The 64127-nt window shown below is 42.8% G+C and overlaps 1 protein-coding gene across 1 annotated transcript; it reads right to left on the bottom strand.

The window, feature by feature from the left end:
• Nucleotides 1–11018: 11018 nt before the first annotated feature.
• LOC124274041 lies at nucleotides 11019–54609 on the bottom strand. Its single transcript, XM_046709372.1, has 5 exons — nucleotides 54434–54609; nucleotides 50106–52502; nucleotides 49969–50053; nucleotides 23818–24117; nucleotides 11019–12263 (listed from the first exon to the last, which is right to left on the bottom strand). Exons 2-5 carry the CDS (start codon nucleotides 51786–51788, stop codon nucleotides 11944–11946), a joined length of 2388 nt encoding a protein of 795 aa, XP_046565328.1. The 5' UTR covers nucleotides 51789–52502; nucleotides 54434–54609; the 3' UTR covers nucleotides 11019–11943.
• Nucleotides 54610–64127: the final 9518 nt, after the last annotated feature.

Below are 64127 nucleotides of genomic sequence, written 5' to 3' on the forward strand. Positions count from 1 at the left end.
GACAAGGACAATCACGTATTTCGGCAAGAACAATTGCGTATTACGACAAGGGCAATCGCGTATTACGACAAGGACAATCACGTATTTCGACAAGAACAATCGCGTATTACGACAAGGGCAATCGCGTATTACGACAAGAACAACCACCCCTTCCGACTTGCACAACCGCCTATTACAAGGGCAATTGCGTATTATGACAAGGGCAATCGCGTATTACGACAAGGACAATCACGTATTACGGCAAGAACAATTGCGTATTACGACAATGACAATCGCGTATTTCGACAAGAACAATCGCGTATTACGACAAGGGCAATCGCGTATTACGACAATGACAATCACGTATTTCGACAAGAACAATCGCGTATTACGACAAGGGCAATCGCGTATTACGACAAGAACAGGCGCCTCTTACGACAAGGACAATCGCGCAATACGACAAGGACAATCGCGTATTACGACAAGAACAATCAGGTATTACGACAGTAACAATCGCCTATTACGAACAATTCTAATTCAAATCTTAGAAGTGAGTGAGTGAGTCATGGGGAGACATGTATGGCGCTGAATCTTTACGAGAAGTCAAAGATGGAATCTTTATGGGGATACACAAATGGCCCAGAATATTTATGATGAGACAGTCGTGATCTGGAATCTGATAGGGAGACAAACATAGGGTCAAGATGTCTTAGGATCTTTACGGGTAGACAAGCAGGTCCTAGATTATCAGGGAAAAATGCATAGACCGGGTATTCAATGGGCCTGGAATCTTCGCGGGAAGATAAACAGGATCCGGAATCTCTACGGACAACACAAATATAGAATAGTCACCTGATCACAACTGTGACTCTTCAGTAAGCTGGACACAATATTAATGTATTAATGCACCTTCTTTTTGCTAAATACATATTTGACTTTCAAAAAGGTGCTTTCTTTGCAATTATGTTTTATTGTTCAGAGCTCGTGTCTACCAGTTCACAACGTTTGAAATATACTAGCCACATAAAGAAACTGTGCATTGTCAAAATATTATCCCAGTTGATAAGTACAATAACAATGTCAAAGGTACATATAAACTTTAATGAGAATTTCAGTTGAAAAGTCAATCACAATGACGTCACGAGTCCACAAGCGGCCATGTCACAAGCTCAATAACGGTATGTCCACCATCGGCATTGAGAACAGCAGTGCAGCGACGACGCATAGAGCCTATCAAACGTTCTGTTGCAAGGTCAAGGACGTTATCTGGCGGATGAGGATGACGGCGTGGACGTTGATCCATCTCGTCCCAAACATGCTCTATCGGGGAGAGATCTGGTGAATTAGCAGGCCAAGGCAGTAAGTCAACGTTGTGGTGTTGCAAGAAATCCATAGCAACCCTTGCCGTATGAGGGCGGGCATTGTCCTTTTGGAATGTTAACCCAGGGCCATGACGTTGCAGAAAAGGAATTGACACAGGTCGAAGAATCTGATCCCTGTAGGCCCACACCAGTTAAGTTGCCCTGAACAATCACCAAAGGAGTTCTTTGGCGTGCTGTTATTCCACCCCAAATCATCACGGAACCACCACCAAAGCGATTCCTCTCCAAGACAAAGGCCTGTGCATAACGTTCTCCCACGCGTCTATAGGCACGTTGACGTCCATCACTATGGGAAATGTTAAACCTGGACTCATCTGTAAAAACGACATTTCTCCACCAAAACAAGGGTCTGCGGACATGATTTCGGCACCACATTCGGCGAGGTCGATGACGTTGTGTCAGGATAGGCCGTATGGCGGGACGTCGGGGTCTGATCCCGTGATGACCTAAACGTTGTCGAACTGTGTTGGGGTGGATACGGCGAAGTCCTGGGATGATTCGGGCAGTCATCACTGCAGTCTGAAACCTGTGGTGAAGATGGGTCACCCTTATCCATATGTCCTGTCTTGGCGTTGTTACACGTGGATGTCCAGAACGTGGTTGATCGATGACTTCATTTGTGTTCTGGTAGCGTCTCACCAGTGCAGAAATGATGTTCCGGTGGCAGTGGAAATGTGCAGCCACTTGTCGTTGAGACATTCCCCCACGGACCATCCCAATGGCCTCATGACGTTGTGCAGACGTGAGCCTTCGCATGCTATGCGTTTCAATAGCCGTTTAATTTTTTGAACGATCGCAAGGGCAGTGGTTGAGCTTTCCAAAGTGACAGTATTGTGTGGCATTCATTTGCTCTGTTTCTCTTTCCCGGAAAACACGTGCAACAACATATTGCACGTCTCAAGGACGAACCCACTGACGTCACGGAACGTGGCACGTGCATGCATGTTGGATACATGTCACTAATCTCTGAGTTTAAATCCGTATGTGTCTACACAGGTTTGATAAATTTAGATTTTAAATTTTTGTATGCACAGTTTCTTTATGTGCCTAGTATAATCGAGCATGGTTTTCGACGAAGAATATAAAAAGAGCCCTACGAGTCTTTCTCAAAGTTGTTATTTCTCAAGGTCACGGCATCCAAGACCTTGTATGGTAGGCATGTGAAGCACATTTTCAAATCTGACGCACCTGCGATAAAATGATGTCCGTTGCATGCTCCTATAGTGACTAGTGCTGTATGATGTCTTGTTTTTGCAGGTAAACCATATAGACCATCAGTGCCAAACCCCTAACCACCACACACACACACACACACTACCCCCTCCACCACTACCTCCACCCCACCCCACTGCTACCCCTCTCTTCCCCATCCCACTACCCCTCCACCCCACCCCACTCGCATCTCTTTACAGGAATTTAAAACCGCCTTCTCCCCAGCCTCCTTCATAATAATTTGCCACAAATGAACCTGACGTTCTAGGGTAATACTGGTTTTGAGTATAAATGATATTATGAGGGGCAATAAATGGATGTTGGTGTCACTATTTTAATCATCTGTTACATATGCAATCGGAAGATGTCATGTTGACTTAAAATGTCTGTGCCGAGTTTAATCAATATTCACGTAAGCAACTGTTTGCAATGAATTGTTATGAATATAAATTGTATATCTGTGTTGGATTATTTGTGTCTTCACTTTTTAATATTTGTTTATTTCAAACCAGTCAATACAACAAGTAATGAATTTTGAACATATTTAATCATATTGTTATTTGCCATTGATATCCATTCTGTCACAATGTTCCAACTGTAATGACTGCCTCCATATAGTTGGAGTATTGCTGAATGCGGCGTAAAACTAAACTCACTCACTCCAATTGTAATTCATTGTGTGTGTGATAATCAGCGAAGGGCAATGGTGTGCTATGTTTAGACTTGCACTGCATTTAGGCAGAAAGACCTGGAAGGACCTACAAGGAGGTTTATCTCGAATCATCTTCCTTACTGCAGAAAAGCCGGGCGGGACAACTTAGGAATGGCCAGTAAGTCCCGACTTAACACACAGAAGGAAGCAAGCTACAAAGACATTTTTATATCACTGGAGAGATCTCCAGGAGATAAATCCAAAAGAATTATGTTCTAGTATGTTCACGTGTTCATAAGCTCACAAACTGGCTATGAAAATGCCTTTCTGAACCACAACACATTAAATTTTTGTAATTGTAGTAATCTGGTTATTACTAAAGTAACTTCATATCTCAACTGGCGGTTACTTGAGGTCTAGTTTGTAGTTATTGTCAAGAATGATATTTCTTCCTTAGAATATCCCAGCATCCTTTCACAGGTGTATAAGGGGAGTTGTCTCTTGCCACTCATCTCACATAACATCGCTGTTGACGAGAAGCGAATATTCCCATCAGTGTCCATATTGCTACAATTACTGCTCTTGTATTATATTACCTTTGAATTTGTATTACTACTCTATTTTGTACTGACCTGTGAAGATCCGGGTTAGAATTGATCTTCAGTAACCCATGCTTGTCGTAAGAGGCGACTAACGTGATCGGGTGGTCATCTTGCGAAACGAGTGGAGGTTGTCCACTACACGGGTATGGCTGCAGGCGATGGAGTTGTTATAAGGACGTGGAGCGATGGGTGAAGCTTTCGCTCGTCACGCCTAGGTTCGATTCCCCACATGGATACAAAGTGTGAAGATCAGGGTTAGAATTGGTCTTCAGTTACCCATGCTTGTCGTAAGAGACGACTGACGGGATCGGGTGGTCAGGCTCGCTGACTTGGTTGACACATGTCATCGTATCCCAATTGCGTAGATCGATGCTCATGCTGTTGATCACTGGATTGTCCGGTCCAGACTTGTTTACACACCGCCATCATATAGCTGGTATATTGCTGAGTGTTGCGTAAAACTAAACTCACTCACTCACTATTCCGTACTGCCACAATGATACCATTGTAGTAATTTGTATTAATGTGTGAACTTCGTTAATCTTAGAATACACGTTGTTAATTACATCACATTTGTTGGTTTTACAGGTAGTTATCTTACGGGCTGATTCCCTGTTAACGTTTCAGTTTCAACTTGATAATCAACATAAAGCAGTGTGTTATTACGCGTTCAAAAAAATAGATTTATTTTGTCCTTGAGGTGATGGTAGACTGGTGATTCACCTGTAAAACTGTGTGTTAGATGCTTCTCATTCCTACAGCATCGTCACGCCGAAGACCCGGGTTCGATTCCTCACGTGAGTTGAAGGTATGAAGTTCATTTCTGATGTTCCCCGCCGTGATATAGCTGGGCCTAGATTTTCGAAGCTCACTTAGTTCTATGATAGTCGTAAGTGCCATACATTAACATTAACTTACGACTATCTTAGCGCTAAGAGAGCTTCGAAAATCTAGGCCCAGGAATATTGCAAAAAGCCGCGTAAAATTCATTCACTCACTCACTCATTCACTCTCCTTTATACATCAAAATAGCCTACAATAAGACTACTTCGAAAATCAAAACACATAAAGCTTGTCTCCAAAATATATCATTTACATAAAGCAGGATAAATGATGTTTGGTTACAGAACCTCCAGACAGACATCAGTAGTGAGAGGCCTTCACACACCACCTGTGTGGGCCAGCTGCCACAGACACACGAGTCAATATCGCTCTCCAGGTTGCGTCGCAGGGGTTGACAAGCTGTACGCTTCATTAGGCGATTTCAATACGTTTTATGATATTATTATAGGGATAAATTGATACGAATAATCGATATAAGACACTGTCGTTGTAGATACAAAACTACATTAGCTGCGGATCCTAACAAGTGTTGACTTCGTGTGAGTCACGATGTGTCACGATGTGTCACGATGACCTTTCACCCCTCAGGGCACATGCACGCAGGCACGTCCTGGCACATATATACGCACCCGTACAATGTAAAACCACTACCAGTATAATAACTACTGCGTCATGGTTGACGTAAGAGATGCCTGGGAAAGCATATGACTGACGGAAGATGTCCCCAGTGACGTGATATTTCCCAGTGCGCAATGACTGACGTGATGAGGTCCCCAGTGACGTGATATTTCCCAGTGCGCAATGACTGACGTGATGAGATCCCCAGTGACGTGATATTTCCCAGTGCGCAATGACTGACGTGATGATGTCCCTAGTGACGTGATGTTTCCCAGTGCGCAATGACTGACGTGATGAGGTCCCCAGTGACGTGATATTTCCCAGTGCGCAATGACCGACGTGATGAGGTCCCCAGTGACGTGATATTTCCCAGTGCGCAATGACTGACGTGATGACCCCAGACGTGATATTTCCCAGTGCGCAATGACTGACGTGATGAGGTCCCCAGTGACGTGATATTTCCCAGTGCGCAATGACTGACGTGATGAGGTCCCCAGTGACGTGATATTTCCCAGTGCGCAATGACCGACGTGATGAGGTCCCCAGTGACGTGATATTTCCCAGTGCGCAATGACTGACGTGATGAGGTCCCCAGTGACGTGATATTTCCCAGTGCGCAATGACTGACGTGATGAGGTCCCCAGTGACGTGATATTTCCCAGTGCGCAATGACCGACGTGATGTGACTGACGTGATGAGGTCCCCAGTGACGTGATATTTCCCAGTGCGCAATGACTGACGTGATGAGGTCCCCAGTGACGTGATATTTCCCAGTGCGCAATGACCGACGTGATGAGGTCCCCAGTGACGTGATATTTCCCAGTGCGCAATGACCGACGTGATGAGGTCCCCAGTGACGTGATATTTCCCAGTGCGCAATGACTGACGTGATGAGATCCCCAGTGACGTGATATTTCCCAGTGCGCAATGACTGACGTGATGAGGTCCCCAGTGACGTGATATTTCCCAGTGCGCAATGACCGACGTGATGAGGTCCCCAGTGACGTGATATTTCCCAGTGCGCAATGACTGACGTGATGAGATCCCCAGTGACGTGATATTTCCCAGTGCGCAATGACTGACGTGATGAGATCCCCAGTGACGTGATATTTCCCAGTGCGCAATGACTGACGAGATGAGGTCCCCAGTGACGTGATATTTCCCAGTGCGCAATGACCGACGTGATGAGGTCCCCAGTGACGTGATATTTCCCAGTGCGCAATGACTGACGTGATGAGGTCCCCAGTGACGTGATATTTCCCAGTGCGCAATGACTGACGTGATGAGGTCCCCAGTGACGTGATATTTCCCAGTGCGCAATGACCGACGTGATGAGGTCCCCAGTGACGTGATATTTCCCAGTGCGCAATGACTGACGTGATGAGGTCCGACGTGGGGCATGATTGATGTCAGAGGTCTACGTGGGCCAGGAGTGACGTGAGGTCCGACGTTGGCCAGGAGTGACGTCAGAGGTCTACGTGGGCCAGGAGTGACGTCAGAGGTCTACGTGGGCCAGGAGTGACGTCATAGATGCCATGATGGCCATGAATAACGGTAGGGGTCCCAGGTTGGCAAAGATTGACGTCAGAGGTCGCCAGCAAGCCATGAATAACGTAACAGTTCCCCAGTAGGCCATGACTGACGTCACGGTTCCCCAATAGGTCATGATAGACGTTGGAGTTCCCCAGTAGGCTTTGCCTAAAGTCAGAGATCCGCAGTTGGCCTTGAATTACGTCAGAGATCTCCATTTGGCAATGATCATCGTTAGGATCTCAAGTAGGCCATGATTGACTTTCGTGATCCCCAGTAGGCCATTATTGGTGTGATAGAGCCCCGCTGCGCCCTGATTGACGTCATAGATCCCCTGTATTCCATGATAGACGCGAGAAGTCCCCAGTAGGCCATGAATAACATCACAGTTACTCAGTAGGCCATGATTGACGTCCGGGATCTCCAGGCTGAGATTGACAGAAGACATCACCACGAATGCGTTAACATACATGAGGAGTGAAGATATCATCGTGTTATCACCCGCAGCTGCACTGGCCTAGACTGTTATAGACTTGCCTGGGCTGTATTGGATATAGGCATTTCAGAGTCTGCATGACGGAATATCAGAGCCTTGTAGCTAGACTAACAACTAGTCTCTGAAATGAACATATTTTACTGAAAAAAAGTTCATAGTAAAAAAGAATATATATAATGAAAAGGAGCCCTGAGACTTTCTTCATTTTCAGAAGCTGAGGAAATCTAGACTTGCCACATTTTCTAGACTTGCGTGGGCTTCTTGGGCTTGTTTCAGGGTCTGTACGACGGACTACCTTGTAGTGTGCAAACCCTTTCGCTTTCCAACTGAAGCGTATGTAAAATATGCGTATCCCTACTTTTTGTTCGACTGTCCACGATACACTCAAACATCAGTTGGTAGTCTGTCTCACAGTCCCTGAACCACACTATTTTACCTACTGCCTAGCCTTCCTCTATGCAATGCTAAAGCCCTACATGACGCAAGTCAAGATTTCCTCAGGTTCAGGAATTTCACATCAAGCTCCTTTTCAATTTAAATGGGCTTTTTCGTTACAATCAATATTATATATGATCAGAGACAGTTGGTTCGGCGGGCCTCGCGGCAATATTCATGAACATAATCACTTCTTAATACTTTTGTGGAAATAGCAAAAACCGAAACGATTATATTTAGCAATAAACTAGGTCACCTGCGCTGTAAATATAGTAGGGCGGTGGGGTAGCCTAGTGGTTAAAGCGTTTCCTCGTCACCGAGGTTCAATTCCTCAGATGGGTACAATGTGTGAAGCCCTTTTCTGGTGTCCCCCGCCGTGATGTTGCTGGAATATTGCTAGAAGCGGCCAAAAACCAAACTCACTCACTCACTGTAAATATTGTAAGTGCAACTGCCGGCCTTTTCCCTCTTTTTTCGGTTCTTGAAATGTAGAGACGCAATACAAAGTTGAAAATATTATCGCTTGATCAGGGATTGAAAACACAAGTGGGTGGAAACAGGCACTTTATAAATGGCCATTGATATTATATTATTATTATCTGTAGACATGAAAAACAGTGGAACACTATATTACATTTTGATAGGTTTCTTTCTTTTTGAGGGGCGGTGGGTAGTCTAGTGGTTAAAGCGTTGGCTCGTCAAGCCGAAGACCCGGGTTCGAATCCCCACATGGGTACAACGTGTGAAGCCCATTTCTGGTGTCCCCCGCCGTGGTGTTGCTGGAATATTGCTAAAAGCGGCGTAAAGCCAAACTCAGTCAGTCAGTCTTTCTTTTTGAACTCCGAAATCTGCGATAATACACGGTATGGCGCTTGCCTGAAAAAAAATCAAATATAGGGCTGTGTATTGGCAAATAAATTGCATTGCACTATATTGCGATTCAGGTACCCGTATTGCGATACGTATTGCGATATATTTGAAACTTAAGTGTTTGACAGTGAGTAACACTAATGGTGCATGTCAATCCCATTTTCTACGTTATAAGTCCCTAAACATACATGTTATGGTTCTGATAACAGCAATCTCAAAAATTAGGTTGCATAGCCATGGATTCCATTTTCTTTTATAGACACTTTATAGTATTACAGTATTATAGTATTACAGTATTATAGTATTACAGTATTATAGTATTACAGTATTATAGCATTACAGTATTATAGCATTACAGTATTATAGTATTACAGTATTATAGTATTACAGTATTATAGTATTATAGTATTATAGTATTACAGTATTATAGTATTATAGTATTATAGCATTACAGTATTATAGCATTACAGTATTACAGTATTATAGTATTATAGCATTACAGTATTATAGCATTACAGTATTACAGTATTATAGTATTACAGTATTATAGCATTACAGTATTATAGCATTACAACGCCCGGCCTCATATTTCCATAGCATTACAGTATTATACTCTTGGTCGAGTATTACAGTATTATAGTATTATGGTATTACAGTATGCCGTTTTGTGATTGAATAACGAAGGAAAATATTTGTTGTGAATGACAGTATGTGTAGATTTCAACTGAACCATAAAGATAATCAAAAACTTCATATACATGTATGTTCTTTGCCCAATATACCGGTTCTCAGAAGAAATATTGCAATGCGTGTCATTTGAAAAGCGTATTGTGATATACCGATATACCGATATACCGATAATACCGATAATACCGTGCCGTTCTAATCATATAATAATAAAAATAGTCCATCCATGCGCTGACTCCGTGGTGTAGTGGTTAGAGCGTCCGCCCGGTGAGCGGAAGGTCGCGGGTTCGATCCCCGACCTCCTCATACCAAAAGACGTTAAAATATGGTACTTGTTGGTCTCTGTCTGGCGCTCGACATTAATGGGTACAACAAGGACTGGTCGGCTCGGAGTCAGTATAATGTGTCTGATTCGGGTATTCATGCTTCACTGCGGCATGGTATCTCAGTGGGCTAGCACTATAAAACCAGCTTCAGTCTGGGCTAGTACAAGCAGCCACACATACACATACACACGCATGCACGTCGTCATATGAGCGAAATATTCTCAAGCACGACTTTAAACCCAATTTCACATCATCCCTGGTCAACGAGTACAGAACACTCCCTGTGGAGAATACAACCGGTCGCCTGTCAGGCGCTCAAGGTTTAAATTCAGACTACCATCGTATCATACCAGGTACCCAGTTTACTGCTGGGTGGACAGAGGCAAGTTTGAACAAACTCACTTGCCTTAGGTGAGACCACATGTATGACATGTGCTTCGTTGTGGGGCAGGGCTGAAATCGCTCCAGACAATCCTATGACTGATGTCGTGAGAACTGGAGTTGATTAGGTGCTTATATCTGCTATTAATGAAACTAAACCTGACGATTAATTTTCCTCTATGGTAAATATGTCGCAGTGACTTTATTCCTCATCATCAACAAAACATCTGTAATCCTACATAGTCCTACAAGGAACTACCTCATTTTATACAACACAATTGATTAACTCGTTTTGGTTTCTGACGGAAACTGAAAACCTACATTATTCCATTTTTACTAAACAAAAGCATATAATCTGGATTAGAGTGACTAAGGGACGATGAGGTAGCCTTGTGGTTTAAGCGTTTGCACGTCCCGCCGAAGACATAAGTTCGATTCTTTAAATGAGTACAATGTGTTGATATTGCTATAGTGCTAAAAGCGTCGTAAAACCTTACTCACTCACTATATCGATCAAAAATCAATAATTCTAAGAAGGATTCTGACGGTAGTGTCCTTTCTACCCTGAAAACAAAACAGATATACTTGTAGAATACGGAAAGATGTGATTTGAATATCCGAGATTGTCTAGGCAGATATACCTCCCTTTTGTTTTCACCATTACAGCAATTCGTCAATCTTTGCAAATCCGTAATATGCAGTTCGTCATCCAAAACCCCATAGGCCTGTGATTTAAGCCATTTTTCACTTTCACTTTTTCTCTCTCACCAAATAACTGCTTGATGTTCTTCGTTTTGATAAAGGAGATTGTAAATCAACACACATGTGATCCTACATGCAAACTTTCAGCTCAGTGAGCCTTGTATTACAGAGGAGATGTTGACGGAAGGAAAACGCGCCACTATACGTGTTCTCGTCTCTAAAAATAGACATATCTGGAACGCTTGATTACAATAGAATTGAAATGTATTTTTACTGACAAACAAAACTGATAATACTTCATGGTACACGTGATGTTATCTTTTAATGCTAGATGGGGAAGAAAACATTTATGGTCAACCCGGCTGGGTCCTACACATTCACTAAAGTACACTGTTTAACACAAGGCACTGGTGAAGTTCGAGCCCACACATATCGTTTCCTTTTACAGACACACAAGAAATCCGGCCATCCGAGTAATCAAGAGTGGAATGGCCAGGTACATGTTGATAGACATAAACTTGAAGCATACTCAGTGGTCGATCTATTGCAACGACAGCTCCCCCGAAAGGGGTCTTGTGTTTCCGGTCTTTCCCGGTCATTTCCGGATGACAGTTTTCCGGATGATAAACTAAGGGCAGGGAACTCTAATAGCTGATCGCCAGCTCAAAAGAGTTTGTTTTTTCAAATCGCTATTGTTATACTTGACTAAATCTATAAGAATCGCGTTATTTACGAAAAATTCAAGTACTACAGATAATGTTGCTTAATAATATATTTCCCAAATGATAACAGAAGAAGTCCTGCTGCATCTTGTGAAATGTTCCGTTACACACGAACGGCGGCGAAGATGAAGAGTCTTGAAATACCAAGTATATGTATCCAAAGTTATCCATTCCCCATCGGTGTGAGTGCGCAGTGTAGATGTCTCGTTCAGACGTGACACTCATTAATCCATCGCCCGTTTGGATAATTGAGTGTAAGTACCGTTGACATGTGACTTGCAAATGGAGATGAAAAACTGTTAATTGTATGTCAGGTCGTGCAATGTCAGCGTCCGGTTCTGGCGTCCGACATCACGTTCCAACGTCCAAAACCGACTTCTTACAATTGAAATTAACATTTCAAAACGGTCCGAACTGACCAGGTCCAATTGTATGATGTTTTCCGACCAATGCATAGATGTATCCTCGGCGCATGCGTAGCGTCCATTGATACTTCCTGTTTCAACTCACTCGCACGTGACTGCGGCAGGTTTCAGCCCGGGACACTGACGGGCACCGAAGTTATTATGCCTGCAGGCGTCCAGCCTAATCTCCGTGCCACGACACTGGACATTGGTCATCCACAAGGATCTGGAGTTACGCGACCGGTCACGTGAATTTCTCATCCAACCAGCTGTGTAGCCCATCTGTTCACAAGCCACCTGAGCCTCGTTTCGGCCAAAGCCATGTGAGCAAATGGGCATCCATCTTGAGCTGTGGTAGATCTCAACGTGGCCCGTGTTCACGTCGCTGCTTTCTTCAAAAGGAACCAGGCGCAGCATGTGATCTGGAACAGAAGGTTGAATAGGTTTAGTGAACACGGACAATATATCAAGAACTATTATCAAGAATACAATCGCCTTGTGTCGAAGTTAAACAAACCAAAATGACTACTTCGAGGCTTGACACAACCAGGGATAATTTACGTTATATATAGTCTCCCTGACACAACGAAGGAATGCGCAGGGCCCAAGCTTTTACTTACGCATACAAATTGGACACAGCAGTGTTTTACTGTAGTAGCTTTCACTTATGCTTGACTGGAAATGAATTCTTACGTTGCAAAGAAATCACTTACTCCTTTGTTTACACAATTTCATATTAAGTTGTGTTTCCTCTAGAAAGTTCGTTGTTTGTTGATTAACGCAGAACTCATCAATTTTGCAGCTATGTGGCGGCGGTCTGTCGATAATCGTGTCTGGACCAGACAATCAAGTGATCAACAGCATGTGTCAACGAGCCTGACCACCCGATCCCACTGGTCGCCTCTGTCGAGTCTCTACTATTATTATTATTATTATGTTTTACAGATTGAAGATAATATGCAGCAGAGAGGGTTCGGGTGATCCTGGCACAGTCAGGCTGGTAAGGCTCATCATCAGCTCAGGGCCCTTGCCCCCTCTACACGCAGCCCAGACAGCGAATGGGACTTCTCCCAGGAAACGCTGCCTAGTCGAACCCACCAAGAACTTTCCGGAGAATATGAAGGCTCCCCAACACTGCAGCCTTCTGCATTACCCAGAGTGTCAGAAGAGCAGTACTCCCGGTGGAGAACCCGGGCACTCTCCTGATCTCTGCCAAAAGATCAGGAGGTACCAAACCAAGGGCACCGAGAACAATGGGGAGCCTGACGACAGTGTACTTGGGATGCAAGCGAAACATTTCAAAGGCGAGGTCCGCATATTTATCATGCTTTTCCTTGATCTTGTCAATCACATTCCTGTCAAAAGGGACAGAAAATTCAATGATATATATAAATTCATTGGCTTTATCAAAAAAGGACAAGATCAGGTTTGTTAGCTGGAATTCTTCTGAGGCTGTATATGGGCCTATTCCACAGAAGTTTGAAAGCATCATTTTCCATGACGCCCTGGACATGTTCAGGGTCGTACCATGGATGGACCTCGGAGTCAAAGCCACAGGCATGTCGGAGACGGTAGTAAAAGCAGCGAGCCATGCCATCATGTCGTTTAAGATATGCTGTTTGTGCCAAGGAAGGGCATCCACTGACAAGGTGTTGGACAGTCTCTGTGAATTCATTGCAAAGTCGACATTTCATGTTAATATTCTCTTTAAGAATCACATTTAGGCGATTACGAGTGGGAAGTGACTGGTCCTGAGCAGCAAATAGGAAGCCCTCAGTTTCACATTTAAGACCAGCCGACTTCATCCAGGCGAAGGAGTCGGAGGGATTGCTATTCTGTTCCACACACTGCATGTACACACGATGCAATGGCTTCTCAGAAAGCTTCTCCACAAAAGACCGACTCTGGGCAGACTTGGTGAAGGACTTCACCTGGTTTACTCCCATCGCTGTACCGTCCAGCAGTACATCGCCATCAGCAAAGTCAACCTCAAATTTCAGATTCTGTCCAACAACCTTGGCACGCTTAAAATAACTGTGGAATTCCTTGCTTTCATCATGAGTCTTCACATGCATCACCAGAGGATCATTCGATAAATAAATATGTGCAAAAATACACAATAAAATTCTGTCATGAAGAGCCTCCACATTAATCAAACCCCGACCTCCAGAATTGATTGGCCTATATACACGGTTAAGAGAGGAACGAGGGTGGTGGACTCTGTTATCAGACATGATCCTTCTGGTCAGGCGGTCAAGACTCTGGATGTCTTGTTTCGTCCAATCAACTACTCCAAAGGAATAGGAGAGGACTGGCACAGCAAAAGTATTGGTGGCTTTGACCTTGTTTCGAGCATTTAGCTCTGAGCTCCAGATTTTCTTTAAACGAGATTTGTACTCGGCCCGAAGTTTGTCTTGAATCTGGGCATTCTGGAGCTTATCTCGAACTTGCATTCCAAGATAGGTGTAGGCCTGATCTTCCACAAGATGCTCAATAACTCCTCCCCCTTGTAACTTGACCGACCCATCATTAGTTACCTTGCCACGTTTCAAATGAAGAGTATTACATTTGTCGAGTCCAAATGTCATGCCAATATCATTCGAAAAGGACTCGACAAGGAGAACCTGCTCTTTCAAATTGGTATCTCCTTTGGCAAGGAGCTCGATATCATCCATGTAAAGGAGATGAGTAAGAGGTGTTGGGGATCTGTGCTGAGGAGGTCCGGGATGGTAACCCTCCTCTTTATTGAGCAGAAAGCTCAAAGGATTTAAAGACAGACAAAAAAGCAAAGGACTAAAGGAATCCCCCTGAAATATTCCCCTTCTGATTGGAATAGATTCCGAAGTCTGCACCTGCCCCAGCGAGTACATCTCAAGTTGAGTCGACCAGCAACTCATTAAAGACTTGAGTAAATCAAGTAGTCGCTGAGGGAGGTCAATGCAATGAAGAGACTTCAGAATCCATTCGTGAGGGACAGAGTCATATGCTTTTTTGTAGTCAATCCATCACATGGAGAGTTTGCGGTGATACGTTTTAGCCTCTTCCAAAATCATTTTCTGTACAAGAAGTTGATCCTTGCACCCCCAACATCCCTTTCTTGCTCCCTTCTGCTCTCTGTAAATCATATCATTGGCAGAGCAGTAAGATGACACGAGGTTTGTCAAACACCCTGTGAATATTTTATACTGATTATTATTTATTATTTATTATTATTATTATTATAATTATTATTATTATTATTATTATTATTATAAGATATTTATATAGCGCACATATCCAGGCAACTAGTGCATGCTCAAGGCGCTGGTATTTTTTCCCTCGACCACTGGATGTCAATCTCAACGGCACATCGTATAATCAATCTCAACTCCCTGAGGAGGATACAACTCTTGCAGCCAATAAGGCGCACCGAGTTATTGTGGCGTGCTGATCCTAACGAGGTAACCATTCACAGCTGGGTGGACTGGGACACATGGTCACAGTACTTTGTCCAAGTTTTACTGCACGTTGCTGTACCCGCAACTAGGTGTTTGCATGTATCCATGTGGCCACCATCTGGTCATATACCAACGGATTCGTGGGTTCTTTTAAGTGGACAGGGTTGTGACAACACTGAAAGAGTCTGCACACAAAGTTGACTCCAAGGTTTTTACACCCGGTCACAGGTGGGCTCGATCCCGACACCTCAACCTCGCTGGATCACTAGCCTGGCACCTTAGCCAGCTCGCCCACCGCGCCCCTTTACCAGACAATCGAATCCAGACCAAACAATCCAGTGATCAACAACACGAGCAGCATGCGATGACATGTGTCAGCGAGCCTGACTACCCGATCCCGTTAGTCGCCGCTTACGACAAGCATGGGTTGCTGAAGACCAATTCTATTCTGGATCTTCACGGGTGTCTTCAAGAACTCTAATCAGTACCACTGTCCCACACAAGTCCAGTTTGGACAAGTTATTTAATAATCTAATTAACAGGAAATGAGCTTCCAACATTACACATATGTTAGGAATCGAACCCCAGTGTTTGGCGTGACGCTGTAACCACGCCTAAAGTGAGAAGTAAAACCAAATTTAAGCATTTATGTACCGCTCTTCTTTATTCAGACACCACCCGTGAAGATCCGGGTTAGAATATCGATCTTCAGTAACCCATGCTTGGCGTACGAGGCGACTTACGGGATTTGGATGGTCAGGCTCGCTGACTTGGTTGACACATGTCATCGTTTCCCAATTGCGCAGATCGATGCTCATGCTCGATTATTACAGACCGCCGCCATATAGATGGAATATTTGCTGAGTGCGGAGTAAAACTAAACTCACTCATTATTCAGACACATTCATTTATCCATCCGATAAACAGTATATCAGGATCCGATGAACATGCAAATGAGGTCACCTAGCAAGAACAACTTTTCAATTCCATATTAATCAATACTGTGTGATGAAGTACGTAGGGGTGTTTCTGGTTACAAATATAGATGTAAATAACTGGGCACTCTATGGTCTGTTGGGCGGTTCACTCCCAAATATTTTCAGTTATTAAAGCTACCTCAAGGAGTAATAATTAGGTCTTAAACCACGATTGATTTTAGAATGATATGCCGGTGGCGGAATTATTAAAAGTTAAGGTGGCTGTGGGGTAGCCTAGTGGTTAAAGCGTTTGCTCGTCACGCCGAAGGCCCGGGTTTGATTCCCCACATGGGTACAATGTGTGAAGCCTATTTTGGGTACCCGCAGTGATATTGCTAAAAACGGCGTAAAACTAAACTCACACTATAATAATGTCAGTCTCACTGTTTTATAAGCGTCAGTTCAGAATATTGTAAGTGTGGTCAGTTCCGGAACTGAAACATGAACCATTACGTATACTTTGCGACGAAAGATGGGGTTTCCATGGTAACTTGTTTTAATAGTCTCTCTCACAGTCCTTAAAAGGCATTCTACCATGACTTCAGTAAACACTGGATTGTGATTGGTTAATTAAAGTCATTCAGAGGTATATAATCACGTTATACAGGTCTCTGTTTTCCGTGCGCAATCATACATGGTTTACGGTAATGCACTATTTTTTGTCTGCCCACCAACATGGCGGACACCAAACAACCTACCGATGCATCGATAAATTACGGCGATTTTACTGTCGGAAATTACACATATGTCTTTAAAGATGGATTTAGCGATGACGGGCTCGACTCACTACTTGCGTAAATCACAGCAATAGGTGTTTATACATACAAAAGTACTTCGAAAGGATGGAAACAAATATTCAGTCGAACAAGAACAAAACATCGTTAGCTTTCCGAATAAAAATTCAGCAAAAACAAATATGTTTACGTTGATTCTATGTTATGTCAGAATAGATCCAGCAATAGACTGCTACATAATTTCCGTGTTAAATTTATTATCAGCTTTCGTCAACGATATCGCCACTGATCTTGATCCGGTAACGGAGGATGCATTAACATCGAACGCCGAAGAAATTTTAATGCCTTCCGTCCACATAAATAAACATTTGGGTTATCAATTCAAACCAAATGATATTTTGAAATTTGTACTGTTTCAAATTTAGCGGTAGTAAAACTCAATTACAGCATCTGCAAACCGTTCTGTTTAGCCCAACGTATTTTTTTCTGAAAGTATAATATCGTTGAAAAAGTTATTTAGCTTAGTCATGATCCCTCTTATCCATTACACTGCTTGATCTAAAGTAGTCTATTAAAGTATAATTAATTACCTTGCCGTGTTTATGCCAGAGGTACTCCCTCATGTCCTGATCCATCCTTTCGGAAATATCACCACAAATCTGGCTCTTTGTCAACAGACTCGCGAACATGCCAGCGAATCCGATTCAATTTGAATTCACTACACTTTGAAGCCACTAGGTCACAAAGCACTTTCCAAAATGTAGAAAATAATATCCGTAGAATCGAATTTGAGCACAAAGTACACACATGAGTGTGTAAGAGTCACCACAGCTGTCGCACGCAGACGTAGAGGTGCGTAAAATCGTCAAGTTGACAGGGCGCAAAATTCAACAGTATCTAAATTCGGTACAACACGGACTTCTCGTTACAGCAAAAGCGCCTCTACTCTTAAATTTTGTACCAGTACCAGTAATTAAATATCAAAGACTATCTCAGTCCTACAATTAGGGTAACCTTGCGCAAACTGTCAGAGGCTCTCCTGTCGCATCTTTCCAAATTTGCAAGTAAATGTAAACAATGACTTCCGAGAAAAGGTCAAGGCCATGAGGTTGCTGCCATTATTCTCGTGGGGTAAGGGTCTACGGTGGAGTTTTCAAATGTGAACCAAGCTTTTTAAACTTATTTGAAATATGTTTTCCAACTTATCAGTTAATGATTGGTGATTGATGCATTGAAAAAACAAAACGTGATTTGTTATTACTGAATCTGGAGTTTGTTAGTTATTGACGGTTTGCCACCAATCACCCCGTTTCGGGCGATGCCACGTGAGATTGGAATGCGAGGCCGCTTCACGTATTGACTCGTAACCAAAGAAAGAGCTCCACCTAAAATTGTTCATAAAATTGTCATGGTAGAATGGAGATAAACCTACTGTGTTGAAAAATCAGAGGTATATAACGAAATTATAATAGCTCTAAATTGTTCATTTAAAACCTCATGCTACGCGTTCGGTTTTAAATGAAATTTAGAGCTATTATAATTTCGTTATATACCTCTGATTTTCCCACACAGTAGGTTTATCTCCTAATTATTTTCCGTTCCGCCTAGCCCTTTCTGCAATGCTAAAATTCTACATGAAGCAAGTCTAGATTTCCTGAGGTTCTGAATCTCCAATCTTATCCGGACTCTTTTTCAAATTTGAAATTAGTTATTTGTTTCTACCAAACTGTTAGATATTCAGAGACTGAGCGTCAGTCTAGTGTTTCAATTGCATGCGCTTGATGGGAGGTAAACTGGATGTCTGGAGATAGACGGAGCCAAGTCAGATTCTGTTAATTACAACTGGTGCAGTCAGACTACTACGATTTACGATGTACGATGTTAAGTACGCCGTTGTATAAACGATGAGGAGGCATGTGAGAGTGTACTGTCGTGCAGGTATGCCGCGTTTGTTATTGGGCCGGAAACTTGGGGGGTCTTTCTTCGCCACTTTAGCTCTTGGGGGCTATAGCACTTTGGTTGTACATGCAGTGGCGTTGGCAGAGGCTATGCGGAACAGCGCATTTAGAATGTTTCAGTTTTTTATAGGACATTCTACTACACTCTTACCAATGTTTGGCATATCTTGGATGACAACCAGCCGATGTACCATAATAGGACTGCTTGTTTAACGCCGATCTCAGCAATATTGCAGCTATATGGCGGTGATATGTAAATAATTGAATCTGGACCAGACAAGCCAATGATCAACAACATGGGCATCGATCTACGCAATTGGGATACGATGACATCTGTCAACCAGGTCAGCGAGCCTGACCACCCGATCCCTCTAGTCGCCTCTTACGAAAAGCATGGGTTACTGAAGACCAATTCTAACCCGGATCTTCACGAGTAGAGTACTATATTTATACTAGAATACCATTACCACCATGTTGGTCGTGTTGGACTTCACTATCTGTTAATTAACATTCTTTGATCGCATTGTCCTAGTTCCTGTATTATAGCCATAGTTCCTTACAACTCCGTAAAACTCACTCACTCACCCAGGTTTCTCTCAGTCTTACGTTTTGGGTTTTGGGTTAGTTCTGAAGGGGTTGTATTTTATTTTATTTAATCTTTTCAGATTTATTTTATTATAATTAAATATATATTATGTTATGTTATGTTATGTTATGTTATATTCTATTCTATTCTATTCTATTCTATTCTATTCTATTCTATTATATTCTATTATATTATATTATTTGTTTATTTGTTTATATTTGTTTATTTGTATATTTTATTTATTTATTTAATTTTTATTTTTTTTTTTTTTTTTTTTTTTTGGGGGCTCTTCTCTTTTTGGGGCTCAAATCTAGCGAAATAAAAATATCTTAACACCTTTCGAACACATTCACAAACTGTGGAGAAAAAAGATAACAAAAAGATCATATTCTAATTTGCTAATGTTATTAAAATGACAGGAATGTAGGAAATCTAAAGAGGGAAAGCAAAACACTGTTTGGTTATTTAAGCGGAGAGCAGAAGCTGAGAGATTTCCCTTCATAAGAGCCATAACAAGGGTTAGCGGCAATAAAACAAACTTTTAACTGGAATGATTTATTTCCACATTCCTGGTTCTATGGGTCAGAGGTTGCATAAAGGAAGTTGAACCAAAATAAAACGCCTTGTTGCCAAAGGTCAGCACGCCGGTCGCTCGGTGTAATGGTGGGCTGTGTACGATTCTCATACTTATTAAGATGACATCATATTCCGTCAGGAAGAGGAAGGTTTATAATTAGTCTCTCAGAGATGAAAGCGAATGAAGTAAGAATCCCTTTTAGCTTCAGACAAGGAATTTGCACCGAGTGACTGGAAGTTTCATCCGAAAACAAGCGCGCGCTCCTTTGCGAGAACAGGTGTGGGATTACTAGCGATGCCTACATCCCTGCGCGGAGCTGTGTTTGTAATGCGTGTTTATTAGTATGGTATCTGAAACAACACCAAAACGCGAACTGAAATAAACAGATCGTATTTAGATTGAAAATGTATTTTTTCACACAAAAAACATACGCACATTTAACTGAAGCATTATCCCCTTACGTTAACTAGTTCTTTGAATTAATTCCTAATCAAGTCTGGACCAGGCAATCCAGTGACTGATGTTTCGAGCACCGATGTACGCAACTGGGATACGATGACGTGTGTCAACCATGTCAGCGAGTCTGATCACCCGTTCCCATTGGTCGCTTCTTATGGTAAGAACAAGTTGCTAAAGATGAGTTCCCACCCGGATCTTCACGGATTCGACCTTAAGAATAGTTGTGCGGAGTGATTATTAAATATTCATTATTCGTGTCAATATTAAGCGATTTTATTATTCTTATTGTTTTCCCTAAACGTGACGACCGACAATGACAACTTTGAGAGAAATAATATTTGTTGTTTAATTGTTTAATGTTTTAGAGCTGTACGGCTTTTTCTGTCTGTGCTTCCGGTATACGTTCACGCGTTAGTATGTCTGTTCCCTGAATCTCTTGACTCCTACACTTGTACAGGACGATTTACAAGGTCATTCAGACAATTCTGACGGTCATTAATACAGAGATAATTGGATGCACCTAGTGGTGTTGACGATCTCGTTTCCTTCCCTGCTCATTTCGCGTTTCCCCTCTCGAAAATGCACTGAGCTGTAGGGACAAATAGCAGATTCGTACTTATCGTAACGGAATGGTGACTGGAACAGGTTCGTACTTACTATAACTTTGAACAGAACCAGGGGCGGATACAGCTTTTTGAGAAAAGGGGGCGGGGGGTGCACACTGTTGAGAAAAGGAGGGGTGCACACTTCATTTACACCCGAGTTGCAATGGTCATTTAAGAAACATTCAGCACAAAGGGGGTGCGACCCCTGCCCCTGCCCCTGGATGCGCATGAGAACGATGGCGTGATCAGGTACATATTTACTTGTAACATTGTACAGAATGGTGACTGCAACAGGTTCGTTCTAGCCACAGCATTATACCGAACAATCGCGCAATCAGGTTCGTGCTTACCGTTTTGTACAATGTTACATTAAGTACGCACCTAATGTAGGTATCGTTCTCTATAATGTTACGATAAGTACGCACCTGCTGCAGGCACCGTTCTCCATTATCTTAAGTACGCACCGTTCTCTATAATGTTACGATAAGTACATCCTGCTGCAGGCACCGTTATGTACAATGTTACGATAAGTACGAACCTGCTGCAGGCACCGTTGTGTACACTGTTACGATAAGTACGCACCTGCTGCAGGCACCGTTATGTACAATGTTACGATAAGTGCGCACCTGCTGCAGGCACCGTTATGTACAATGTTACGATAAGTACGCTCCTGCTGCAGGCACCGTTATGGACAATGTTACGATAAGTACGCACCTGCTGCAGGCACCGTTATGTACAATGTTACGATAAGTACGCTCCTGCTGCAGGCACCGTTATGTACAATGTTACGATAAGTACGCACCTGCTGCAGGCACCGTTGTGTACAATGTTACGATAAGTGCGCACCTGCTGCAGGCACCGTTATGTACAATGTTACGATTAGTACGCTCCTGCTGCAGGCACCGTTATGGACAATGTTACGATAAGTACGCACCTGCTGCAGGCACCGTTATGTACAATGTTACGATAAGTACGCACCTGCTGCAGGCACCGTTATGTACAATGTTACGGTAAGTACATCCTGCTGCAGGCACCGTTATGTACAATGTTACGATAAGTACGCTCCTGCTGCAGGCACCGTTATGTACAATGTTACGATAAGTACGCACCTGCTGCAGGCACCGTTGTGTACAATGTTACGATAAGTGCGCACCTGCTGGAGGCACCGTTATGGACAATGTTACGATAAGTACGCTCCTGCTGCAGGCACCGTTATGGACAATGTTACGATAAGTACGCACCTGCTGCAGGCACCGTTATGTACAATGTTACGATAAGTACGCACCTGCTGCAGGCACCGTTCTCCATTATCTTAAGTACGCACCGTTCTCTATAATGTTACGATAAGTACATCCTGCTGCAGGCACCGTTATGTACAATGTTACGATAAGTACGCACCTGCTGCAGGCACCGTTGTGTACAATGTTACGATAAGTGCGCACCTGCTGCAGGCACCGTTATGTACAATGTTACGATAAGTACGCTCCTGCTGCAGGCACCGTTATGGACAATGTTACGATAAGTACGCACCTGCTGCAGGCACCGTTGTGTACAATGTTACGATAAGTACGCACCTGCTGCAGGCACCGTTGTGTACAATGTTACGATAAGTACATCCTGCTGCAGGCACCGTTGTGTACAATGTTACGATAAGTGCGCACCTGCTGCAGGCACCGTTATGTACAATGTTACGATAAGTACGCTCCTGCTGCAGGCACCGTTATGGACAATGTTACGATAAGTACGCACCTGCTGCAGGCACCGTTCTCCATTATCTTAAGTACGCAGTGTTCTGTTTAATGTTACGATAAGTACGCACCTGTTGAATACTCCGCTCTGTATAATGTTACGATAAGTACGCACCTGCTGTAGGTACCGTTCAGTATAATGTTACAAAAGTGTATAACGTGACAAGTACATGCTGTGATCTCCCTGCACACAAGACGGAGGGTGGCTAACAGATTGCCTTGTAGATGGAAGCTAGGACAACAAACACGTGTTCCTAATGCGCATTAAGATCTAAACTCACAGCTGATATGTGTAGATCTTTCCTCACAGCATGTCGTTAGAACAACACCTTCTTTGATAAGTTAAATGCTTTAAAGATACCGAATACACATTGTCAGTGTTTTTTTATTGATGGAGACAAAGCCATGATTAAGTTGTTTCACACTCACGATATTGGGAACGGGGTTGGGAAAACGAAGAGGTGAGGCGTTCTCTTGGATGACTTTCGTTAAGATATACTCTGGAACAGTTTATCCTTTATCCCTGCAGTGTATTGTTTTTGACTGAGGGAGACAAAGAAATGGATACACTTTTCACATTCACGATTTTCGGTGGCTAGCCTAGTGGTTAAAGCGTTTGCTCGTCACACCGAAAACCCGGGTTCGATTCCGCTCATGGGTACAATGTGTGAAGCCCATGTCCGGTGTCCCCCGCCGTGAAATTGCTGGAATATTGCTATACGCACTCACTCACTCTGCAGGTTTCATCGTTTACCACTTTGGTGACCTCCAAGAGCACGGCATGGTACTAGCAGCCGGGAAACATACTATGGACGCCTCAAATACCTTCAACGGAGAAGCTGCAGTGCCTGTGCCACATTTTATCATACATTCATTATCAGTCTCGGAAACTTACCACAGATTACCGCAAAGTCTCCATGGTGACTGCAAGACTTGGCCTCGGTGTCAAGTGATATAGCGGGGCACTGGAAAGTGCGCAGACACGTAACATTGAAACCCCAGTTAATACCGGAACCGGAACCGAACTGCCCCCTGCCGGCCGCAATACCACCTAGGTATCCAAGATGGCGGCAAATGGCGGAGGCGTCGGTGTGACCGAGGCTTGTGTTGCAGATGGTGCCCCACTGGCCCTTGTGGTAGATTTCCACCCGGCCTTCGTTAACATTCTGTCCATCCACCAGGGTGATGAGCGGCTCTGAAATATATACAACGTATTGCCATTATATGTACAGTAACTGACAGCGTTGCCTGGGAAATATACAACGTTATCGCCAGTAAATTAACAGTAACTGACAGCGTTGCCTGGGAAATATACAACGTTATCGCCAGTAAATTAACAGTAACTGACAGCGTTGCCTGGGAAATATACAACGTTATCGCCAGTAAATTAACAGTAACTGACAGCGTTGCCTGGGAAATATACAACGTTATCGCCAGTAAATTAACAGTAACTGACAGCGTTGCCTGGGAAATATACAACGTTATCGCCAGTAAATTAACAGTAACTGACAGCGTTGCCTGGGAAATATACAACGTTATCGCCAGTAAATTAACCGTAACTGACAGCGTTGCCTGGGAAATATACAACGGTATCGCCAGTAAATTAACAGTAACTGAGGCCAGCGGTTCTGTAATTTACCACGTTTTCATCCTTGCATGTACAATTATTGATATGAATGTAACATTTAATGTCACTAGATGTACGCAATATTCCAGGTATGCCGGCGGTCTGTAAATGATCGAGTCTAGACCAGACGAGCCAGTGATCGACATCATGAGCATCGATCTACTATGACATGTGTCAACCAAGTCAGCGAGCCTGGCCACCCGATCCCGTTAGTCGCCTCTTACAATAAGCATGGGTGGCTAAAGAACAGTTCCGGGTCTTCACGGGTAGGTTTGTATAAACACCCGCACAGGAATTATCTAGGTATAACGAGCGAACGTGCCTTACGCCGCTTTAAGCAATTTTCCAGCAATATCACGGCGGGGGACACCAGAAATGGGCTTCACACATTGTGCCCATGTGGGGAATCGAACCCGGGTCTTCGGCGTGACGAGCGAACGCTTTAACCACTAGGCTACCCCACCGCCCCTCTAGATATAAATTCATGGCTTGCATAGATGAATAGTAATAGTACCCTTACGAATAGAATTATTTTTAAACTCGCGTTCATATAAAAAAATTGATGAAATGTTCAATTAACACAAATACATATAAGTATCCATGATTTTAAACATACTTCATTTCTGCCTTGATAAGAAATCTGAAAAGATTTTCAAGCTTTTATTTCAGGTTTTACGATACACAGTCTTATTACAAGGAAGCCAGGGATATCAATGTTCATATAACATCTGTGCCCCACGTGCTCCTGGGGCAGGTTACAGAGGAGCCCAGATGTTGTTCCAGTTAGGTGACATGTTTACGTTGCTGTGACGTTCACGTCATCCAGCGTCATCTGTCCAGCGTGACGTAGGCACCACGACGTCATTGACGTCATCTGCCTCTATGTGAAATGTTGACACCTCAGACAATATTTTTAATGTAATTGCAACACAAGCCTCGGTCACACCGACGCCTCCGCAAACAAGCGTGTAATAACAGGAACTCGTTGAAAGCGTGATTAAAATGATAAAAATTGACTGTTTGTTTTAGTAAAATGCGAAATTTGGGAGTTTCGGTAAAATCCCTTATACCTATATTAAGAAACACATCGTAGTAAACTAATGGTACTGGCTGAATGCTTATCGTCATTTCTTCAGTCTAATTTCAACACTGTTGAGTCGAACGTACGCTTGTCTCGAAGTAAACCCTTGGTCCATGCATATATATTGTTTAGTCATCATGTCACGTTATGTAGAACCTCGGATAGCTCGAACTATTACGTTGGTCCCTTCAACTTGGACAGTGTTTGACTATACTGACATTTCTCTGTGAAAGAGGACAGAGGAAGGAAACGGTTTGATGTTGTGACCAAGTCATAATCATATGTATTCCTAACACAGGATATGCACTCTCCGTGCTATACACACTTAATGTCAAGCAGTGGTCTGTAAATTGCATAACCGATGTTGCGTTGAAAATGAAGTTCATGTTCGTTCTGTCAGGGAGGAACACAGAGACTTGCTTAAAGGATGTCCTAAATGAGTGAGTGAGTTTAGTTTTACGCCACACTCAGCAATATTCCAGCTATATGACGGCGGTCTGTAAATAATTGAGTCTGGACCAGACGATCCAGTGATCAACAGCATGAGCATCGATCTGCGCAATTGACATGTGTCAACCAAGTCACCTGACCACCCGATCCCGTTAGTCGCCTCTTACGACAAGCATGGGTTACTGAAGATCAATTCTAGCTGGGACCTTCACGATTGTGTCCTGAATGAAAGGTCCATGGATACGATAAGTTGTAATTCTAGCCTTACAAATAAGAAATTCCAGGTAAGCAGGAGAGGCGTGTTCCATGTGTATTATGTGTATTACTAAAGAGAATTATTTAAGTGTAAGTCTATATTTCTGTGAGAAGTAAATTCTTTCATTGGGCAAGCGCATAAGATCCGTTCTCTTTGCATCTGTACAATGTTTGTATCTGTACAATATTTGTGTCTATACAATGTTTGTATTAATATTGTATTTGGATTTATACAATGTTTGTCTCCATGTAATATTTGTATCTATGGAAAGATTGTATTCATACAATATTTGTGTCTATACAATGTTTGTATTAATATTGTATTTGGATTTATACAATGTTTGTCTCTATGGAATATTTGTATCTATGGAAAGATTGTATTCATACAATGTTTGTATCTATACAAAGTTTGTATTAATATTGTATTTGGATTTATGCAATGTTTGTCTCTATGGAATATTTGTATCTATGGAAAGATTGTATTCATACAATATTTGTGTCTATACAATGTTTGTATTTATATAATATTTGGATTTGCACAATGTTTGTATCTATACAATATTCATATCTATAGGATGGTTGTATCTGCTCAATGTTAATTAGAAAGTTTCTAATTTGAGAGTTACAGCAATAGCATCATACATGCAAGCTTCAGAATGATTGTATTGTGAGCTGTACTGACTTCACTGCACGTCTGTCTGAAACACTGCCAATACGATAATTGGTTGTAATCCAATCATTCACCAAAGTTAGCCATGTTAATGTCGCGTCCATTTAATGATGGATCCAGTTCCACAAAGATGTCTTAGCACTAAGATGATCGTAGCCACGGTTTAACACTGGCTTCGACAGTCGTATGCAAAGTTCGGTTCTTGAACCCAAGTTGAATATACTGGAATTGCTAAAACTTCGAATAATCTGAAATTTCTCAAAATTCGAATATTCTGGAATTTCGTAAACTTAGAATATTCTGGGATTTCCAAAACGTCGAATATTCTGGAATTTCCCAAACTTGGAATGTTCTAAAATTTTCAAACTTTTATTATACTGGAATTTCCCAAACTTCGAATATACTGGAATGTCTCAAACTTCGAATATACTGGAATGTCTCAAACTTCGAATATACTGGAATGTCTCAATCTTCGAATATTCTGGGATTTCCCAAACTCACCCAGGAGCTGTCAGAATCGGGGCGTTTAACATACCGTTAACTTATCATACAAGTCGCATCCTTTCTAAAACAATGTCCCAGTCATTCCCGAGCAAGACTCATCCTCATCCCCCCATCGCTGACGTGCCCGCAGTGTCATACAGGAAATGATTCTGTGTTGCAAGGAGATGACTGATGCAGGACAGTCCGTGCTTTGTGCAAAGTAATAGACGGACCTTGTTATATAGAACAGTGTACAATCTCTTTGAAAGGAGATCGTAGTGCACTGAACCTCAGTGCTCTGGGGGCAACCTGTTGCCGGTCATATCAGAAGGACGTCTCTATGTATCGTCAGAGGAGTGAGTGAGTGAGGATGGTTTTATGCCACCTTTAGCAGTATTCCAGCAATATCATGGCGGGGGACACCAAAAATGGGTTTCACATATTGTACCAATGTGGGGAATCGAACCCGGGTATTCAGCGTGACGATTGAACGCTAAATACCACCAGGCTACCCCACCGCCCCATCGTCAGAAGGACGTCTCTATGTATCAGGAAGGACGTCTCTATGTATCGTCAGAAGGACGTCTCTATGTATCGTCAGAAGGACGTCTCTATGTATCGTCAGAAGGACGTCTCTATGTATCGTCAGAAGGACGTCTCTATGTATCGTCAGAAGGACGTCTCTATGTATCGTCAGAAGGACGTCTCTATGTATCGTCAGAAGGACGTCTCTATGTATCAGAAGGACGTCTCTATGTATCGTCAGAAGGACGTCTCTATGTATCATCAGAAGGACGTCTCTATGTATCAGAAGGACGTCTCTATGTATCAGGACGTCTCTATGTATCAGAAGGACGTCTCTAAGAAGGACGTCTATATGTATCATCAGAAGGACGTCTCTATGTATCAGAAGGACGTCTCTATGTATCGTCAGAAGGACGTCTCTATGTATCATCAGAAGGACGTCTCTATGTATCAGAAGGACGTCCCTATGTATCAGAAGGACGTCTATATGTATCGTCAGAAGGACGTCTCTATGTATCAGAAGGACGTCCCTATGTATCATCAGAAGGACGTCTCTATGTATCAGAAGGACGTCTCTATGTATCATCAGAAGGACGTCTCTATGTAAGGACGTCTCTATGTATCATCAGAAGGACGTCTCTATGTATCATCAGAAGGACGTCTCTATGTATCATCAGAAGGACGTCTCTATGTATCGTCAGAAGGACGTCTATATGTATCGTCAGAAGGACGTCTCTATGTATCAGAAGGACGTCTCTATGTATCAGAAGGACGTCTCTATGTATCGTCAGAAGGACGTCTCTGTGTATCGTCAGAAGGACGTCTCTATGTATCAGAAGGACGTCTCTATGCATCTCTGAGAACCAGCTCATGTAACCAGTTGTGAACGCTGTTATATTGAAAACACCTAAGCAGGAACTATTTATGATCAATGTCTGTAACGTGTTGGAAGAACACGATAGGGGTCGGTATAGAATTAAAAAATGTTTAGTTTTTCCACGTATAGCTATGAAAAACGTCTCAACATGATGCGTAGTGTTTCCTGTTTCCGGAGTTGATAAATCCTGTCAAGGTGAGGATAACCTGCAGCTGTGTGGGGGAAGTTGTGGTTATGGGTTCCTAATCTAGATTCTAGATTTGCCCCGGAATTTGCTTCTTATAATCGTATATTTGTAAAGAAAATGAATGCAAAATAACGGTTGCAAAATTTAGCATATGAATTGGACAATTTCAAAGTAAGCGTAAACAGGTGGCTGTGGTCTCGGAATTTATCAACAAAGTGTTTTATATGTTGTCAAAGACTGACTCCAGTCTATTCCCACTCGCCATCACTCCGAAACATACACGCCCTAGTCTGTCTCACAGCCTCTGAACCATGTTATTTTCCCTTCCGCCTGGTCGGTCTCAAATTCCTTGAACGACATTATTTTCCCATCCGCCCATTTCTTTTTATGATGCCAAATCCTGATATGAAGCAAGGCTAGGTTTCCCCATTCTCCTTAAGGCTCCTTTGCACTTTATATGAAGCCATTTGTGTATATAAAAACTATATATTTTCATAGACTAAGCGTCGGTCTACCTTCCGTACAGCCTGACTGTAAAGCTACTTAGCCCTAAAAGAAGGAAATATAGATTTTTCACAGTATCTGAATCAGCGGGAGGGTGGGGTAGGCTAGAGGCTAAAGCGTTCGCTCGTCACGCCTAAGACCCGGGTTCGATTCCCCACATATGTGCAATCTATGAAGTTCATTTCTGGTGTCTCCCGCCGTGATATTGCTGAAATATTGCTAAAAGCGGCGTAAATCCCTACTCACTCACTCACTCACCCTCACCACCTCACTTGGCCTTTTCTTTTTAAGTAGAATTGTTTGTTTACATCAAAATTATTTATTATATAGACAAAGCGTTAGTCTAACACGCATCTGTGTTCTCGGTGTCAACAAGCAGCACATATTCTTGTCAAACCGTGTTGAATCAAACACTTGTACCCCGATCAAAGACAATCATCCATCTGGTTCTCTGATTATTCAGCGCTTGCAATTCCACTGAAGCGCAGGCGCAGCTCACTCAAAGAACCAGTCTGTGACAATGATGTAAGAAAACACGATAACCAATCAGAAAGAATGCGCATATGATTTAAGTACTTCGAACAAAGAATCCCTCATGAATATTTTTGAATTTTTACGTACGATATACTCAAGAATGGATTAATTACAGTATATATAAACAGTTTTGCATGAGCAATATACGTGATAAACGGGGGAATAGACATGTATCTTTACGCAGAAGAAGACGCACGCGTTGACAATGCTTCAGGCGACAATATGGCGCCCAATCGCAAAGGTGACCTGTGTCATTCAGGCCAATCGGATGGCGACTCGTACCCCTCTCGGGTCCGTGTTCACGACTGGGCCTTGTCTAAGCGCACACGGGCATGAAGATGAAAATAGTCTTGGACTATTTCCAAGGAAAGATAACTCTGAATTTCCAAACATGGCTACTTATAGAAACTTGTAATACAAGTCAATTTACGTAAGTTTCTCATGCTGTTAACAAATATCAGTAACAAGATAATTTTATAATCACGGAAATAATAATGGAAATCAATAATCGCAAAGAAACTTTTTGACCTCATTCACAATTTACTACGCGCGATTTGATTGATTTGCCACGATTCTTGGCAATAATGGCGTACTATACAGGTACGAGTCTTCTTGTAGGTCACGGAAAGAGGCCAGTAGTTACGAATGCCCTTTCCGTAAGGGCTTGTCTCGGAATTCCACGAATGAAGAAGCTTACGCCTCGCTACTCGGCTGGAAACAGAATAACCCGAGTTGGTCACGAATGGAGATGGGTATGCATGTACATTCGTCACCACTTTCAGTAACCTCGCCATTCGGCTTGTCCCGGAATAACCCGAGTTGGTCACGAATGGAGATGGGTATGCATGTGCATTCGTCACCACTCGCCCTTTCAATAACCTCGCCATTCGGCTTGTCCCGGAATAACCCGTGTTGGTCACGAATGGAGATGGGTATGCATGTGCATTCGTCACCACCCGCCCTTTTAATAACCTCGCCATTCGGCTTGTCCCGGAATAACCCGAGTTTGTCACGAATGGAGATGGGTATGCATGTGCATTCGTCACCACTCGCCCTTTTAATAACCTCGCCATTCGGTTTGTCCCGGAATAACCCGAGTTTGTCACGAATGGAGATGGGTATGCATGTACATTCGTCACCACTCGTCCTTTCAATAACCTCGCCATTCGGCTTGTCCCGGAATAACCCGAGTTTGTCACGAATGGAGATGGGTATGCATGTACATTCGTAAAACTCGCCCTTTCAATAACCTCGCCATTCGGCTTGTCCCGGAATAACCCGAGTTTGTCACGAATGGAGATGGGTATGCATGTGCATTCGTCACCACTCGCCCTTTTAATAACCTCGCTATTCGGCTTGTCCCGGAATAACCCGAGTTTGTCACGAATGGAGATGGGTATGCATGTACATTCGTCACCACTCGTCCTTTCAATAACCTCGCCATTCGGCTTGTCCCGAAATAACCCGTGTTTGTCACGAATGGAGATGGGTATGCATGTACATTCGTAAAACTCGCCCTTTCAGTAACCTCGCCATTCGGCTTGTCCCGGAATAACCCGAGTTTTGTCACGAATGGAGATGGGTATGCATGTACATTCGTAAAACTCGCCCTTTCAGTAACCTCGCCATTCGGCTTGTCCCGGAATAACCCGGAGTTTGTCACGAATGGAGATGGGTATGCATGTACATTCGTCACCACTCGTCCTTTCAATAACCTCGCCATTCGGCTTGTCCCGGAATAACCCGAGTTTGTCACGAATGGAGATGGGTATGCATGTACATTCGTAAAACTCGCCCTTTCAATAACCTCGCCATTCGGCTTGTCCCGGAATAACCCGAGTTTGTCACGAATGGAGATGGGTATGCATGTGCATTCGTCACCACTCGCCCTTTAATAACCTCGCTATTCGGCTTGTCCCGGAATAACCCGAGTTTGTCACGAATGGAGATGGGTATGCATGTACATTCGTCACCACTCGTCCTTTCAATAACCTCGCCATTCGGCTTGTCCCGAAATAACCCGTGTTTGTCACGAATGGAGATGGGTATGCATGTACATTCGTAAAACTCGCCCTTTCAGTAACCTCGCCATTCGGCTTGTCCCGGAATAACCCGAGTTTGTCACGAATGGAGATGGGTATGCATGTACATTCGTAAAACTCGCCCTTTCAGTAACCTCGCCATTCGGCTTGTCCCGGAATAACCCGAGTTTGTCACGAATGGAGATGGGTATGCATGTGCATTCGTCACCACTCGTCCTTTCAATAACCTGGCCATTCGGCTTGTCCCGGAATAACCCGTGTTGCTCACGAATGAAGACGCTACTCGGTTGTCCCGGAATAACTAGTCTGTCTCACAGTCCCTGAACCATATTATTTTCCCTGCTGCCCAGTCCTCCCTGCCCAGTCCTCCCTGCAATGCTAAAGCACTATAAGAACCAACTGCTGAATCTCACTTGGCCTCCTTTTCAATTAAAATGGGTTTATTTGTCCCTTTTCAAAATGATTTATATTCAGGCACTTGGTCACGAAAGGAGAAGGGTACGAGATGCGACACGGCCTGTTACGGAATAACACGAGTAGAGAACGAATGTTCCGTATCTAAAACTCGGCCATATCCGTTATCAGCTCAGTGCACATGCCCTGCCTCTCCCACCGATTGTATTTATGTGCTGTATTTTTACCAGTTTAGCTTTAGTCTCATATGATACACTTGTTATCTCGACTGTCTTGATAAAATGCGATAGGGGCCTAATTTAAACGCGTTTTTATCGAGTGGATGCAGTTCGAGCCAGCTACTGCAGCAGGTCAACTAGGAAGATGTAGTGTGTGAGAAGTTAATAGACATTTGGATAGCAATGGGAGTGAAGAAAGGTCAGGTGAGAGAAATGGAGTTAGTAGAAAATAGCCGAAAGGATGCGGTTATTGAATAATTTTGAGAGTCCGATTTAATGCGGCTTCCAGCAGTATTTAGGGGCGGTGGGGTAGCCCAGTGGTTAAAGCTTTCGCTCGTCACGCCCTAGACCCGGGTTCGATTATCCACATGGGTACAACGCGTGAAACCCATTTCTGGTGTCCCCCGCCATAATATAGTGCTGGGATATTGCTAAAAACGGCGTAAAACTATACTCACTCATTCCAGTTGCTCTCTGATTGGCTAATGTCGACTTCTTCGTTTTAGCTATTTCATTGGTTGGTCAAAGTTAGTGAACGTCTGTTCTAGTGTGAGTGCGTGAGTGAGTATTGTATTTACGTCGCTTTTAGCAATATTCCAGCAATATCAAGGCGGTTGAGACTAGAGATGGGCTTCACATTGTGTACTCATGTGGGGAATCGAACCTGGGTCCTTGGCGTGACGAGCGAACGCTTTAACCACTGGAATACCCCCACCGCCCCCAAAACTCTTAGAATGAGGGAGTATGGAGAATACGGGCGAAAATGTGGGTGTGTAATATGGTTTTAGCAATATTCCAGCAATATCACGGCGGGGGACACCCGAAATAGGCACTTCTCATTGTACCCATATGGGCAATCGAAACCAGATCTTTGGCGTGACGAGCGAACGCTTCAACTACTGGGATACCCCCCACCGACCCTGGGAATGGCGAAGGACACATTGACTAACTCCAGTTAAAACTGAAAAGGAGCCCATTGAGATGTAATCTGAACCTGATAAAATCTAGACTTTCAGCATTAACGGCTTGTTGGCATTACGGAATGGACTGGGGGAGGGGAGGGGGCACGATATGGTTCAGTGGTGTGAGACACGAATGGGAATGAAATTCACATACGTGGTTTTGAAAGGAAGATCGTTGGAAACTCGAACTTTGCCCTATGATGTAGGGATAAGTGGAATACATAATTTATCTGTATAAAATGTGATTAAAACCAATCTAGACAATACAGTCAGCAGTATTCTAGAGCAACCACATTTAGTCTATGAATATATCTTAATTTTGATAGAAACAAATAATTCATTTTAAATTGAAAAGGAGCCCCAGTGAGAATGGAGATTCAGAACCTGGGGAAATCTAGACTTGCTTCATTGAGGGTTTTAGCATTCCAGAAAGGGCTAGGCAGAAGGGGAAATAATACGGTTTAGGGACTGTGGGACACACTATCATATCATATTACTATAGGGATTGTAGCACGTGGGGTTGGTATTAGCCAGTGTGCGAAATAGTTTCCATATTTTGCTAGCCAGACAGGCTAGCTATGCCTGAAAGTTACTTGCCCACAAAATTATTCACTGGCCCGAAATTTGAATGTAGACACGGGTTTCATCATTAAGCTGTTAATATGATGACCATTTTTATCAGGCCATAATCTTGCATGATTTAAAATTGCATTATAACTTAACACTGACTGACTGACTGAGTTTAGTTTTACGCCGCTTTTAGCAATATTCCAGCAATATCACGGCGGGGGACACCAGAAATGGGCTTAACACATTGTGCCCATGTGGGGAATCGAACCCGGGTCTTCGGCGTGACGAGCCAACGCTTTAACCACTAGGCTACCCCACCTCCCCTTATAACTTAACAAGTCGGAGAGAGTGATATACATGTATTTACAAAATGACCCCATGAAAATTCACCAGCCATTCGGGCCAGCGACTGGGGAGATTTATTGGCCCGACTGGATTTTTACTAGCCACGGGCTAGCGGGCCAGTGGCTATTTCGAACACTGGTATTAGCCTTGCTCCAAGGCTGTACTGAGTGCTAAGCCCATGCATGTTTTGTAATTCATAGAAGCAAGTCTAGGTAAGCGGACAGTACATGACCCCAGTCTGTTATTTATATTTTTTAGAAATTATCATTTAAACTATAAATTATTACCTAAGAGAGTTGTGCAAGTCTAGGTTCATATCTGTATTCTGCGTCTTACAAGACCGCCTCCGTGGTGTAGTGGTTAGAGCATCCGCCCGGAGAGCGGAAGGTCGCGGGTTCGATCCCCGACAGCGTCATACCAAAAGACGTTAAAATATGGTACTTGTTGGTCCCTGCCTGGCGCTCGGCATTAATGGGTACAACAAGGACTGGTCGGCTCAGAGTCAGTATAATGTGTCTGAGTGGGGTATTCATGCTTCACTGCGGCATGGTATCCCAGTGGGCTAGCACTATAAAACCAGCTTCAGTCTGGGCTAGTACAAGCAGCCGCACATACCCATACACACGCATGCACGTCGTCATATGAGCGAAATATTCTCAAGCACGACGTTAAACCCAATTTCACCTCACCTCAGCTCACCTGCGTCTTACAGCCCTTGAATTATACTACACGTATTGCCTTCATTCCCAGCACTACTGTAATACAAAAACCCTAAACGAAACGAGTCGGGATTATCTTCTGAATCTCACTGGGGCTCCCTCTCAGATTAATGGAGTTCTTTCTTTCTGTCTTTCTTTCAAAACACGTACCCCACATTAATTCCAATTAAATGCAAAAGACGTCCAAGTGAAGTGGAAGAAGTAGAGTTGGCAGACGCAACTGTTACAAAATAATTCCTGACCACTTCTGAAGATGCTGGTCAAGCCAGTTATGACAATTTGATATGTTTCTCTGTACCTCGACCCCTGAAGGGAGCAAGTGAGTACAACAGACACTGAACCTGTGGAAATATAGACTTGCTTCGTTTAGATCATTCATGTAAGGCTGGGTGGAAAGGAAAATAATATATTCCAGACTGTGAGACAGACAAACTGTACTTAACAGCATATCCTTGACATGATGAAATCGGTGTTGACATGCGCTAGATGTTTCTGATACCAGAAACCATGATTGTTTTTTATTGGCTCTGGTGATAGCAAAACACGGAGAAGATTATGTTGTTCACTAGACTTGCCCAAGTCTCTAAGGTAAAAATTAATATTTTAAATGATAATTTCTGAAAAATAACAAATAACAGACTGGGGTCCTTACTGTCCGCTTATCTAGACTTGCCTCTTCGAAGGATAGAATTACTATACATCCACGGGCTCTGTATTCAGTACAGCCTTGGAGCAAGGCTAGTTATTCACATGCACCACAATCACTGAATCATCTTATATCCGGCGTGACCCACAACAGATCACACACATCCTCAACCCTAGTCTATCCCAGCCCCACCCCCAAGCTCTCCTCCCCTACCTCAGCCCAGTGTTGATGTAGCGACACGCACAGACATCAGCAATAAGTAAGCGTTATTAGGAGTATCGAATGACACCCAGCTGTCGCCTTCCAGGAACCGGAAGTGGGTCAGGGAGAGGTCACGGCGGCGCGGCGAGACGAGATCAAACGAGATTTCAAATTCTACTTTATCTGATAAGTGCAAAGGGGTGAATAGGGGTGTTTGAATCAAGCTGGCATGCGTTGTTAAAGCATCAAATGACACTCATTTCTCAGCCTTTGGCCATCACACCAGCCAGGATGTCTGCTTAGTATCGAATACTGTCAGTCTATTTACCCTTTGATCAAGTAAAGTATCCATGATTAAATCTAAAGGTACGTTCTAGCAACAGAGCCGATAAAAAGATCCTTTGATGAACATATTTAAAAACAAAACAAAATAAACCGAAACAAAAAACTTGTCTTCTATTTCTTACAAGAAAACTTTCCGTCAAGTGGTGTAGCAAATATAGAGAAAACTACTGGCAAATGATAAAGTCGACATCAATAAATGGCCTTTAGTCTACTGGCAAATATAGTCTTCATCGATAGATGATATACAGCCTACTGGCAAATAATAAAGTCGACATCAATAAATGATATACAGCCTACTGGTAAATGATAAAGTCGACATCAATAAATTATGTATAGTCTACTGGCAAATATAGTCTTCATCAATATATGATATACAGCCTACAGTAACTGGCAAATGATAAAGTCGACATAAAATAAATGATACATAGTCTACTGGCAAATATAGTCTTCATCAATAGGTGATATACAGCCTACTGGCAAATGATAAAGTCGACATCAATAAATGATATATAGTCTACTGGCAAATATAGTCTTCATCAATAGCTGATATACAGCCTACTGGCAAATGATAAAGTCGACATCAATATATTATGTATAATCTACTGGCAAATATAGTCTTCATCGATAGATGATATACAGCCTACTGGCAAATGATAAAGTCGACATCAATATATTATGTAGAGTCTACTGGCAAATATAGTCTTCATCGATAGATGATATACAGCCTACTGGCAAATGATAAAGTCGACATAAATAAATGATATATAGTCTACTGGCAAATATAGTCTTCATCAATAGGTGATATACAGCCTACTGGCAAATGATAAAGTCGACATCAATATATTATGTAGAGTCTACTGGCAAATATAGTCTTCATCAATAGATGATATACAGCCTACAGTAACTGGCAAATGATATAAAGTCGATATAAAATAAATGATACATAGTCTACTGGCAAATATAGTCTTCATCAATATATGATATACAGCCTACAGTAACTGGCAAATGATATAAAGTCGACATAAAATAAATGATACATAGTCTACTGGCAAATATAGTCTTCATCAATAGGTGATATACAGCCTACTGGCAAATGATAAAGTAGACATCAATAAATGATATATAGTCTACTGGCAGATATAGCATCTACATCAATAACTGGCAAATGATAGATATACAAGTGGACACCAACAATGATATATAGTCTACTGTCAGTTGATATACTGTGTATGCCAAGACCAGATATACACCACACCAGATATACATCAAATGACACAACCTACGGATGGTCTTGCAGGGCCAGTAAATGATATACAGCCCGATAAAGTCGACACCAATAAATGATATATAGTCTACTGTCAGATGATATACCGTCAATGCCAGTACCGGATATACATCAAGTGACACAACCCACGGACCGTCTTGCTGTGCCAACTTTGGCGAACGCCATACGTTCTCTCTTATTAAAAAAACACAACCCATAACATATGGCTGACGGGCCGACAGACCAGCATGTATGCTGTAGAGTAACCGTACATGTTTTCTTGTTTATTTTTAATTTACTTGGCATTTAAATTAAATGTCAATTTACAACGGCAACGAAGTCCTTATCAGTTCTGATCACATACACTGTACGCCACGTGGTATATGATCTAGTAGACATAGGTCAGGTTATTAAAATACGTACGCATCAGCTGAGCTGTTTAATTTACATACGCAAGCACTATATTTAGACTCATTTCTTCAGTCTCGCGTCAATCTCGCGTTAATCACACGCACTGGGAAGACCTGCACCGCCACCCTCGTCAATGAACGCAAACACTCGGGATTACGTATGTCACCACAGAAATGTGTAATACAGTCATAGAATGTCGCCCCATAGCACCAAAACTTCAAGACACCACGCCCTCATACGTCCTGGTTATATAACATGGACAAACACGTGACTGTGTCCTAGCAACGGTTGCTACGGTTGCTAGGATACATATTGCTGTGGGCTACGTAAGAACAATATGGACATTCCTACACGACTCCAATTGTTGCTACGTGCATTCGATTATTATATTTTGAGTCAGCCGGTGGTTGGACCAGAGCAAACGAGGACAGTGTACAAAATAAGACGAATAAATGCAATAATATAAAATGGCGCCGTAGAAAAACAAAAACCATATCGGCAATGCTACGAATCACAAGGTTAGATTTCCAAGCGTTTCATTGGTTGACAATAGAATTCTGTGATTATACCATTCCTTTTTCAGGCTAGAAAATCAGCTATGTAAATCATGATAGAAGTTGCATAATTGATTTTAAATATTCATATCAATAAATGCCAGTCAAACTTCCTTAACGCCTGGTCGTCCAGGGTTATGTGTGTTCGTTTGGTTGTTTGTTCGATGTTTAACGCCGCATTCGTCAATATCGCAGCTTCATGGCGGCGGTCTGTAAATAATCGAGTCTGGACCAGACAATCCAGTGATCAACAGCATGAACATCGATTTACGCAATTGGAATACAATGACATGTGTCAACCAGGTCAGCGACCTGACCACTCGATCCCGTTAGTCGCCTCTTACGACAAGCATCCGTTGATCTTTACAGGTTCGTGGATTTTGAAGTCGACAACACAACATGACTTTCAAGCGTGTGATTGAGATCCGTTTTCAGCTACTACTTTTTGTGTAAGCGTGATAAGGGAGCGCTAGCCAAATATGCTGGTACGTTGGCACCAGATAACCATGACGTACACAGATAAAACCGAAAACCCATGGAACACAGGAAATACGACGCACGGGACACCGGAAATACAGCGCACGGGACACCGGGAAATACGGCGCACGGGACACAGGAAATACGACGCACGGTGAGAAAATATCAATTGTCGACCAAGCAACATTTATTAACTTAACATGAACATATTGCCGACTTGTCATTTATCCTTCAACATGACGCCATTTCAGACACATTATCAAAACGACATTACAGATGCATCGTCTACCCCCTCAACATGACGAAGTTACCGGACATGACGTTATCACAGACGCTTCGTCTACCCCGTGAACATGGCGTCATTCAAGACGCGTCGTCATAACCCCATGACGACGTTACCGATGCGTCGTCTACCCTCTTACCATGACGACGTTACCGATGCGTCGTCTACCCCCTTACCATGACGACGTTACCGATGCGTCGTCTACCCCCTTACCATGACAACGTTACCGATGTGTCGTCTACCCCCTTACCATGACGACGTTACCGATGCGTCGTCTATCCTCTTACCATGACGACGTAACCGATGTGTCGTCTACCCCCTTACCATGACGACGTTACCGATGTGTCGTCTACCCCTTACCATGACGACGTTACCGTTGTGTCGTCTACCCCTTACCATGACGACGTTACCGATGCGTCGTCTACCCCTTACCATGACGACGTTACCGATGCGTCGTCTACCCCTACCATGACGACGTTACCGATGTGTCGTCTACCCTTTACCATGACGACGTTACCGTTGTGTCGTCTACCCCTTTACCATGACGACGTTACCGATGCGTCGTCTACCGCTACCGACGTTACCGATGCGTCGTCTACCCCTTACCATGACGACGTTACCGATGTGTCGTCTACCCCTTACCATGACGACGTTACCGATGCGTCGTCTACCCTTTACCATACCGTGACGACGTTACCGATGTGTCGTCTACCCCTTACCATGACGACGTTACCGTTGTGTCGTCTACCCCTTACCATGACGACGTTACCGTTGTGTCGTCTACCCCTTACCATGACGACGTTACCGTTGTGTCGTCTACCCCTTACCATGACGACGTTACCGTTGTGTCGTCTACCCTTACCATGACGACGTTACCGTTGTGTCGTCTACCCCTTACGATGACGACGTTACCGTTGTGTCGTCTACCCCCTTACCATGACGACGTTACCGTTGTGTCGTCTACCCCTTACCATGACGACGTTACCGTTGTGTCGTCTACCCCCTTACCATGACGACGTTACCGATGTGTCGTCTACCCCTTACCGTGACGACGTTACCGTTGTGTGACGACCATTACGACGTTACCGTTGTGTCGTCTACCCCCGACGTTACCATGACGACGTTACCGATGTGTCGTCTACCCCCTTACCATGACGACGTTACCGATGTCGTCTCTGTCTACCCGTTACTTACCATGACGACGTTACCGATGTGTCGTCTACCCCTTACCATGACGACGTTACCGTTGTGTCGTCTACCCCCTTACCATGACGACGTTACCGTTGTGTCGTCTACCCCTTACCATGACGACGTTACCGTTGTGTCGTCTACCCCTTACCATGACGACGTTACCGATGCGTCGTCTACCCCTTACCATGACGACGTTACCGTTGTGTCGTCTACCCCTTACCATGACGACGTTACCGATGTGTCGTCTACCCCTTACCATGACGACGTTACCGTTGTGTCGTCTACCCCTTACCATGACGACGTTACCGTTGTGTCGTCTACCCCTTACCGTGACGACGTTACCGTTGTGTCGTCTACCCTTACCATGACGACGTTACCGTTGTGTCGTCTACCCCTTACCATGACGACGTTACCGATGTGTCGTCTACCCCTTACCATGACGACGTTACCGATGTCGTCGCGTCGTGACGTCGTTACCGATGCGTCGTCTTACCGATGTGTCGTCTACCCCTTACCATGACGACGTTACCGATGCGTCGTCTACCCCCTTACCGTGACGACGTTACCGTTGTGTCGTCTACCCCCTTACCGTGACGACGTTACCGATGCGTCGTCTACCCCCTTACCGTGACGACGTTACCGATGCGTCGTCTACCCCCTTACCATGACGACGTTACCGATGCGTCGTCTACCCCCTTACCATGACGACGTTACCGTTGTGTCGTCTACCCCCTTACCATGACGACGTTACCGATGTGTCGTCTACCCCCTTACCATGACGACGTTACCGTTGTGTCGTCTACCCCCTTACCATGACGACGTTACCGATGTGTCGTCTACCCCTTACGATGACGATGTTACAAACACGTCGTCTACTCCGACAGTATGACATCATTACAGACGCTTAGTCTACACACAGAGAATTACATCATTACCGACGACCCGTTTAACGGCAGAATAACGTACATCTCCAACATTAACAAAACAAACCGGCCTAAATAATTACATTGTGTCAACTTAACCATGGCGGCGGACCACCGTCAAATAAACAAACAATCTATCATATGGCCTCTGAATTGTGTACCACTTCAAAACAGCTTCACTATTGATTTCATCGCCACTTAAGGAGCCAAATATTGACTAGCTGGTTCAAGAATCCTCACCTGTGGACTTCATAACCATAAAGCTGCTGAAGGTGGTTTATCACGCCTGTAGCGACCACATTGAAACAACATGGAGGATATTGGACCGTGAAGTTAAAACGGCGAGGCGAGTAGCAACATGTGGGAAATCTAGACAGCGGGTTACTTCCCTCAGGGAAGCGAAAAAAAAGGCTATCTTGAATGAATGCACGTGGCTGTTTATGTCGTGGTTGACTTGATGTTGAGGAGCAGAGAGACGTAACAGTTTTACTGTCGCTGTGACCAGCGTGCGGTCGAGTGTTTAACAGCGTAATTTTGTTGCCGGATAGATCACAGACACCATGGTCGTCAAGGGCACATAACTCACACGATAAAACTTTGGTTGGTGATAAGCGGCATTTTGTAATCAGTATGTTATAATCCATTTTGCTTTTTTTTCCATATCGTATATGTTCAGTCAAACAGAAAACGAATAGCTTACCTAGCATATTTCTAATTTGTTAATTGGGACGTCTATTTGACATTCGTGTTGGAGTAGGGTAAGACTGGCGTCGGGTCGGGATTGCGGTTGGTATGGAGACAAAAGTTAACTACTAGTGCAAAAAACCCACATATTTTCAGATTTTTGCGACAATGTATTGCGGCTGACAACTTAAAAAGAATATTATGCGTTATATTCTTTTCATCCATGTTCTGGGACAATTCATTTTTTTAGTATACATTAAATCCACACTTCAAAGCAGTTTCCATGTTCATGTCAATGTGCATCATGTAAATGTGGCATAAGAGGGCGCCATTAAGCATTGGTTACAGCTACCATAAATATATGTTATCTTGTCAGGTGCAAGATAGTTGCTGCTATTTTATATCACAGCAGAGTGGGGAAGGGTGTTAAACGAACCAAGGGATCAATTCAGATAAACAAATTATGCATATATCTTACTCATCTTGCCAGTTGCCGTAAACAACTGATATAGGAATATATTTAAGGACTGTGGTTTACTCTGCGAGAACCAGAATTCCATCCATCACTCAGTGAGAAACTGATTCTTGCAGGGCTTTCACATGTACAGTAGCTAGTACTAGCTACTGCAGTGAGTTCTTATAGGTTCAACTATAATCTGTCTCACAGTCCCTGAACCACATTACTTTCCCTACTGCCCATCACTCCAGGCAATGCTAACGTCCGAAGTGCTAACACCAGAAATGGGCTTCACACATTGTACCCATGTGGGGATTCGAACCCGGGTCTTCGGCGTGACGAGCGAACGCTTTAACCACTAGGCTATCCAACCGCCCGGTACCCAACTTTACGCAAACGTTACGAGGCAAGCTGCAGTCAGACATAGCAACACTGTAAACATGAGGTCCAACACGCAGCCATGATTCCCTTGGAGAAAGGGAGAGGGGGGGAGGAGGGAGCTCATCGTCAAGAAACGTCAAGAAAACACGCCTATCTACCAATAATATTTGAGCCGCTCAGGTAACATTTAAAGTGAAATGGTTTATATCATATCATCTTATAAAGGTGAAGTTTTCATTGTTCCCGATATTAAACAGAAAGATTAATAATCGTGTTGAGTTGTACGTAAGAGCTGATGTGTCTAGTAAGAATGTCTCACTGTACCTAAACCATATTATTTTCCCGTTCGCCAGTCCGTGAAGATCCGGGGTAGAATAGGCCTTCAGTAACCAATGCTTGCCACAAAAGGCGACTATGCTTGTTGTAAGAAGCGACTAACGGGATCGGGTGGTCAGGCTCGCTGACTTGGTTGACACATGTCATCGGTTCCCAAATACACAGATCGATGCTCATGCTGTTGATCAATGGATTGTCTGGTACAGACTCGATTATTTACAGACCGCCGCTATATAGCTGGAATATTGCTGAGTGCGTCGTAAAACTAAACTCACTCACTCACTCACTCGCCAGTCCGTAATGCAAAGCTCAACATGATGCAAGAGGAGATTATCAAGGCTCTGAATCTCCCATCTGGGCTCTTTATCAAATTTTGTTTCAGTCAAAATTATATTCTTTCAGAGACATAGCGTAAGTAATGATTATAAGTACCTTATTTTGAGACTATCATTATTTTTTCTCTCAGTGTATTCAGTCATATAGTTTCTTTGAATTTACTGAACACTTTTTTCTCGGTACAACAGAACCAGTGTACATATTATACCTTCTTTGAAAACCCACTGCCAAAATATATTGTCCTAGATTTTCGAGAACAAATTCTTCTTAAAAAAACAGATGCCAAGAAACTGATAAATGGTCGGTCGTCCAGCTTTCTCGCTCCGCGAGAACTCAAAGACTCCGTCAGTCAGGTATGACCATATATGGTGTTCTGAGACTGGGCCGTTATTTACTACATCGGTTACATAGGGTTTTGAACCAGTGCCCTTGTTGACGTGGTAGATGAAAGATGGTGGTGTTGGCACCGTCAAGGTTATCGGTGGAATCAGTATTGCCAGACAGCCGTGTTTAGATGATAGAGTTGTCAGTTTGGATGCTCTCAAGTTCAGGTCTGAATCTAACCGTAAAATGTCCCGAATTCTTCATCTTGAAGTCTCTCCTTCAAAGAGGAAGTTATACAATGAGTTCGCTCTCATCAACGACTGTTTGTGCTAGGGTATGGTGACTTTGATGGATTACGGTGGAGATTGTTTGACGGTTCATGTTTCTCGTAATTAGCCTTTAACACGTAAAACTGCTTAAGTTATGTCAAAATTTGACGTATTGGAGTATTTGTACGTAAGTATGTCGTAGACCTGATAGCGGAAACCTTGTGTTAAGTGAGTGAGTGAGTTTAGTTTTACGCCGCTTTTAGCAATATTCCAGCAACATCACGACAGGAGACACCAGAAATGGACTTCACACATTGTACCCATGTGGAGAATCGAACCTGGGTCTTCGGTGTCACGAGAGAACGCTTTTACCACCACCGCCCCACGAGTCTTTGAAGTCAACTGCCCTGGTGGGAGTGGTTTTGTAGCCAAGTAGGTAAGCGTTCAGTGAGTGAGTGAGTGGGATATATGCACAACCATAATAACTCTCGCCTTATAGAAATATTTGAAATTAAATGACCCCTAATAATATTACAACCAACTTCAAATCGCTATGGTTGCAGTTAGCGCCATGAGCATGCTTACGAGTGTGGATTTGTGCGCACTATAAATAGGCACTATTATTATTATTATTATTATTATTAGCAGTAATATCTGTTCAACGCCATCAGAAAATCAGTGAACCGGCCTTCTTTTGAAGTTATCAGTTTATCAGTTATCTTAAAGAAATGTTTTCATAGCCAGAATGTTAGCTTCTGTTTCTCTGCGATCTCAAGCCCTTGCTTCTGGCTAATGAGACGGTAGAGTTAAGGCCCTTGTCGAACGCAGGATCTGCAGAATTTAGGAAGTGAGCAAAATGAAATCGCAATTTGTCACCTGTGTAGATTTCGGGATTATACTTGTATGTGTAGGAGTTATACCAAAATTGAATACACATGCACTTGCTAAATCGAAAAATTTGAAATAGTCTGAATTTTGCTAGGCAGGAATGCTATTCTTCAAAAATATAAACGAGGGTAAGTTTCTGCTCAAGCTGATTTCTACGTTATAGGCAAATACAGACGTGATAAAAGTCTCAGTTGGCTAAGGACCAATATTTACTATTAAATTTAGAGAAGTAACGTACTTCTTTTACGAAAGAAAGGGGACACTTTCTCTGAATCATGCCAAAGATACAATTTCGATTAAACGACTTTCCAGAGGGTTTCATACAACCTCGTTCATTCCAGTTAATATTCAGGGGCAATAGTTACTGAGACACTGGCTTGATACGGATCCGAACCAGATGAGGATGCGATGGATGCAGTCCCAATATTGGTCAGTTCCATAGTAACCACTGGTTTTTAAGGTCAGCTATATACATGTCTACCGTGAACATAGCTGAACGCGACGGTAACCAACATCCATATACTGAGTGAGTTCAGTTTTACGCCGCTGTTAGCAATATTCCAGCAATATCACGGCGGGGGACACAAGATATGGGCTTCATAAATTGTACCAATGTCTTTGACGTGACGGGCGAACGCTTTAACCACTAGGCTACCCCACTTTCCCTCCTATTAATGAATCTGCTCTTGAATATAGAGATTGAAATTAATAAACAAACAAAAATAAAGTGTTCGAGGAACAAATATATATTTGTCTTCCTATATACACTGAAACCTGGTTATTCCGGAAACCTCGTTGTACGGTTTTGTCGGGAGCGTGTGTTTGTTTTCAGTAACACTATTCTGCTCCTATGAGATGGTCATTCGTATGTCATTTGGAACAGTCCGACCAAATTAACGAGGTTTTTATCAGAACAACGAAACCAATTCCAGAAACCAACACCTATTGAAAATATCACGTCCGTCATTGATCAAGTTTACCCAGCATTCTGAAACTACTTTTATTGTTGAGTGAAAATAAACATTGACCGTAATTGATGTTCAGTATGTGGCCAAACTCGTGTAACTGCTTGTCGCAGTGTGATGATAGCAGGCATGGTAAAGTCGTTTGCAAAAATGAAGCAAACTAAAATCTCATCTGAGAGTAAGTGAGTGAGTATCACGGCGGCCGACACCAGAAATACGCTTCACATATTGTACCCATGTGGGAATCGAACCCTGGCTTTCGGAGTGACGAGCGAACGCTTTAACCACTAGGCTACCCCACTGCCTCTCTGTCGTTACAAATACAACTCCAGTGGGACCAAAGCCATGTGAATGAGGGACATTTGGTCTCACAATGAGTGAGTGAGTGAGTTTGGTTTTACGCCGCTTTTAGCAATATTCCAGCAATATCACGGCGGGCGACACCAGAAATGGACTTCACACATTGTACCCATGTGGGGAATCGAACCCGGGTCTTTGCCAAAGATCCGGGTTCGATTCCCGCATGGGTACAATGTGTGAAACCCATTTCTGGTGTCCCCCGTCCTGGTATTGCTGGAATATTGCTAAAAACGGCGTAAAACCAAACTCACTCACTCACTCTGTTGAGTGTCAGTAAACCAATCCTTACTCAATCATTCAGCAATACGTACCTTGGCACTGTAAGTGTTATAATGGTGACATGGTTTATTGCTAAAGTTATTTCAACACTATAGCATTCATTGTTTTACAGTTACACATTTACTGAGATGTTTTCAACAAAACCAAAAAACAAACAGAAAAATAATAAAATAGAATATCTTGCTGATAATTTACAATCTTGAGCACTTGTGTTTAAACTCATCATAACATAATATAATTTGTTCTTAAAATTCGCGTTTGCCGTTCCATGATAGTATCTTCATCACGTTGCAAGAAAATCCAACATATATTATTGTCTCCAGAATGTCAATTATTTGTTTTATCGCCAAAATATCAAGTTGTAAATTATTTACGATTTCAAGTACACAATAGCCCACGTACGTCTATGTTAAAGGGGAGATGAGGTAGCCTAGTGGTTTAGGCGTTCGCTCGGCACGCTGAACGGGCGGGTTCGATTCCGGAAATGTCTTCAGAAAATGTCTGGTGTCCCTGCCATGATATTGCTGAAATGTTGCTAAAACCGACGTAAAACCCCGCTCACTCACTCTTTGGACTAAAATTTAGTCTTTGAAATGAACATATTTTACAGACAAAAACGGTTTATTGAATAAATTCATAAAATGTAGTTCAAGGAGCCAGAGACTTTTCTCAATTTCAGAAACTGGGGTAAGCTAGACTTGCCACATGTTTTAGACTTGCTTTCCCAGCATGGGTATATTTGTTTCGGGGTCGGTGTGAAGTTCATTTCGGTGTCCCCGGTCGTGATATTGCTGGAATATTGCTAAAAGCGGTGTACGGGTTAAACTAGTCTGCCTAGCCCTATCTGCAGTGTTAAAGCCCTAAATAAAGCAAGTCTGGATTTTCTCAGGTTCAGGTTCTGAATCTTTGGTCTCCCTAGGGCTCCTTTTCAATATAAATGGACTTGTTTGTTACTATCAAAATTATATATATTCAGACACTAAGCCTTAGTCTAGGGTTAAACTAAACTCACTCTAGATTGTAAGGGAGTCTTGCGGGAACGATCGTCGGTTGTTCACCCTTTACGCCATGTTTTCAGGAGTTACTACAACGCCACACTTCCTGGGCTTGATGTATACACTGTTTATAACTCTTGTTCGACATTTGAAGCATGTTATTGTGGAAACAAGGTTGGAGTCAGTGGGTATCGTGTTTCTCGACTGTCATTACAGCCGTGTTGCCGGGATGAGCGGAAGCCTAACGTCTATCTGGTGAATGAGTTAGGGGGGTCAGGAGCTGGAGCTTGCACATCACTTAAAGGCCATTTAGACTAAGGAGGGTTTGGCGGGCGTTAAAGATGGCAGTGAGTCGTGGAGAGACGTGCTGACTGAATGAAATGGTTGGACAGATAGACGCTCTTTGAATATATATAATCTTGATAGTAACAAATAATCCCATTTAGATTGAAAAAAGCTCCAGTTGAGAATATGAACCTGATGAATATGAACCAGGAAATATAGACCTGTTTCATTAAGGGCTTTAGTATGGCTGATAGTGTTGGGTTGATGGGAAAATAGTGTGGTTCAGGGACTGTGATAGTCTGTCTCACAGTCCCTGAACCACATTAATTCCCCTACAGCCTAGCCCTCCCTGCAATGCTAACGCTTTAAATGAAGTAAGTCTAGATTTCCCCAGGTTAAGGATCTCTGGTCTCACTGGGGCTCCTTTTCAATTTAAATGGGTTTATTTGTTACAATCAAAATGATATATATTCGTAGACTAAGCGTTAGTCTGGGAGTGTGAGAGAGACTATCAGAGTGGGTCGGTGGTTGGGGGAGTGAGTGAGTTGGTGGTTGGAAGAGTGAGTGAGTTGGTGGTTGGGAGAAAGAGTGAGTTTGTGGTTGGGGGAGTGAATAAGTTGGTGGTTGGAAGAGTGAGTGATTTGGTGGTTGGGAGAAAGAGTGAGTTGGTGGTTGGGGGAGTGAGTGACTTGGTGGTTGGAAGAATGAATGAGTTGATCGAACGTAAATGATGGAAGGTTAGGTGAGTTAGTGGGTGTAGAATGATTGAGTGAATGGATACGCAGCTGTTTAGTTGGGTGGCGAGGAGTGCAATGTGAGTGGGTGCGTGGATACGTAGATGTGTGAGAGAGGGGGCAACTGTTTAACAGGATGAACGAATGAGTGGATAGTTGTGTGTGTATGTGTGTGTGTGTGTGTGTGTGTGTGAGAGAGAGAGAGAGTAAATAACTACACGAAGGGGTGAGTGAAAACGTATACTTGTGTGAGTGAGTGAATACCTGTGTACCTGTGTGAGTGAGTAAATACCTGTGTGTTTGTTGTGTGAGTGAATACTTGTGTATGTGTGCATGTGTGTGAGCGATTGGATAATCGTGTACCCGTGTGAGTGAGTGAATATCTGTGTGTGTTGTGTGAATGAGTGAATGCCTGTGTGTTTGTTGTGTGAGTGAGTGAATGTCAGTGTATCTGAGTGAGTAAAACGTGTGTACCTGTGTAAGTGAGTCAACGGATAGCAGGACAGTCACTGAGCTGTGAGAAGCTGGAATGTTTTTTAAAAGCCTTTTCTGTAGAGACATTGGCTACAGTGGAATTAACTGTGCAAGAAATCGGAATCTGGTGCACCAACGAAATGTGACTTAATAATGTCACTGAGCTATGGGTGACTGTGTATGGCTTTACGCCGCTTTTAGCAATATTCCAGCAGTATCACGGCGGGGGACACCAAGGGCTTCACACATTGTACTCATGTTGAGAATCAAACCGAACCAGCGAAGCGACCGGTCGCTTTAACCACTAGGCTACCCCACCGCCCCAACTGAGCAATGAGAAACTAGAATGTTCTGTAAAAGCATGCATATGCCTATTGTTTGTGCAGGGTGCCGTTGTACAAACCGATCTTAGCGCTATGGTGACCGTAACCCCATATACCATAACATAGACTTATAGTAGTCTTAGCGCTTGTTGTTTTGTACAACCGCACCTTGATAGATATAACTAGATCCGTTCTTACCTGGTTCAGCTATGAGTCTTGTCAGTGCAGGCATAATCCTCTTCAGTTTAACACTCGTGTCATATATAAAGTCAAGCACGTCGCCCTGGTTGATTGCACTTCCGTTTCGTTTGCTCCCTCTCGCTCTCAGACGGGACATTATTGGACAGTCCCGCCTGAGTTTGCGCATTCGGATCAGGTCGGTTGAGTTTACTTGACAGGCCTCGGAGTTCCGTTAGGAATCGTGTTGTTACGGACATCGACCTGTTCAGCTGACCTTCAACGTACTGAATGTTGTGAAAGATGTACGGAATCCAGCCAGTGTTCGACGCCATTGCCTCGACCATTTTCAGCGTTGCTTTCGACGTATTGAGGATTTTCTGAAGGGCAAGGTTAGCGTCTCCCGAACCGTAGGACGGCGGTAGTTTGGTCTCCTTCTCTAGTCTGGCCCGAGTCTCCTCCATTTGGAGGAGTTCGTCCTGAAGTTCGACAAGAGAAGATGACAATGACACCTGACTCATCTGAGCAAGATCAGTTAATATTTCAAACAACTGGGACCCATTTTTCGAAAACTTTGCAATATCCTTAAGTACACTTTCCGGAAGTGTACACCCAGGCGCACCCTCTGTGCGCAGGCGACCTTGACCCACGTTTGTTTGACTTTCACCTGTTGGAAGGAGGTTGTTAGGTGGGTCGGTTTGTTCGCTGCCTCGTGGTGATTGTAAGACCACTTCGACGACATCCTTTCGAAGCTTCCCCTGTTCGTACGCCAACGTCTCAGTGTTTGAAATGATTTGCTCCAACATGCTGTCAGTGTGGCGGATGAAACTGACTGACTGCACGACATGTGATGTCATATTCGTGATTGCGTGGAAGAGCATCTCGTTGTCAATGAACACATCATCCCCGCGAGAATAAGTCTCCTGCGACTTTTCAACTGTCCGTGATTGACTGACATTTGAAATAAGATTAAACTGACTCTGAGCTTGGAATTTAAGACTGTTAAAATAAACCTGAGACTGGTTTGTCAGCCTTTCATAGTTGGTCTCGGACTGAAGTTTCAGTTTGTCGAACTGACTCGCGGACTGATGTTTCAGTTTGTTGGTGTGGCTCTCGCTCTGAGTTCGCAAACCCCCATAGTGGGATTGTGAGAGGTATTTTAACTTATCAAACTGCACATTCGATTGGTTTCGTAAATTTTCATACTGAAAATGGGACTGATTTCTCAGATGATTGAAGCGTAAATCTATATATTCTTCTAAAACTTTTATATCCACTGAACAGTTTAAAACGGTTTCTTGTCGTCCTGTATACGCCTGTTCAATTGCTTCTTCTTCAGTCCCACGTTTCCCGGCGTCTAGGCCATCAAGAGCCGTCATCAATTCGTTTGTTTTCTTTTCAATGTTTCGGTTTATATACGCAATAGAACGCTCCAACTGTTGGAAATTTTTAGAGTTTGTTTCTTTTAGAGAACTTATGTCATGGCCAATCCGAGTGACGGTAGACTTAAGTGTTCTTGTTTCAAGGTCATTTGCTCCGAGTTTAGAATGCATGGCCTGCGTGAGAGCTGCTGTCGTCTGCAGCGTGTTGGTGACTCCTCGGAACTGACGAATGTTGAAAAACTGTAACCCGTTCAACGCCCGTTCCATCTGAGCAATTCGAGAACTCAAAGTTTCAAACTTTAAGTCCACTATCTTCAGTATTGAGGTAATGACAGTCTCTTCCAGCTTGTCCGTGGGAGTTGGTATTGGGGTTGGGGGTGGAAGAGTTGTCTCCCCTAAAGTCAAGGTCATAATGACTGAGATGACGATGACGTGACCGGCCAGACCCTGGTGATGCATGTTGATGAGATTATAATCCGTACAAGTCTTCGATCACAAATCCTGCACTGAAATCTCCACTGAATCAGATACAACTATCACAGACACACGAGAGCTTGAGCATGATATTTCATAAAACTATTTGCTCCAGGTTGCGCGAAGACGTGCACCGGACACCTCCTGCACAACACACGACTCCCACCACATTACATACAACTCCATCATCACCGGCCATGATCCTCGCGTCGTAGAGCGGGAATGAAAACACGTCGTGCACCAAGCGATGAGCGAGACACAAGGCGTCTGTGGAACCCTGTACCGCGCCTGCACTCAATCCTTCTCTCCCCCTCGCGCCTCCACTTCCCCTTCCAGCCCCTCACTGTCGCTGTGGGGGTCCACAAGTACGGTAAGGGTCGTTCCTCCCCCGACAAGTCATCCCCGACAAGTCACCCCTGCCATGCTAACCGCCTGTAGAGGTATTTTACAAGGAGAAAGGGTAAGGCCCCACTGTGAATCAGCGACCCAATATGTTGATGTTATTTATATCATAGAACTCTGTTCGCTTTGAGGATTCATTCATTGTTTTGTGGTGTAGAAGGCTCATCTACTGAACAAGTATTCTCCGCTTACAGTAATCCAAGCACCCCTCACGCTTCAGCTTTCCTTCTGGCAAGGTTTTATCATCGCCCACTCATTAGCCGGCTTCTGTTTTGAGGGGGGTCATGCCACGTGGATCTGGGGAGACAAGAACCGGTCATTATGTGCCTGGACCTTAGCCATTAGAACTGTTAACATCCTAGCATAGTATCTAACATAGCCGCTAATAGGGGAATGAAGGACGTGGAAAGACTAACAAGTCTCTGAAATAAACATATGTTACAGAAAAAAACCGGTTCGTTAATAATAATCATAAAATATAATGAAAAGGAGCCCTGGGATTTTCTTCATTTCCATAAACTGTTGACATCTAGACCCTCCACATATTCTAGACTTGCATGGGCTTTCTTGGATATATTTGTTTCCGGGTGTGTATGACTGACTAGGACATGGACGGTAGGCTGTATTGTCAGCAGTACTCCATGTATAGCACAATCTGTTGTCAATAATATGACTGTTGTCGACAAAATGTCGTTAGTAATATGTAAGGATCTATCACCGCGACCTGTAGTTAGCAATATGACGGTTACATGACCACGACATGTAGCTAGCAATAAAAATGAGCTATGGGACAATTATGAACCAATAATTTGCAGTCAGTTATTGGACGATTATGAACCAATAACCTGCCATCAGGTAAAGGACAATTATGAACCAATACCTTGCAGTCAGCTATAGGACAATTATTAACCAATACCTTAGCAGTCAGCTATAGGGCAATTATGAACCAACACCTTGCAGTCAGCTATAAGACAATTATGAACCAACATCTTGCAGTCAGCTATAGGACAATTATGAACCAATACCTTGCAGTCAGCTATAGGACAGTTATGAACCAACACCTTGCAGTCAGCTATAGGACAATTATGAACCAATACCTTGCAATCAGCTATAGGGCAATTATGAACCAATACCTTGCAATCAGCTATAGGGCAATTATGAACCAATACCTTGCAATCATCTACAGGACAATTATGAACCAACATCTTGCAGTCAGCTATAGGACAATTATGAACCAATACCTTGCAATCATCTACAGGACAATTATGAACCAATACCTTGCAATCAGCTATAGGACAATTATGAACCAATACCTTGCAGTAAGCTATAGGACAATTATGAACCAATACCTTGCAATCATCTACAGGACAATTATGAACCAACATCTTGCAGTCAGCTATAGGACAACTATGAACCAATACCTTGCAATCAGCTATAGGACAATTATGAACCAATACCTTGCAGTCAGCTATAGGACAATTATGAACCAATAACTTGCAGTCAGCTATAGGACAATTATGAACCAATACCTTGCAATCAGCTATAGGGCAATTATGAACCAACATCTTGCAATCATCTACAGGACAATTATGAACCAACACCTTGCAGTCAGCTATAAGACAATTATGAACCAACATCTTGCAGTCAGCTATAGGACAATTATGAACCAACACCTTGCAGTCAGCTATAGGACAATTATGAACCAATACCTTGCAATCATCTACAGGACAATTATGAACCAATACCTTGCAATCATCTACAGGACAATTATGAACCAATACCTTGCAATCAGCTATAAGACAATAACCTGGAATCAGCTATAGGAGGAGTATGAACCAATAACCAACAGCCAGACATAGGACAATTAAGATCAATTAACCTGTGGAAACTGTCAGGATTGGAACACGACTGTAACAGACAGAAAAGAGCGACTATTACAAAAATCTAAATTTGATGTTAATGCCATAATATTACATTGCCTTGGTATTGTGACTTTCTTCAAGACCTTTTGTCCTTTCCTACACTGAAACTCTACTGTAAAATACATATGTAAATATTAACATGCGCACTATTCTATGCAAACACGGGCACCGAGATGTTTCTCAAAATAAGGTAAACAAGATGAGGTAACACGCATTAGCTTACTGTTTAAACTGGCATTTTTCTTGTACTTGAGTAATTGAGTCTCAGTGCAGTGAAGTCAATTATGTCTTGAAAGCTGTGCTCACCAAAACTCGTTCCTCCCGAGAACAGGGAAATTGGCGATTCTTTGTAAAACGTTTCAGCTGAGTTACGTTGTAGCGATCTCCACACAGACTCCTCTTCGGCCTCGCTCGCATACCAGGTCATGCGCCGGAGTGAACTATTTCACTGTTCACATCGGACTGGGACATCTCCGGATCAGTGATTGTGCGATCATGTGACCGCGTTTGTTGTCACGTGGCGCGTATTCCACGAACCATTGGCTGTTTCATAAGTGCTGTAATTATAATTCCTCAGTGGTCAGATGAAATATGCTGTTGTCGAATTCTTATATTGGATTGGTCAACAATAATATTGTGATGTAGGTATTTAGAATTACGTTCACAAATTTTCGTTTCATAATGCTTTTTTTCAAAAGGATCTGCAAGAAAATAAAAGCATACGGTTAAATGTAGACTAAGGCTTATTCCCTGAATATATATAATTTTGATAGTAACAAACAAGCCAATTTAAATTGAAAAGGAGCCTTAGGGAGACCAGAGATTCTGAACCTGAGGAAATCTAGACTTGCTTCGTTTAGGGCTTTAGCACAACAGGGAAGGCTAGGCTGCAGGGAAAATAACGTGGTTCGGGGACTGTGAGACAGACTAGGTTAAATATTTCAGTAAATGATTCCAAATTAGGAATCGTTCTTGTTACATACCGTGTATTTCCTAACATAGGAACAGCCTTGAAAATATTGAAAGTTAACAGGTGTCGTTAAGATTTTGCCAAGTTCATGTTTTCCAGTTAGGGGTGAGGTGGTGGGGTAGCCTAGAGGTTTAGGCGTTCACACCGATTTTACGCCGCTTTTTTGCAATATTCCATCAATATCACGGCGGGGGACACCAGAAATGGGCTTCACACATTGTACCCATGTGGGGAATCGAACCTGGTCTTGGGCGTGACGCGCAAACGCTTTAACCACTAGGCTACTCCACCGCCCTTGTATCAGTGGTGTCAGTGGATCATGAACCATAACCACGAGTGACACTTGGATTCGAACTCACGTCCACTAAGTAAGGGCACAGATAGGAAGACGTACAATAGCTCAGTGTCGCACGCCAAAAGGATTTTGAGTTATACACCGTTCTCCCGCTCCCCTACCTCCCACCCCGAAGCATACACACACACACACACACGCACGCACGCACGCACATGCACACGCACGCACACACAGCAGAAAATGCTTTTTAAAGTATATCCCATCTTGCAAAGGATTCTTTCTTCGTAATCTCGAATCTTACCGCGTAGTGATACATGCTGCTGATGGCTCAGAAATCTTTAGGATGTCAAGATGACCTTTTTACTCATTTGTTTGTATTGCTACGATGGAGATGTCGTTTGTTTTCGTACAAAAATATACCGATAAACGTTAACAAGGGTTTACAGTTTAAGTCAATAAATAGCAGCCCTACTTGTCTTATTTGTTGACTTGCACCAACATTCAGTCAGCTTGACATGCTCAAAAACTGTGCTGTACTTCAGACCCAGAAAAGACCTATTGAAGGCGACCCATCATCGGCGACCCATTTAACACTGGAAATGGAGTCTATTTCCATCTTAAATATTTTGAAATGTTCACAATTGAGTTTTTGATGTGTGTGCCTTGATATTTTTTGTTCTACATTCAAAACTAAATTGATCTCGTCTAGACATTAATTTGGTGACACTCCCACCTCAAAGTAGATTATGTAATGTTATGTTGTCATGAACTTGTCATAGAATGAGTGACCTTTGTGATCGGCGTTGACAGTAACGTTACCGAGGCAACGACTTCACAACGGAAATATGGTGTTTGTGCATCACTTGACGACAAACGATCACACAATACAGTACCAGACACAGTAAGTGGACCTATAATGGTGACGTAATCCACTGGCTTCACTACTACTGGTCCGTGTGATCCAGTACATTCACTACAAATGACCTCTGTAATCCACTACATTCACTACAAATGACCTCTGTAATCCACTACATTCACTACAAATGACCTCTGTAATCCACTACATTCACTACAAATGACCTCTGTAATCCACTACATTCACTACAAATGACCTCTGTAATCCACTACATTCACTACAAATGACCCTCTGTAATCCACTACATTCACTACAAATGACCTCTGTAATCCACTACATTCACTACAAATGACCTCTGTAATCCACTACATTCACTACAAATGACCTCTGTAATCCACTACATTCACTACAAATGACCTCTGTAATCCACTACATTCACTACAAATGACCCTCTGTAATCCACTACATTCACTACAAATGACCTCTGTAATCCACTACATTCACTACAAATGACCTCTGTAATCCACTACATTCACATTCACTACAAATGACCCTCTGTAATCCACTACATTCACTACAAATGACCCTCTGTAATCCACTACATTCACTACAAATGACCTCTGTAATCCACTACATTCACTACAAGTGACCCTCTGTAATCCACTACTACATTACCCCTGTAAACCACTACTTTCACTACAAGTGACCCTCTGTAATCCACTACATTCACTACAAGTGACCCTCTGTAATCCACTACTTTCACTACAAATGACCCTCTGTAATCCACAACTTTCACTACAAATGACCCTCTGTAATCCACTACTTTCACTACAAATGACCCTCTGTAATCCACAACTTTCACTACACAAATGACCCTCTGTAATCCACTACTTTCAATCTACTTTCACTACAAATGACCCTCTGTAATCCACTACTTTCACTACAAATGACCCTCTGTAATCCACTACTTTCACTACAACTGACCCTCTGTAATCCACTACTTTCACTACAAACTGACCCTCTGTAATCCACTACTTTCACTACAACTGACCCTCTGTAATCCACTACTTTCACTACAAATGACCCTCTGTAATCCACTACTTACACTACAAATGTCCCTCTGTAATCCACTACTTTCACTACAAATGACCCTCTGTAATCCACTACTTTCACTACAAATGACCCTCTGTAATCCAACTTTCACTACAAATGACCCTCTGTACACTACTTTCACCTCCCTCTGTAATCCACTACTTTCACTACTACTGACCCTCTGTAATCCACAACTTTCACTACACATGACCCTCTGTAATCCACTAACTTTCACTACAAATGACCCTCTGTAATCCACTACTTTCACTACAAATGACCCTCTGTAATCCACTACTTTCACTAAAACTGACCCTCTGTAATCCACTACTTTCACTACAACTGACCCTCTGTAATCCACTACTTTCACTACAAATGACCCTCTGTAATCCACAACTTTCACTACAACTGACCCTCTGTAATCCACTACTTTCACTACAACTGACCCTCTGTAATCCACTACTTTCACTACAACTGACCCTCTGTAATCCACTACTTTCACTACAACTGACCCTCTGTAATCCACTACTTTCACTACAACTGACCCTCTGTAATCCACTACTTTCACTACAACTGACCCTCTGTAATCCACTACTTTCACTAAAACTCTGTAATCCACAACTTTCACTACACATGACCTCCTGTAATCCACAACTTTCACTACTACTGACCCTCTATAATCCACAACTTTCACTACACATGGCCTCCTGTAATCCACAACTTTCACTACAAATGACCTCTTGTAATTCACTACTTCCACTAAAACTGACCCTTTGTAATCACTTCTACTCACCCCCTGTAATCCACTTCTTTCACTCACTCACTCACTCACCCACTCACTCATAACCAGTCCTTCTTTCACCTAGTGATAAGCGGAATATTGGCAATACGACAATATACAGCCCAGTAGTTCAAGTGTTCGCTCGTCTCGCTGAAGTGTTTTCCCCCGTACACTGATATTGGTAGAATATTGCTAAAGGCGGTGTTACACTCAACTCGTCTGATATTTCGTACAGTTCCGATATTTATGTCCGAAAGCGTAGTAAGCTTTTAGCACGCACGCACACAGCACGCACGCACACACACACACACACACACACACGTAATAACAACACATCAAAGCCGTTTCTTTCATCATGTACGTCTTCTAACGCCACGAGAGTCGACCACGGCGGCAATATATGATAGTATAAACGCTCACTTTAGCCGCTGTATCCATTTGAAGAGAAGCCTCTTGGTATTCCCGCGTGTACATACATCCCGGGAGTGCCACTTCTTCAGAACATCTTCTTATCGCTATATCTCAGAAGCATGTGGAACGTTCAGGCATAAAGACCAGGAGGAAGTAAAAACAGAGGAGTATGCTTTAAAAATCTCCTTTCGCACTCAGTTCACTTTGACAACACCGTTATGGATCGTTAAACAGTATTTTTGGGTCTGGCAAAACGATATCAACATTTTCTAAAAATGGTTTAGAAATAAAATCAGTTCAGGGCTTTCCTTGCCACCTTCCCTCCGAGAATAGAACATTGTTTGTGCCAGAATTTAAACAAGCCCAATAAGTCGAAATGCCAAAGAGTTTCGAAATATATAGAGTATATAACCAGACACTCGTCTGTTAGAATGTTGTAGCAGTTGTAGCGAAAGTAGTATATAAAGTAAAGTCGCTTTACCAAAGTTTAGCTTTCTCAGACAGAAGTAGACTAACACTTCATATCTGAAAATACAGATACTTTGAAAGAAACGAGGAACTACATTTAGATGAAATGAAACATGCAACTTTGTGGAAGGTAACTTCTTATTTATTGCATAGAGCGACGTTTCGATGTCGACGTTTGGATGAGGAATGAAGTGAAGCATTTAGCTTGATAACGTTGTAAGAGTCTACATCGTCGCTCTGTGCAATACATAAGATGATGCCATCCATTAAGTTGTATGGTTAATTTGGGACTCACCAACTTCTAGAAAGCCGATCAAACAATTACAGTCCGTTTGAGTCAGAAACGGACCGATGAATTGCAAATTTTATCATTGTACAAAATTGCCACATAAATGTAAATAGTACACATGTTTATCATTTACTAATACCCAACAGCTTTCTTATATTTGACAATTTTCCGGACTCCACCAAAAAAGTTCTTTAAGAAACTGTCATTAAAATTTTGACACAGTTCACTATTTGTTACGAGGGAGGAGTGCAGAGAAAGGGACAGCCAGCTGTGCGAGAAAGGATGGAGACGGCACAGCACAGACTAATGAATCAATAACTTGGTAAGCACTTGTGCACGTGCTTCTCTTAAAGAACTTTTTTGGTGGAGTCCGGAAAATTTTCAAATATCAGAAAGCTGTTGGGTATTAGTAAATGATAAACATGTGTACTATTTATATTTATGTGGCAATTTTGTACAATGATAAAATTTGCAATTCATCGGTCCGTTTCTGACTCAAATGGACTGTAAATTTAGATGAAACCTCAGTGAAGTGGGAGATCAATAAGCTTGGAAAACTAGAGTAATTTCATTTTGAGTTATTACAGTGAGTGAGTGAGTTTAGTTTTACGCGACACTCCGCAATATTCCAGCTATATGGCGGCGGGCTGTAAATAATCGAGTCTGCACCAGACAATCCAGTGATCAACAGCATGAACATCGATCTAACCCTAACCCTGGGATAATACCCATGTGATATGGGTTAACCAATGAAATAAATAACTTCTTAACAGAGGTATAACAATACATGATCTAATATTTTGAGTGAAGAAAGGGTATTATGGGCCAAAATCAAGCTAACACGAATTTTTAAAAATAAATAAAAATCGTGAATTATTGTGGATATTTTAAAAAGTGTTTTTTTTAAAAGTTTTCAAAGTGTTTCTTTTAATTTATCTATTCAATAAATGACCTTATGATGAACACATTCTCTTTCCTTCATCTTCCATCCCCGAAAATATTTTAAACAGCGCGTGTACATTGTTGGAGGTGACGGAGACTAAAGAAGACCACAGTAAGCTTGGCGCCTCTAACATGGTGGCCTTGCTATAAATGTCTATATGAAGACATGACTGATTTGGACGAGTAATCTTTTAAATGATGAAACGTCACAGCACCCGACTGAGGGAGTTATTTGCCTGAAGTAGCAGATTTATTGGGATTTTTTCCAGCCGTTTCCACTAAAACGCTCTCCGAAGCCAGAACATAAAACCCGGATTCTATAGTCGAATGTTTCCATAACGGTCGGTTCTATGACGGCCACATATGCCACGTCAGCGAATAGTTGCAAAAAGTTGACATTTGGGAGACGGGAAGGCGCATGTGCGCAGCAGATTTGTCACAACGCCATCTGGTGGTGAACGTCATACGGTGTGTTGGCGCAGTCTTCTTTTATACCGTAAAGCTTCCATTACAACGAGAAATGTAATTTGCCACGTGTTGTGCTTTACAGAGCTATACAACCTTGATGGTGGAACTTTTTCCCCAAACGTAATATGTTCTCATTGTCAGTGGAACTTTCAGATTTTTACAAAATATTTATTGTGAAAAGGAACAGTTTGGTTTGTTTGTTTGTTTGTTTGTTTGTTTGCTGATTAACGCAGCACTTACAATGTTCCTGCTACATGACTTCAAAGTAAATAATATAATCAGAACCAAACTATCAAGTAGTTAACGTGCATCAAACGAAAATCAGGGGCCAAAACTTCCCGATACCTTATCACTCCTTTGTCCGCCAGTACCCGAAAGCGCAACAGTGAGTTAGTTTAGTTTAACGCCGCTTTTAGCAGTACTCCAGCAACATCACGGCGGGGGACACCGGAAATGGGCTTCACACATTCCCATTTGGGGAATCGAACCCGGATCTTTGGCGTGACGAGTGAACGCTTTAACCACTAGGCTACCCCACCGGCCCCTAAAGTGCAACAGGTGTGAGTTGAGACGATGAACGCATAACAGAAACACCGACTGTACTGATGTATAAAAGAAAAGCGCCGCCCGTAACTATGTCTAAAATACTGTAGCGTAATCCGAATATTCCCTGTACCGGCTGTAATGATGCCGACCATACTTTTAGGACAACTGCACTGATATCAACTATACCGTGATGCTGGATGTAACTATGCTGGATATACCGAAAGGCGACCTGTGATGATGTAGACTTCGTTTTAATTGTAACTGTAACCTTTTCGATATTTGTACCCGTGAAGATCCGGGTTAGAATATTGATCTTCAGTAACCCATGCTTGTCGTAAGAGGCGACTAACGGAATCGGGTGGTCAGGCTCGCTGACTTGGTTGACACATGTCATCGTATACCAATTGCGCAGATCGATGCTCATGCTGTTGATCACTGGATTGTCTGGCCCAGACTCGATTATTTACAGACCGCCGCCATATAGCTGGAATATTGCTGAGATCGGCGTAAAACTAAACTCACTCACTCCCTAACGTTTCGATATTTGATACACCTTATACAGGCTGTAACGATGTCGGATATACCGTTGCATTGGGTGCAACGATTTCGGACATACCGTTATGCGGGTTGTAACGGTGTTGAATTACTTTAACAACTGCAACTATGCAGGATATACCTGTACACATGTTGCAACGATGTCGCGTATATACTGTAACGATATCGGATATACCTGTACACATGCTGTAACGATGTCGGGTGTATACTGTAACGATATCGGATATACCTGTACACATGCTGTAACGATGTCGCGTATATACTGTAACGATATCGGATATACCTGTACACATGTTGTAACGATGTCGCGTATATACTGTAACGATATCGGATATACCTGTACACATGCTGTAACGATGTCGAGTATATACTGTAACGATATCGGATATACCTGTACACATGTTGTAACGATGTCGCGTATATACTGTAACGATATCGGATATACCTGTACACATGTTGTAACGATGTCACGTATATACTGTAACGATATCGGATACACCTGTACACATGTTGTAACGATGTCGGGTATCCTGTAACAACTGTAACTCGGCATGCAGAAAGTCGGTATACGACTGAAATAACGCCCAGTTAATTATTTTGACTAACTTTATCCAGTAATTAACCAAGATATCATTTGACAAGACAAAGAATTATTATGTGAACGAACGTGCTGATCTTATACGGTACTGTCTAAATAGCTTAGTCATCAAATTGGTAGTGCCTTGAATAACTGGTTGACAGAAAAAGCATTTTTAATCATAAAAAGAGTGTTTCTAGGACAATGTAACAACTGGGCCAATTAGCGACTGTAGGGTGAGAAGAACCACGAGAAGTTGGTCAGGAGATATCCACATCTGCCAACACATGATGTAATGTCCATTATTCAACACATTAAGTTGTGAAGGTTTTAATCACTTAACTGGTCACACGCGCTTGCACCTAAGCACGCTTCTTGAGTCTGAATACCGGATGCCGGGGGAACGGTTTGCCAAGAAATCCCTGCCAGCGTCAGCAACAGGTCGTTAATTTGATATTGAGAAACGTTCCTCTCCTTTCTTCACGGCAATTAACTCTCTTTAAGACACCGCTCGCAAACCTCTGTTCCCCCACTTGTAATGGGATGACGTAATCTCTAAATGGGCTCTTACAGGGCCCGCTCAAGCACCTGCTGAAACTACGCATTCCTCGGAGTCAGAATCTTCCCTCCTTAGTACATATCGTTGCCTTGGCGAGCGGCTCTTACGTCGGGATGACACCGATTATATCTAATGGCGTTGTGAAGTTAATACTCACGCGTTCTGATTCAGACTACTCGTAAGTAAGTGCCTGTTTAAAGACTGGATTTAAACCTTTATTGCATAACTGCCATGACCCAAGTCAAGTGGGAATGACTGACACGTACATTAACTTGTGGGCATCTAGTCTGAATCATACAAAATAGGGTGGTTAATACGTGCTTAGACATACGCTTATAGTCTCGTAAACTCTTTTGTTTGTTTGTTTGAACCCACCCTGTACTGTTATAACTCGACCCGAGTAAGAATTGATCTTCAGTAACCAACTAGCGGGATCGGGTGGTCAGGCTCACTGACTTGGTTGACACGTCATCGTATCCCAATTGCGTAGATCGATGCTCATGCTGTTAATCACTGGATTGTCTGGTCAGACTCGATTATTTACAGACCGCTGCCATATAGCTGGAATATTGCTGAATGCGGCGTAAAACTAAACTCTCTCACTCACTGTTATAACTCAAAATGAAATTACTCTAGTTTCCCCAGCTTATTAATCTCCCACCTCACCGAGGTTTCATCTAAATGTAAATGTTTGATCGGCATGCTAGAAGTTGGTGAGTCAAAAGTGAAACATACAACTTAGCATTTCTCAGGTAGGCATAGACTAAACACTAATTAATATCTGCAAATACACATACCTTAAAAGAAAGAATGAACTACATTTAGATGAAATGAAACATACAAGTTTATGGATGGCAACTTCTTATTCATTGCATAGAGCGACGTTTCGATGTAGAGTTAAGTGAAACTTTTAGCTTGATAACGATGTAAGAATCTACATCGAAACGTCGCTCTATGCAATAAATAAGAAGTTGCCATCCATAAACTTGTATGTTTCATTTCATCTAAATGTAGTTCATTGTTCCTCTTAAAGTATCAGATTCTGTATTTTCAGATATTAAGCGTTTAGTCTACTCCTGCCTGAGAAATGCTAAACATTGGTAAAATATTAATTCCTTTTTAAGCACCACCAAATACAAAACATTAATATCTGACCCTACGCAACTGCACTGGAGTTTAATGTCTTTGGCGGGA

The sequence above is a fragment of the Haliotis rubra genome, unplaced genomic scaffold (genome assembly GCF_003918875.1).
Source record: "Haliotis rubra isolate DU_JTF1 unplaced genomic scaffold, ASM391887v1 Scf104, whole genome shotgun sequence".
Classification (NCBI taxonomy): Eukaryota; Metazoa; Mollusca; class Gastropoda; order Lepetellida; family Haliotidae; genus Haliotis; species Haliotis rubra.

Coding starts and splice junctions, on each gene's coding strand:
- LOC124274041 (XM_046709372.1), bottom strand. CDS start 51,788: ATGCATCACCAGGGTCTGGCCGGTCACGTCATCGTCATCTCAGTCATT. Junction 50,054..50,105: donor AGGCGGGACTGTCCAATAAT/GTCCCGTCTGAG, acceptor GCAATCAACCAG/GGCGACGTGCTTGACTTTAT. Junction 24,118..49,968: donor AAGACTCATAGCTGAACCAG/GTAAGAACGGAT, acceptor TATATATTTCAG/AGCCGCTCATCACCCTGGTG.